The following is a 72,089-nucleotide window of genomic DNA, read 5'->3' as shown; positions in this document are numbered from 1 at the left end:
TGGACAGCTGACTCATTGGAAAAGTCCCTGATGCTGGGAAAGATTGAGGGCAGAACAGAAAAGGACATCAGAGGGTGAGACGGCTGGATGGCATCACTGATGCAATGGACTTGAACTTGGGCAAACTTCAGGAGATGGCGAGGGACAGAGAGGCCTAGCATGCCACAGTCCAAGGGGTTGCAAAGAGTCAGACATGACTGGGCGAGTGAACACCACCACCACCAGCACTAACAGCCCCGTGGAAACACCTGAGTTCCTTTCATTCCCACCAGCATGAATGGATACTTGGCAGAGAAGGAAGAGGCTCTCATTTTATGTGGGTCTGGTTAATCGCTATATCCACTGCAAATATAACCAGGGGTAACATTAGTTAAACATGGATCCCAGTTTAACCAATTCAAGTATAATGGGGGCTCCACCCTTCAATGAATAATCCCCATAATGCGTAATCTCCCATTATATCAGTGTTGAAAACCAGTTAGGCAATTGTTGTTAACCCTACTCATAAAAAATAAAGTTAATAATAAAAAACTTCAGAGTGTTTGAAAACACAAATGTGTGTGTGTGTAACATTTTCTGTAATTAACCCTATAAATTCACTTGTTCCAGTTCTCTTGTTATTGTGGTTTAGTCACTACATCATGTTTGACTCTTTGTGACCCCATGGACTGTAGCCCACCAAGCTCCTCTGTCCATGGAATTTTCCAGGCAAGAGTAGTGGAGTGGGTTGCTGTTTCCTCTTCCAAGGAATCTTCCCTACCATGCCTTTTTAAAGTGAGTACAATTCTGTACAGGATTACTTTCCCAGGATTTGGGGGATTTCTTGGAGGATGCCTATACAGTATACAAATTTATACTTGGGTTAATGCCTCACAGTACTTATGAACCAAGTCTCTTCCATTTGTAATTTCTAGATGAGAAGTTCCCTCAGGCTAATATGTTTTCTACATACAGGGACATGGATGTGTACATGCGTACTAAGTCACTTCAGTTATGTCCAACTCTTTGCAGCCCTGTGAACAGGCTCCTCTGTCCGTGGGATTCTCCAGGAAAGAATACTGGAGTGGGTTGCCATGCCCTCCTCCAGAGGATCTTAATGATCCAGGGATGGAACCGGTGTCTCTTTTGTCTCCTGCATTGGCAGACGGGTTACTTACCATGATCACTACCTGGAAAGCCCAGAGACATAGATATTTTCTATTAATTTTTTTTCACTTATAGCTGCAACTAAATTAAACAAAAAGTTAAAGAAATATTAGGGAAAACTTAATAAGACTATTATTTACAGTTTATATATCATATGTATATGCACGTGTATGTTATTGTTAGTTTATGTATATGTATGTACTTAATAACTCCTCCACTACTTTAATTCTAGGTCCTTTGGGACATTATTTCACTCAGGGATTGACTCTGAGGGCATTTCTATTAGTAATGAGGCTAACATTTTGAAGGGGAGGAGGAGCTTCCGATTATAGAGTAAGAGAGCTACACTATTTAGGAGCAGCCCTGCCACAAAATCAGCATCTCCTTAAGGCACATAGTTACTTTACTGTTTGAAAAAGAGCAGTTTCCTCAGATGAATATACTATTTGGATAGAGATGCATGACTCTAACATGATTTGGAATATGTTGGTAAGATGCCACTTGGAATAATGGAATACTATTTCTGGAAACCACAGAAAGCTTGTAGTGCAAACCTCCTCTATACAGGTGAGAGGACAAAGGCCAGCTCCCTTCTCCTGGAGCATTGAGCAAGGTTGTAACCCAGAGAGGACTAGAAACCAGAGATCCCCTTAGCCAGTATGTCTTGCCTACTGTCTCTAAAATGTGTGGGCACATTAGGGAACTGTTGATGTAAAATGGCACCCCAAAATAAATCTGTTGGTAAATTGAATATATAACCTAAGGACATCTATAAAGAAAACAGGGCATCTATAGATCCAGGGTCTAGAAGTGATCATGGGCTTCTCATCAGTAATATTCTTCCATTTTCCTTTCATTCTTCTTTCCCTACTTCACCGGTTCATCCCAAGCCCCAGATGAGGAGCTCATGCTCACTTCTAGACTTTGGATCTATAGATACTCTATTGTCTTAGACTGACTCAGGCTTAATTACCATTTTGGCTGTGTCCCAAGATTCATCTTTTCTGTTACTCTTGAGTCACAAATACTGTCTTTGCTTTTTATAAGTTACTCTGGAGCCCTCTTCTCTTCTCAGGATAGTTTGAAAATATTCTAGGTAGTAAAGACAAAGAACCCATTCACAAATCCCAGAGAAATACATGTAAACTATGTAATACATCTCTGTATAAACATTTATAGATATCTCAAAGTGTAATGTGCATATAGGTCACCTTATTAAAATGCAGATCTCAGGGTGGGGCATGAGATTCTATATTTCTAAGTTTTCCCTCAGGTGGTGCTGATGCAATTAGTCTGTTGGTCACACTGAGCAACAAGCCAATTGCTACAATAGTTAAAATGTTTGCATTTTAACAAAAAGCATCAATATTTTAACCTAAAATGTGACTCAACATGGGAATTTCAAGCAGGTCTATTTTTGACAATTTTTACATTACAACATATAGTCAGGGAGTATTAGCCTCTGTCTTTATCAGGTCTATTCTGGTAAGCCCCTTTGACATCATTATATGAAAGAGAGCACAGAAGAGCAGACAAATGTTTCTCACTGGTTGCAAATTTCAACCATGAACAGATGACTTTCTATTCCTCTTGGATTCCTTCCTTGTCTTCCCACACCCCATCTCCCACCCCCAGTTCAGAAATGCATGTTAAAAACTTCTCCTGTACAAGATGCTGGTTTTGTTGGATCTGCCTTTGAAATAAAATAAAAACCCAACAGGTATGTTTATTGAATGTTCTTTATTTCTTAATTGATAGGAGCAGTGGGTTTTAATTTTAATTTGGGAGCAGCTTAGTTTTCTTTATCTTTCTCTCCCAAATCCCCATTGTAATCTATTTCTATAGCACATATCTTTTGCTGTTTTTGTTTCCCCTGTAATTGTCTTTTTAAAACCAGAGTTAGAATTTTTCTTCTTCACTCAGTATTATGGAATGCATCTAAGAGTATGACTTAATTTTTCCTCAGCCTCTATTAGGGTGCTTTGTGTATTAATGTGCACAATAAAGTCTCAATGAATAAATGCACACTTAATAAATATTCATAGTATTTAATTATCCTGATCCTTCAAGGTAGCTCTTTTCCATGCTGGTTTACAGAGACATAAGGACAGTTCTTGGGGATTTTTTATTTTCTCCTTCTAGACTCTAGTAAAGCAGTAATTCTCTGTCCTGTATATATCTATATACTTTTCAACTAGAACAGCAATACTATTTTTTCAAATAATACCTCTAATCCTACCGGTTCTACCTGTGAAGTTGCACATGTGTCCTCTTTGGCATGCCTGATGTAGAATAATCTTATATACATACTCCTATATATCACTGTATTCTGATGCAAGTAGGAAAGAAAAGTAGGTGTTTCTGCTGATCATTCTTTCTGAATTGGAGGCTCTCTTGTTTGAAAGACCTAGTGGAGAGAATGTAGATAATAAAGGTACTAGGCCAGAAGGCAGATCTTTTGTGTGTTTGTAATCTAGGTGATAATATTAATTATGAATCATTCATTCATTCACTCAGCTCTCATTGAGCATGTCCATGTACTTGGCATAAATAACAATAAACTCCCTGCCTTCTTACAGTCAAATTCTGTTTGTGTGTGTGTGTGTGTTTCATAAAGTTAAAAAATAAATTTAGAACATAATTTCTATTAGTGATAAGAACGGTAAAACCATATAAAGCAGGTTAAGAGGATAAAGAAGAATGAGAATAGCACAGGCGCTAGGAAAGGTTTGTATGAGAAGACATTTGAGCAGAGAACTGAGGTGAAGTGGAGTGAGACATGTGGATGTTGGGGAAAATGGTCTACAGGCTGTGTGAACAGCAGATGCAGAATTGAGAACAAGTCTGGCATGCTGGTTGAAGAGTAAGACTTCCGGGGTTAATGGAGTGGTTGCAGTGACTGAGGAGGTGAGTTCGACAGATGGGCTGGCCCATTATTGTGGGTGTGGTAGCTGCTTAGTAAATGGACACTGTGCTACTCTTATGCTTAAACCTTCCAGTGGCTTTTACTGCTCTTAGGAAGAAGATGCAAGAGCTTGAATGAAAGCTTAGTCTTCCAACCTCATCAGGCATGCCATCTTCTAAATTCCCTCTGCTCCAGGCACAACCCACCACCACCTCCACACCCCACCTTCTTTTAGTCCTTCTCTCTTCCTGTTCTTCTCACCACAGGGCCTTAGTATGTGCCAGTCCCCCTACCTAGGGGACTCTCCGCCTACACCCTCAAGCCTTTGCCCCTTCACATTTCAACTTCATTATCAATTCTTTAGAGAAGATTTTCCTGGCCCTCCAATAATCCCTGTTATTATGCTGTCAGAGTGTCCTGTACCCCTTCTTCATTACGCTTACCGGCATTTCAACTTTACATTTGTGTGGTTCTTTGTCTTTTTCTACTACCAAATTATAAGCTCCATGAGGTCGGGAACCAGACTGTTTTTTTCCCGCTGCTTTGCCTCTGACACCTGGAGCAGGGTCTGTCACACAATAATGGCTCAATAAGTACTTGAATCGGCTTCCCAGATGACTCAGTGGTAAAGATTCTGCAGGCCAGTTCAGGAGATGCAAGAGATGTGGGTTTGATTCCTGGATCAGGAAGATCCTCTGGAGGGAGAAATGTCAACCCACTCCAGTGTTCTTGCCTGGGGAAATCCCGTGGACAGAGGAGCCTGGCGGGCTACAGTCCATGGGGTCAAAGAAGAGTTGGACACGACTTAGTGAATAAACAATAGCAACAACATGTACTTGAATAGTTGATTTAAAAAAATTCTCTTAGCTTTTTTCCACATTTTATTTCTCTTCTGAAAATTCATATTTCTCCTTTATCCTTTGTTCTCTATCTCTCATTTCTTCCTTCTCTCATCTTGCCTGGTGAAGACTCACTGCTGAGTTTAAGATTCTGTATGTAAGTGAACATTTTCTAAAGACTAAAGGAAAAAGGTAGAAAAGAGTTGGTGGCATTTAATAGCATGTTGCCAGTGTATGTGAAATCAAAGATAGCCCTTCATAAGAGAACATGGCTATTATATCTTCCTTAAAATGAAGACCTACATCAAACACTGCGGCAGGGGTGTTTTTCCATTTCATTTCTTTTGTTCTGCTTGTGGCTTTGCTGAATCCATCTATCATTAACATTTATAATTTAGCACTGTCTTCTGGCACAGCGTGATGCTATCTGTATAGCTGACAGATTTGTCTCAGTCTTGGTCTTAGGTCTTTCAGCTGTCTGGTTTCCCAAATTTTGCTTATCCAAGCATTTCATTTGTCACACTACCTGCCATTGTCACCACGTTTTTCTTTATCCTCAGTCATTAGTTTTCTATGCTCTGTCTTAATCCCATTACAGGGCTTGTTCTTGCTATTTTTATTTGTCACGGTATCTATTTTAGTAACAGATGTAGTTGTCAGAACATCTCCTTTGCTCTCATTACTGGTGTCACTTCTGTATTGGTGTTAGAGTTTGTCTCGTATGCTATTCTGGGTCTTTCTGTGTACACATGTTAGTCCACTTCAGTATTTTAATTGTATAAGATTTTTCTTTCTATGGTGATACATAACCGTAGTTTGTTTCTACTTGCCATTCTGAATATTGTTGACTTGGTGTCTCTAAGGAAGGCATTTTGGGGAGGCCAGATCGATGGAGTAACAGATGAGAATGCAAATTGATGAGTGTTTGCTCTTAACGTGTGCGCGTTCAGTCAGAGAGCTGAGCTACAGTGTGTGCTTTTGATCATGTTAGGATAGCATGTTCATTGGCTGAGTTTGATTTTCAGTATATGCTCTTCACATTTGGTTTAATATCATATTCGATGGGATGTTCTTTTATTTTTTTTTTTTACTGTTTGAAGTTACTGTATTTCTATGGTTAACAAAGTTTTGAAGGAAATACACTTTGTCTCTCCTACTGTTTCATGATGATTTAACAAAGCAAAGCATAACAGATTCATTCTAAAATGAATTGATTACTTGAAGAAAAGCTTACTAAGCACCGTTTAGTGAAAAATATAAGATGAAGAGAAACATGGAGGAGTGCAGATAATAAAAATAAGTAGAATTTGTCTTGAGGATGGGTAACAATAGTATTAGCTTCTCTGAATTAGCCCTCTAACATTTATAATTTATTCTCAAATAATTTCAAATAACTAAGGGTATGTGAGAGAACTTCAGCTTACTAAAAGATAGAAGAAGAACTCATTCCTCAGGGTTGTGGGTACTCTTTCAGTGAGATTAGCTATAGCTTCTTTAAGGTTAGGTCTAATCCAATTTGTGAAAGAAAGGGGAATGTATAAACAGGTTTAACCCTTGAAATCTTGCAAGTGTATAAAATATTTTATGCTCAATCAACTGACTTGGAACCAGACCATGATGAAATTCACATTCTTCCTCTGCCCCATGATTTTATGATTGCTTTTCAGTTGATATTTAAACTGCTTTGTTAGCTTGATTCCTCTAAACTGAGAAAATTAGAGTATCAGCCACTTGTGGGAAAAATTCAGTTTCATTGTGGAGTCTTAGTAGTCAAGGAATTCTAGGGATAGTGGATACTTGAAAGTTATGAAATACAACAGTGTAGTCCCCACTTGTCAGTATCTGCCTCCTATTTCTAATTTCTAAAGCTAGCAGGGAAGTGCTCTAACCATTAAATGGTAGGAAAATGGGGTTTTGTAGGGAAAAAAAAGAGATGTTCATGGCAGTCTGGGTTTTCTATGACTAAATGACTCTCAGCATTTATGAATTTGAAAGTCCTATATATTGCTCCTCAAGTGAACAGGAGAATGTGTACATGTGTATGAAGTCACTTCAGTCGTATCAGACTCTTTGCAACCCTATGGAACATAGCCTGCCAGGGTCTTCTGTCCATGGGATTCTCCAAGCAAGAATACTGGAGTGGATTGCCACGCCCTCCTTCAGGGGATCTTCCTAACCCAGGGATCGAACCAGCGTCTCTTTAAGTCTCTACATTGGCATTCGGGTTCTTTACCACTAGCACCACCTGAAAGCCCATACAGAATAGCCTCCATATTTTTCCTGTGGAGGAATAAAAATACACAATAGCAATTTGAGCAGAAGAATATTTTGTGTATATATTTAAATATAATTTCAGAAATCTCCTTACCTGTATTTTGTGGCATTTTCCTTTGCACCTTTGCACCTTTGCACCTCTGTGGTGTTTGGTGTTCAGCTCTTACATAAGACTTTTCAAAAAGAAAAAAAAGACTTTTCTTTGCATCCTGATTGCATATCTTCTACCACCCTGGCTATGAGCTCTTTGAGTGTGAAGCTTACTTATCCACTATTTATTAATGTCAATGCTTTGTGAATAATTGCTTTTCAATATATGATTGGAAATGAAGAGTTACTATTCTATGGTTTATGCCAGGTAATTGTTATGAATACATGCTTTAAAACATTTATCTGATTGAAGATTTTATAATCTTAAATAAGGTAGTGAAAAAAAATCTATTTTGAAATATTTGAGGCTTCTAATCTTTGTTTTTGCATGTAAAATACTTGAGAAAGTAATTTATTGCAAAAGAAGGTCTTTGAAGTGCCAAACATATAGTCCAGACAGGACAGAACACTATGCTGTAAATATGACTTCTAATTTACTCCTTGTAACAGTCCAGTGAGGTAGGGATTTGCAGTAGATAATTTTTAGTGAGCTGCTGACTCAAAGTAATCTCCCTTTTTCTAGAGAAATACATATGAGCTCTCTGTGATGACATTTCTACTCTTAACCCTAAACCTCTGGCAGTAGTTCGTTGATCCAGGATTTGGGTATGATCTAGGCAGGGATAGTCAGATTTTATCTTCCAGGAACTGGAATGTGAGACAGAAAGAGACTGAGAATTGTTGGAACTGAGTCATATAATCAACAGAGAAATATCCTTCCTTCATTCATTCAACAAATATATATTGAATGCTTTAAATGTTCCAGACACCAAGGAGAGGTTGGGGATTAAATGAAACAAAATCAGACATAATCTCTGCTCTTAAATATTTATAGATTACTGAGAAAGAAAGACTATAATTGAATACTCATAAAATTAATTAAAACTATAAAGTGATATAAATGAAGAAATGGAATATAGTTTTCTGACAGCAAATAACAGTAGAACCTGGAGTGGAGAAAGATTGAGAAGGCTTCTGCAAAGAAGTAAAAGCCATTGAATTTACAAAGAGTGTTAAGTAGGTGAAAATGGTGGATGTGGTTGAGAATGAGACATTTCAGGGAGAGTGGTAGAGGCTGTAAGGTACAAGTAGGGAGCATGGGAGAGGACACCAGTGTGCCTGGACACAGAGCTGGGAAAGAGTGGAAGGTAAGCCTGGAGGGCCTTTCCTGCCTTGTGAAATAATTTTGTCTTTATTATAGAGACAGTGACATTCAATTGAATGTTTTTCATCACATATCTAACATAATCATGTTTGTCATCAGATTTACTCCAGGGAAGAGTTGATGTTGGTTTTCTATGACAAGAGCAGTAGAGTAGGAAGAAAAATGGATGGGTTTGAGAAATATATAGGAAATAAAGTCAACAGAATTTGGTGATAGAATTTATGTGGTGGGTAAGAAAAAGGTGTCAAGTATGATTTCTAGATATTTAGCATGAAGAATTAGAGATAAAAAGATTCACCGAGTTAGAGGGCTTTAAATGACATTTAAAATACTAAATGGTATTTCAGCATTGAAGAATGTAGGAATTTTGTGTGCCCATTTGAAATGGTTATGTTGGTCACGGATTCTTGTTTCTAGTACTTATAAACGATAAGTTATGTCAATTTTAATGTTCAGTGTTTGACTGTAAAGAGCTTGACTAGCAAAAGATAGTAGTTAAGATTTCTTAATTTTCTAGATATTTCCAAGAGAAATTCATGAATAGTGTTCACCCAAAGTGAACCAGAATGCCATCTGGTGACTATTTATAAAAATAGCAGGCACATGTTCCCTGAGGACAAACTTATAATAGCTAACATTTCCTGAGAAATTATAAGTGCTTGGAATCTGTGCTAAGCAATTATATGGCATCACATTTATTAACACTCTAAAGCATACTGGATTTTAAATGGCAATATAACATAATAACATAAGATATAAAGAAATTATATAATTGAATGGCACATGAATGATTTAAATTAAAAAGTGTTAAAATGATTTTAGGTTGCTTCTATGTCCTAGCTATTGTAAATAGTGCTGCAGTGAACACTGGGGTACAAGTGTCTTTTTCAGTTATGATTTCCATGTTGTAAAGCAGTTATCCTCTAATTAAAAATAAACAAATTTAAAAAAGAAAAAATTCTAAGGACAAAAAAAGAAAAGAAAAGTCTTGTGATTTCAATAGGTTAATGAATTGCACCCTTCCTTTTGCCTAAGATACATATGCATTTATATCACCTGTTCATCAGGAGAAAACGTGGAATCAGTTCTGTTTTAGGATTTGTTGTCTTCTCTCCTAAAGAAAAAGGAATTATTTGCAGTTCTTGAGTTATGCTTTTCAGTGTAAACCAGACTTTGAAAAAAGTCAAACATTATTTTGCATAATTCATCCATTCATTTACTCAGCAATTACGGTTATATATTGAGCAACTATTATGATGGGGCACTTTTCTACTGAAGATGCAACAGTGGAAAAAATATGTAAGAACTCTTATCTTTATGGAATTTTCCATTAGGAGAGATAGAAAATGACTAGTAGAATATATAACATGCCAGATACAATTAAGTGCTGGGGAAAAAACAAGGCAGAGAAAGAGAATAAGTAGTGATGGTAGAGGTACAATGGTGTTGCTCTTTTAAATAGATGCCAGATCTCATGGAGTAAAAACTTCAAAGGGGTAAAGAAATGGACCATAGGAACTTTTGAAGTGGGAAGAGTGTCCTGATAGAAGACCCAGAGGTAGAAATATTCCTAGTTTAATTAAGTAAAACCAAGAAGACCAATGTGGCTGGAGTAACATAATTTAAAGAATAAATTAGAAAGTATTCCTTCTGCTTCTATTTTCTGGAGGAGATAGTGGGAAATTGGCATCATTTCCTTCTTAAACGTTTGGTAGAATTCACAAGGAAAACCATCTGGGCTTAGTTTTTTCTTTATGGGAGATTATTTATTACTGGTTCAGCTTTTAAAAAACAAGCTGATATAGGCTCATTGAGGCCATCTGTTTCTCTCCATGTAAGTTTTGGTAGATTGTGTTTTTCAAGGAATTGGTTTATTTTATCCATGCTATCAATGTTTTGGGCTATAATGTTGTTTTCAGTGTTAATTTATTTTACTTTTAGTGTCCACGTAATTGGTAGTGATGACCCCTATTTCATTTCTAATATTGATAATTTGCATCTTCTTTCTTTCCTTTTTTGGCTAGCCTGGCTAGGTGTTTAGCAACTTTACTGGTATTTTCAAATAACGGTATTTTGTTTTGCTGATTTTCTCTATCGTTTTCTTGCTTTTAGTTTCATTGATTTATGCTCTATTTTTTATATTTCTTTTCTTCTGCTAGCCTTAGGCTTAAATTACTTTTTTAAAATTTATTTTTTTATTGAAGGATAATTGCTTTATAGAATTTTGTTGTTTTCTGTCAAACCTCAACGTGAACCAGCCATTTGTATACATATATCTCGTTCCTTTTGAACCTCCTGCCCATCTCCCTCCCCGTCCCACCCCTTTAGGTTGATACAGAGTCCCTGTTTGAGTTTCCTGAGCCTTACAGCAAATTCCCATTGGCTATCTATTTTACATATGGTAATATAAGTTTCCATGTTACTCTTTCCATACATCTCACCCTCTCCTCCCCTCTCCACATGTCCATAAGTCTATTCTCTAAGTCTGTTTCTCCATTGCTGCCCTGTAAATAAATTCTTCCATACCATTTTTCTAGATTCCATATGTATGGGTTAGAAATGATATTTATCTTTCTCTTTCTGACTTACTTCACTCTGTATAATAGATTCTAGGTTCATCCACCTCATTAGAACTGACTCAAATGCTTTCTTTTTTATGGCTAATATTCCATTTTGTGTATGTACCCCAACTTTTTTATCCATTCATCTGTTGATGGACATCTACATTGCTTCCATGTTCTAGCTATCATAAATACTGCTGCAGTGAACAATGGGATACATATGTCTCTTTCAATTTTGGTTTCTTTAGGGTATATGCCTAGGAGTGAGATTGCTGGGTCATATGGCAGTTTTATTCCCAGTTTTTGAAGGAATCTCCATACTGTCTTCCATGGTGGCTGTATCAATTTACATTCCCGCCAACAGTGCAAGAGCATTCCCTTTTCTTCATATCCTCTCCAGAATCTATTGTTTGTAGACTTTTTGATGATGGTCATTCTGACCGGTGTGAGGTGATATCTCATTGTTGTTTTAATTTGCATTTCTCTAATAATGAGCGATGTTGAGCATCTTTTCATGTGCTTGTTAGCCATCTGTATGTCTTCTTTGGAGAAATGTCTGTTTATGTCTTTTTCCCACTTTTTGATTGGGTTGTTTGTTTTTCTGATATTGAGTTGTATGAGCTGCTTTTATATTTTGGAAATTAATCCTTTGTTAGTTGTGTCATTGCTATTATTTTCTCTCATTCTGGGGGTTGTCTTTTCATCTTACGTATAGTTTCCTTTGCCGTGCAAAGGCTTTCAAGTTTAATCAGGTCCCACTTGTTTACTTTTGTTTTTATTTCCGTTACTCTAGGAGGTGGGTCATAGAAAATCTTGCTTTGATTTATGTCATCGAGTGTTCTGCCTATCTTTTCCTCTAAGAGTTTTATAGTTTCTGGTCTTATATTTAGGCCTTTAATCCATTTTTGGTTTATCTTTGTGTATGGTGTTAGGAAGTGTTCTAATTTCATTCTTTTACATGTAGCTGTCCAGTTTTCCCAGCACCATTTATTGAGGAGACTGTCTTTGCCTCACTGTATATTCTTACCTCCCTTGTCAAAAATAAGGTACCCATAGGTGCATGAGTTTATCCCTGGGTTTTCTATCTTGTTCCATTGGTCTATATTTCTGTTTTTGTGGCAGTACCATACTGTCTTGGTGACTGTAGCTTTGTAGTATAATCTGAAGTCAGAAAGGTTTATTCCTCCAGCTCCATTCTTCATTCTCAAGATTGCTTTGGCTATTCAAGGTCTTTTGTGTTTCCATATGAATTGTGAAATTTTTTGTTCTAGTTCTGTGAAAAATGCCACTGGTAATTTGATAGGGATCACATTAAATCTGTAGATTGCATTTGGTAGTATAGTCATTTTCACAGTATTAATTCCACCTACCCAGGAACATGGAATATCTCTCCATCTGTTTATGTCATCTTTGATTTCTTTCACTAGTGTCTTATAATCTGTGTACAGTTCTTTTGTCTCTTCAGGTAAGTATATTCCTAGATATTTAATTTTTTTGTTGCAATGGTGAATGAAATTGATTCCTTAATTTCTCTTTCTGATTTTTCATTGTTAGTATATAGAAATGCAAGTTATTTCTGTGTATTGATTTTGTATCCTGCAACTTTGCTAAACTCGCTGATTAGCCCTAGTAATTTTCAGATACTATCTTAAGGTTTTCTGTGTACAATATCGTATCCTCTGCAAACAGTGAGAGCTTTACTTTTTTGCTTCTAGTTTTCTAAGATGAAAATTCAGATTACTGAGTTGTAGATCATTGTTTTCTCCTAATATATGCATTTAATGCTATAAATTTCTGTCTAAGCAATACTTTCAGTATTGCTTTCAGCATATTTCACAAATTTTCATATATTCTATTTTAATTTTCATTTAGTTCAATTTAAAAAACATTTTTCTGGAAACTTCTCCTTTGACCTTATATTTCTAGAACTACGCTATTTAATACCCAAGTGTTTGGATTTTCCAGCTGTCTTTTCTAATGCTAGTTAAATTCCATGATGGCCTATAAACATGCTTTGTATGATTTCTATTCTTTTACATTTGTTAAGGTGTTTTATCGCCCCAGAATGTGGCCTATATTAGTGGATGTTCAATGTGGGAAGAATGTGCATTCTTCTCTTGTTGAATGGACTATTCTATAAATGTAAATTAGATCAAATGAATTAATAGTGCTGTTTAAGACAACTATGTCCTTACTGGCTTTATGCCTATTTGATCTACAATTTTTTTTTGAAGGAGAGCTGTTGAAGTTGAAAAAAGGAGGAGTAATTTTGTCTTTTTATCATTGCAGTTCTATGAGAATTTGCCTTACATATTTTGCTGTTGTACTGTTACGTGTACATATGTTAAAGAGCGTTCTGTTTCCTTGGATAATTAGCCTCTTTATCATATAATATGCCACTCTTTATCCTTGGTAATTTTTCTTGTTTTGAAATATATTTTTTCTATAATTATAGTAAATCCAGCTGCCTTTTGTTTCATGTAGACCTGCTACAAGTTTCTCTATCCCATTACTTTAAGCCTCTCTGAGTCTTTAAAGTAGGTTTATTGTACATAACAAATAGGTCTTGTCTTTTATTTCTAGGTATTCTGATAATCTCTGCCTTTTAATTGGCATATTTAGATCTTTCATATTTAGAAGGATTATTAACACAGATAATATAACTTATATTTGAAACTATTTTTTATGTATGGCATTCAGATTTGTTTCTGTTATTTTTCCTCTTTTTATGCTTTTTCTCCTTAAAATTGGGTATTTTACCCTATTTCATTTTGTTTCTTCTCTTTGCATATCAATTATACTATTGTAAAAAAGATTTTTAGTAGCTGTTCTAGGATTGCAAAATGCATTTTAATCTAATCTAAGTGCATATTCAGTTCAGTTCAGTCACTCAGTTGTGTCCACCTCTTTGCGACCACATGGACTGCAGCATGCCAGGCTTCCCTGTCTATCACCAACTCCCAGAGTTTACTCAAACTCATGTCCACTGAGTCGGTGATGCCATCCAACCATCTCATCCTCTGTCATCCCCTTCTCCTCCTGCCTTCAATTTTTCCCAGCATCACGGTCTTTTCCATTGAGTCAGTTCTTGGCATCAGGTGGCCAAAGTATTGGAGTTTCAGCTTCAGTATCAGTCCACCAGTGAATATTCAGGACTGAATTCCTAAAGGATGGACTGGCTCGATCTCCTTGCAGTCCAAGAGACTCTCAAGAGTCTTCTCCAACACCACAGTTCAAAAGCATCAATTCTTCAGCACTCAGTTTTCTTTATAGTCCAACTCTCATCTCCATACATGACTACTGGAAAAACCATAGCCTTGACTAGACGGACCTTTGTTGACAAAGTAATGTCTCTGCTTTTTAATATGCTCTCTAGGTTGGTCATAGCTTTTCTTCCAAGGAGTAAGCCTCTTTTAATTTCATGGGTGCAGTCACCATCTTCAGTGATTTTGTAGCTCCAAAAAATAAAGTCTCTTCCTGTTTCCATTATTTCATCATCTATTTGCCATGAAGTGATGGGACCAGATGCCATGATCTTAGTTTTTGAGTGTTGAGTTTTACACCAACTTTGCACTCTCCTCTTTCATTTTCATCAAGAGACTCTTTAGTTCTTCTTCACTTTCTGCCATAAGAGTGGTGTTATCTGCATATCTGAGGTTATTGATATTTGTCCCAGCAATCTTGATTCCAGCTTGTGCTTCATCCAGCCTGGAATTTCTCATGATGTACTCTGCATATAAGTTAAATAAGCAGGGTGACAATATACAGCCTTGATGTACTACTTTCCCAATTTGGAACCAATCTGTTGTTCCATGTCCAGTTTTAACTCCTGCTTCTTGACCTGAATACAGATTTCTCAGGAGGCAGGTCAGGTGATCTGGTATTCCTATCTCTTTCAGAATTTTCCATAATTTGTTGTGATCCACACAGTCAAAGGCTTTGGCATAGTTAATAATGCAAAAATAGATATTCTTCTGGAACTCTTGGGCTTTTTCAATGATCCAACGGATGTTGGCAATTTGATCTCTGTTTCCTCTGCCTTTTCCAAATCCAGCTTGAACATCTGGAAGTTCTCAGTTCATGTACTGTTGAAGCCTGGCTTGGAGAATTTTGAGCATTACTCTGCTAGTATGTGAGATGAGTGCAATTGTGTAGTAGTTTGAACATTCTTTGGCATTGCCTTTCTTTGGGATTGGAATGAAAACTGACCTTTTCCAGTCCTGTGGCCTCTGCTGAGTTTTCCAAATGAGCTAGCACATTGAGTGCAGCACTTTCACAGCATCATCTTTTAGGATTTGAAATAGCTCAACTGGAATTCCATCACCTCCACTAGCTTTGTTCATAGTGATGCTTCCTAAGGCCCATTTGACTTCACATTCCAGGATGTCTGGCTCTAGGTGAGTGATCACACCATTATGGTTATCTGCATCATGAAGATTTTTTTGTATAGTTCTTCTGTGTATTTTTGCCACCTCTTCTTAATATCTTCTGCTTCTGTTAAGTCCATACCATTTCTGTCCTTAATTGTGTCCATCTTTGCATGAAATGTTCGCTTGGTATCTCTAATTCATATTCAAATAATATCACATTGCTTAATGTGTAGTGCAGTAATTTATAAGAAAGTATTGGGTTGGCCCAAAGCTTTAGGTATGGAAAAACTCGTATGAACTTTTTGGCCAATCCAAAATGTCCAATGCCTTACTCCTGTCCCTCATGGTATTGCTATCAGTCATTTATTCTCAGTTTGTTCAACTTTACTTATTATATAACTAAAAGTCATGACTTCTAAGCTCTTTACGTGTTAAGTGGGAAAATGGAAGTGGATCATCTCTTTTTAAAAAAAATAATCAGCTGCTAATAGTTATCTATGATTTTTTTGAGCTGTGGGTCAGAACTATTTCCTTGCTTTTTCAATGCCCTTTCACTAGTGCAAGTATCATAGTGGAAAACACGTGTCCTGGAAATGGAAAACATGTGTCCTGGAAATGCAAAACAGAAAATAGCAAGCTTTTAAATCTATCTATCAGTCTAATCTATCTCTGTATTACTTACCTATCTCATTTTAAACAGGACTTATGGACCACTATAAATGAAAAAGTTGGAGTGTGAACAAAGCAATACAGTTCAAAAGACACAATAATAAGATTTACATATTTATCAAACATGATTAATTTTTCTACTTTCCAGTAATTTTAGCTTTGAGTTATACTCTTCTATTTCTAAGCACTATAACTATATTAAAGGCAAATAATTCAAAATCCTAGTAAATATAAGTAATTTAAAACTTATAGGCAAAAATAACCAAAATAGAGTTGCACTTAGAGCTGGTGATCAACCACATAATGTGGGTAAATATCCACATTTCATGTTTTAAAAAATTTATAAGCCAATTCTCTATTTACATTATTTTAGAAACTTCATTGCCTTTCTTTTCTTCATTGCATTTATTTTTCATGTTTCCTATTGCTCAGAAACAAAGGTATTTACACAACTACTGATAGGCTAAAAGTTTTATTTGCTACCCACACAATGTGCATGAATAGTGAATAAATACTTTGAATGAAACTTGACTGATATCCTTCTGCAACACACACACAAACAAAATGGGGCACCTTGACTGGAATTGGCCCCAAAGATTTTTGAAATCTTAAAAAGTTAGGGCTCTAAAACCCGCCTTTTCAAATCTCTAAGCAGTTTTGATCTTTCAGAACTGAAGCCTTCAATTCATCCTGAGTGGAAAGTACCAGTGCTAAATGCCTCCACTTCACACTAAGAGGTTAACTGGGCTAGTGTGCTATATGTGTCAGCTCCCTCCATTCCTTTTTTTTTTTTTTTTGGTGGAGATATTAAAAAAAATTTTTTTTGGCTTTCTATGTATTTAGAATGCACTGTGCCATATGGAAACCGTGACTTATTCAAGCAGAGTTTTGGATATTTTTTCATTTGTCTCAGTTTGATGAAAGATGATGAGTACAGAGAGAGATCTGGAGGTGCCACTCACTCATGCTGAATTAAAAACTAAGAAAGGAACTGGGTTAAAATCCTACACACAGTGTTAGTAACGAATGGATAATCCAGAACAGAGGAATGGTAGTCTGTTGGTTTGGATATTATTGTCCATAGACTTAGGCCATAACTAAATGGGTAGGTCGAAGGTAATAAGTAGCTTATAATATAGTTAACTTTATTCATGTACTTCTGAAAAGTCATAGAACTCCTGTCATAGTCGCTAAACTCAGGACTCAGTTCACAACTAATGAAAGGGTTTAGAGAGTGTCAGCTGGGATGTGTGTCTTCAGCACCTCCTTGATGTCACTGATGTCAGTTAGCTGCCCTGAAGAGAAAGGCAGCCCTGAATGGTGTGGGGGTCGATGGGTGGATGAGAAATTCTTCCTCTCTTTGAGCATTTTGCAAGGCTGGTTTCTGAGGGTAAATGTGTTCAGAACACTGGCAGTGGTGGGAGAGTAAGTGGTTCCTTTGTGAGAAACACACAGGAGGAGCCTAGCAGGATGATTCCCAGTAAGGGAATCAGAGGACCATGAAATGCTACATATAGTCATCCTAAGTTATTCTTGAGCTGTTTTTATTTTAAACTTACAAACTTTCAATGATATTTCTTTAAGAATGATGTCTTAGTTTTTATGTGAAGAGTTAAGGACAAGGGTTGCCCTATATTGGGTAGAAGAATGGAAAGAACTAATTTTTAACAATTTAGACTAGTGATTCTCAACTGGGAGTAATTTTTGCCCTCCATGGATGTCTGGCTATGAATGGAGACATTTTTGGTTGTCACAACGTGGGTGGAGGAAGGATCTAATGGGTAGTGGTTAGGGGTGTTGCTCAACCTCTTACAATGCACTGGACAACTTTTTATAACAAAGGATGATCTGGTCTAAAATGTCCATAATGCTGAGATTGAGAAACCCTGAATTTTAGATATTTTGAGAGGATTCTGTGTCGGCATATGCATGTGTGCTCTGTCACGTCCAACTCTTTGCGATCCCGTGGACTGTAGCCCACCAGGCTCCTCTGTCTATGGGATTTTTCAGGCCAGAATACTGGAGTAGGTAGCCATTCCCTTCTCCAGGGGATCTTCCCGACCCCAGGATCAAACCTGGGTCTCCCACATTGCAGGCAGATTCTTTAACATCTGAGCCACCAGGGGAAAAGGATTATATTCCGCATTTAGTCTGCATGTTGCAGTTACACTGTAGAGTCTATGAATATGTATGCATCAGTTCAGTTCAGTCACTCAGTCGTGTCTAGCTCTTTGAAAACCCATGAACTGCAGCACGCCAGGCCTCCCTGTCCATCACCAACTCCTGGAGTCCACCCAAACCCATGTCCATTGTATTGGTGATGCCATCCAACCATCTCATCCTCTGTCGTCCCCTTCTCCTCCTGCCTTCAATCTTTCCCGGCATCAGGGTCTTTTCCAATGAGTCAGCTCGTCACATCAGGGAGCCAAAGTATTGGAGTTTCAGCTTCAACATCAATCCTTCCAATGAAAACACATATATCAGAAATAAGCTTTCCTGCTTTACCTTCTCTATCATAAACATGGCAAAGACCTTTGTAAATTATGTTGTATCTAATAGTCCGTCATCACCGCATGAAGAGAAATCAGCAGAGCTCAAGTTTGTGGTCACAAAGAAAAGGATCATTGCTTCTTATGATCTTGACTGAAGATAATGCTTTACTTTGCTTTGAAATTTTCTTTTAAAAAATTATTGATCAAGTTTTGTCTTTGTATTTCCTCTGTACCTGGATACTTTGTGGTATTATTATATATACTAACTTTTAGTGATTGACTGTAGAATACGATGAAGTGTTCTCTGGCCCTTCTATAAATTGGTAATAGATACTCATGGAACAATTCCAGAATTCAAGATAAAACATTCCTTAGAACAGGGCCTTTTGATGAAACCCATCCCATTCTTTTGCTCCGATCAGCAGCAAAGTAAAAGTTTTACTTGCCGCAGATGATGACGGGAATGCTAGATGTCAGTCTTGTGCTGGTAGTTCTTTGATCAATTTGACCTGTCAGTAAATCAGTTCACTTTATGGTCTGACTTTAAGAATATTATAATTGAAATGCAATCTTATGCCCTGCCTTAATTTCTGTGATTATATTAATATTATTAGAGAAAGCATTTTATACTAATTTAGGAAAATAGAAATACAAGAAATTCTAGTGATAATACAGTCTTTCTTTTTTAAACCTCTCTGGCCTAACCGCCTTTCCAGGAAGAGTAGCACCAAATGCTATGACTGCTAAGGTAGTTTCGTAGGCCATATTGTGACTCTCCTGGTGGTAAAGAAGCTGTTGTCATGTGACAGGTCTCCCATGGATAACCATTACCTCCTGTCAGTGAGAAATGTGAAGATTAAAAACAGTGTCACCAAACACCGACACCATCCTGTATTTTTTATTTAAGAACTGCTGAAAGATTTCCCGCTGGCTGATCAAAGATGTGAACAGCTGGCTCCTGACCATAACCTGTCACTTGCAGCACATTTCAAAATGCCCATTTAAGAGCAGCATAACATCCCTGGGACCTTCAAGCAAGTCAAAGGGGCAAGAGAACATATAAGGAGGCACAGAGCTAGCCAAAATCTTGGGTAGCCCAAAGACCATTGCATGGTCTGTGAGTGTCAAGTATGACAAGTGAAAGCAGAGGCTACCAGCGTAGATTCTGGCATGGATTGTAAATCCTGGGACTGGGTCTTTGAGAGTTTAAATTCTTTTGGATGATTAAAAGAGTGTTAAATGACAGCTTATTATCACCTGAATAGCACAAGCAGTGGTCTGGAATTTTAAAAAAGAATACCCTAGATATGCTTGCTTATTTATCTAACTGTCTAAGGACCTATCATCTCTTTATGAGATTTATAAATAAAAAAAGGGAATGGTTGTTTCATTCTTTTCTTATGACCCCAAATTAATCCTACTCTCAGCTATCAATCAGAGATTGGAGTGCCAGTTTGGCTGATATCCCTGTAATAGAAAGACTCATTTGAATTGATTGATCAGCTGGATAACTTAGATAAAATGCAGTCTGCTTTTATTCATCTTTCTCTTTAATAATGAGCTGTCTGGAATTTCTACTCCTTTGATATATGTTGTATTCTAATAAAAAGCAATCGGTTACAGAATTTGCTCAATTCTAACACTTAAACTTCCTTGCTTATTACTGTGATGTCAAAACATTCTCTTTTGAATCAAGTATAGATATAAGCCATTTTTAAAATAAATCTCCAAAATGTTGGGAATCCCTTCTAATCTGAAATAGAAGTGACCCTCTTTGGCTGCTTTCTCAAAGTCAACCTAGAAAATTGCCATCTGCCTCCACCCAATGAGACTGGAAAGGCAGATAAGAGCTCATTTATGAAAGGCCTTAATTTACCAAGATAGAATGCATGGATCTTGTCCTTTATGACAGTGAGCTAGGTGAAATGTTTAAGAAGGGACTGATATGATGCATTTCTGGTAGAGTAAAAAATTGCAATGATAAAACCAAAAAGCAGCTGTTTGAAGTAGCCAACTGAGGCTTCCTCAGTGATTGAAAATATACCATATCCGAATTCCCATCCTCAAATTTGTCAGTAAAATATATTAGCACTTTAAACATATGATACCCTTTCTTCCATCAATAAGAGATATTTGACTATAGAGTAGGAAAAATACTTGAGAACACAAATTTTATTGAAGACCTATATTAATTAAATGAATGGTACCTTTTCTATCTTTCACTTTATTCTGCACTCATTTAAGTCAATTTTGCTGAAAGGAGAAAAAAACCCAAAAAACTCCTGTTTTCCAGAAGGACATGGAGGAGTACAGAAAAGATGAATGAGAAATAAAAGTTTACTATGATAAACTCAAAGGAAGAAATAAAGACCCTTAAAGACCCATATTACATGTATGATTATGTTCAGGATTGAAACTTAGGTTTAAAAAATACTGGAACATTTAAAATGTCAATATTATTGTCTTTCCAACAAGTTTATGTGATTTTTAAGGCAAGGGTCTTGTATATATTTTTATTTCCATAGAGCAAAAACACCATGAATGATACACAGATTTTCAGTAATTACTTGGTGATTGACAAATTATTTGCAAAATTTTTTGAGTACTCACTCTGAGCAAGGTACTATGAGGGGTTGAAAAAGGCATAAGATAGAGGTAACTGTTTCATGCATGTTACACTGATTCAAACCAAATAGAAATGAGAGACACATATGCCCTTTAGGATCACATAAAAGTATAATAGTAACATCTGTTTCTCTCTTTCTGTCTCTCTAAAGAAAACACAAGGGATATTCACAATAGCACAGATTTTTAGGAGAGATTGTTGTGAGTCCATTGAAATTATATTTGCGTCTTATGTAGTGCATTCTTAAACTTTATTAAAAAATACATCAGTATGCCCAATTAATATCTGAGGGAAACCTTTGCAACAATATATGCACAAAATTGGAATTAGTATTAGAACTGGAATCCCTTACCAATGAACAGAACTTATTTTCATATTGGTAGGTCATCATCACACCTTCCTCCTATATCACATCAACTCAGGACATTGAAATATCCTCAAAGAACAGTCTAGAAGAAGTTTCTAGGGGATTGGATGTGGTTTTCCTATCGCAGAAGCTTCCCCATTTACCACCCATCAAGGAAAAGCAAGAACACTTTGGGCAGTTGTTCTCTTTGCTCTTGGTGCAGAGCTAGGATGCACTTTGCTAAGTAAATCTTGGGAGAATTTCAGATCCTTTTTCAAACCATGCTGGAATTTTGCTCCCCTTTCTGACCATTTTGGGTTGTGTAATGATAACTTTTACATGAATTGTTATAATACAAAGACATGTCCTACAAATTTAATAATGGCCACCATGAACACCAGTATGCAATAAGGTTTTCTCAGCAGGGACATATTCTTTCTGGAAGGGAAATTTAATTATTTAGCTTGACTACTGTGTAATTCAAACGCTAGCTCTCGTGGCTCTTTTATACTCCACAGTGGTGTTAGTGGCAGACAGGAGTGATGGCTCCCTCCCCATAGGCGAACTCAGAACCGAACTGCTCAGTGTTTTATTTTTACTCCAGTTTTGAATTAATATCCAGCTCTTTAGGCATTCCTCGCTCATAAACCATGTGTGATAGAAGAAAAAGGGGGGGTTTAATTTTGTGGTGATCATATGCCATCCTCTATTTTTCTTCCATTTCATCTTTTACCTTTTGGCAGAGGCAGGTGGTCAAAAAGGGAAATTACTGTGGAATCAAACAACTTAACATAAAGGGAAAGACAGGCTCACCACAAGACCTCCCTCCCTTTAAGCAATTAAAAAAGTACTTTGGGCTTCTGAAAACAGAATGAGAAAAAAACAAAGCTATATAAACCAAAGGTTGTTGTTATTTCTGTGCTCAAACTCTGAAATGTATAATTAGCCTGTTCATTTCAGTTCAGTTCAGTTCAGTCTCTCAGTCATGTCCGACTCTTTGCGACCCCATGAATCACAGCATGCCAGGCCTCCCTGTCCATCACAAACTCCCGGAGTTTACTCAAACTCATGCCCATCGAGTCGGTGATGCCATCCAGCCATCTCATCCTCTGTCACCCCCTTCTCCTCCTGCCCCCAATCCCTCCCAGCATCAGGGTCTTTTCCAATGAGTCAACTCTTTGCATGAGGTGGCCAAAGTATTGGAGTTTCAGCTTCAGCATCAGTCCTTCCAATGAACACCCATGACTTATCTCCTTTAGGATGGACTGGTTGGATCTCCTTGCAGTCCAAGGGACTCTCAAGAGTCTTCTCCAACATCACAGTTCAAAAGCATCAATTCCTCAGCGCTCAGCTTTCTTCGCAGTCCAACTCTCACATCCATACATGACCACTGGAAAAACCATAGCCTTGACTAGACGGACCTTTGTTGGCAAAGTAATGTCTCTGCTTTTTAATATGCTATCTAGGTTGGTCATAACTTTCCTTCCAAGGAGTAAGCGTCTTTTAATTTCATGGCTGCAGTCACCATCTGCAGAGATTTTGGATCCCAAAAAAATAAAGTCTGACACTGTTTCCACTGTCTCCCCATCTATTTTCCATGACGTGATGGGACCAGATGCCATGATCTTATTTTTCTGAATGTTAAGCTTTAAGCTAACTTTTTCACTCTCCTCTTTCACTTTCATCAAGAGGCTTTTTAGTTCCTCTCCACTTTCTGCCATAAGTAGCCTGTTAAGAGAATGGAATTCCACAGGAGATGATGGGAGGGAAAGGGGAAGGTTACGGGGAAAAGTGCTAGGAGATCATAGAGGGTGCCCATGGGATTTATCTTTGTCATGTCCTACTTTACCTGACTCTCCTCAACTGCTGAGTGCAAGAATAGATTGGAGAGTTTAGGATGACCTTGCCCAATCCATTAGAAACTAGTTACCTTGGCTTTCTGGAATTTTATTATAGCAAAAATGTACACATGTCTATTATCTCCTACATATGTAGTATTAAGTCTAATGGAAAAAAGAATAAGCCCAATGCTATAGCATTTGGATTCTGGAACTACTTTTGATATACATATATATATATATATGTATATATATATATATGGGAGATAAAAGGATAGGTCCTGCCTAGCTCTCCAGCTCCTTACAGAGATGTTGTGTTGATTATATGAAATATTAAATTTGAAAATAACTTATAATTTATAAATATCCAAGAGACATGTGATATTATTATTGTTGTTAATTAAGGAGAGAATGGTGCCTAGTGTAAAATTAAAATCTCTTGACTTTCTATCACTTTAAAGTGAATATATATTCTGTGATTTTCTGCTGAGAGGAGGAGATGGTGCTAATTTATTTACCCTGGCATTTTCTTGTGCACAAATGTCACCCCTCTCTGTCCAAAAAAATCTGCTTGCTGGCATTTCTTATAAATTGCTTCTTTCTCTAGCTGCTGAAGTGAGACCAAAGGACATGTGTATGTAAGTCTAGACTATTTTTGATATTGTAAGTGATATAATCATTGCACTTTTCTGTGTAAAGTAGATGGCAAGGCAAAGAGTTGTTTAACACAGTTGGCCCTCGATTCTGCAAAGCTGTTCCCTGAGCCTGATGATTGAGACTATCTTCACAGTCAGGCTACACACTAATCAGATCATGCCCTTCCCTGCCTATAACTTTTCACTGAAACGCATCACCTTTAGAGAATAAAATCCAGTGCTGTTTGCATTGCGTGAAGCTCACAATTGGGGTTCTTACATACCAGACTCATCATCTACTTCTTATACTTTTCTGAGCCACCAGGAAAGCCCTTCTTATACCTCAGACTTCATTAATTTTTTGGTAGTTATCCAGAAAATAACACCATTTTATTTATGACTTTACACATGCTATTTCCTTTGCCAAATGTGCTCTTGATGTCTTGCCCTTGTGGAAAACATCTACTTACTCTCGAGAGCAAGTCACTTACTTGCTCTTAAGTACTTAAGACTTACTTAAGTTCAGTCACTCACTCCATGAAGTGTTCTCTGCTTGTCCCGTGCAGAGAAGTTCCCTGCCTCCTCTCTGCCATCATGTACTTTGTGCATGCTTCTGCTGTGGCAGTACCATTTTTGGTCTGATTGAAAATTGAAGATGAAACTTCATTTCCTAAGTCTGAAGATAAAACTAAGAACAGGTCTTTTCCTCCAACTGAAGAGACAAAGAACAGAGGCTTACACCTTAAGAGCTAAACAGGGAGCAATCAACTCCCGCTTCTCATCTCAGAGGGGAAGAGGGCTCAGCTTCCCACCACTCAGGTGGGGACGTGCTGATATTAGAAAGTTTTCCAGGCAGGTCTGGGAGAGCCCTTTCTTTAAGCACATCCCTGCAGATTCAAATAGCGATAGCCAGGAAAGAAATATGTCCTGCTGTGTTCAGTAGCTCTAGGGAGAGGACCCGGGGCTGTTCACATTCTGAAGTTGAGTATAATTCTTGCTCTTACAGAGAGCAGAGAGAGGTTTCAGAGATGGACTACAGATGCATGCAGGTAATCCAGGGTCCTCTGATGTAATATCCATCAAAGATATCATTCTCTTATGATTCAGACACAGCATTTGGGCCTAAATTCAAATTATTTCTTTATAACTAAATAATATTTATCTTAGTAATGTAGAACCTCAAATATACTTCAATTCTTGTGGATTAGGAGACCATCTTGTAACCAAAGGGAAATGTCACTTGACGGAGACTTTTCTAGGAGGTCCTGGACCTTGCAGGGCAAGTCTCCCCCTGGCAGAGGAACTGTTGCTATAGTTCAGTCACAGTCATGTCCAGCTCTTTGCAACTCCATGAACTGCAGCATGCCAGGCTTCCCTGTCACTATCTCCCTGAGTTTGCTCAAACTTATGTCCATTGAGTCAGTGATGCCATCCAACTATCTCATCCTCTGTCATCCCCTTCTCCTCCTGCCTTCAATCTTTCCCAGCATCAGGGGCTTTTCCAATGAGTCGGCCCCTTGCATCAGGTGGCCAAAGTATTGGAGCTTCAGCTTCAGCATCAGTATACTTCCAATGAGTATTCAGGGTTGATTTCCTTTAGGGTTGACCAGTTTGATCTCCTTGCTGTCCAAGGGACTCTCAAGAGTATTCTCCAGCACCGCATTTTGAAAGCATCAGTTCTTTGGTGCTTAGCCTTCCTTATGGTCCAACTCTCATATCCATAGATGACTACTGGAAAAACCGTAACAGAGGAATTGTCAGTGTCTTTAACTCCAGTTAGACTGTATCTTTTGGTACCTGAACTACATTCTTACAATGCTACCCCTGATGATTATGCTAATTTTCTGGCAAAGGATGTTTCACTTCATTCAAGGGTTAGGTTTCTTTCAAATCCCAGAGGACTATGAAAAACCTCTGGGAAATCACTTCAATACATCTGAAGCCTCACACTGCCCTGTTGTGAAGGCCAGTTGTGATCAGGGTCACGTATTCTGCAGTTCAGTGAGTTCACCTCCAAACTGACATACACTGGGGGAACGCACACTCTTTTTCTGACCTCTCCACTTTTGTACTTTATCTTGGCAACAGAGAGTTTTACTGAGAATGAATATGTAGTTACACGCCTCCTGAGTTTCTGTGATAAAAGTGAAGAACTAAGTGTATCCAGTTGTGTAAAATAATGATGGATTTCTACATTAAGCAATGACAAGCCCCAAATGGTTTTATTTTCACGTGAATTATTCAGGTTAAATCTCCCAATTTCACCTTCTTGAGAAGGTGCAATGAAGAAAGCCCTCTCATCATTTAACCTTGAGAGCTGAGAGCAACTTGAAAAATCTCCCTCTACAACCGGTTAACCCTCTGGTAGCAAGCACTGCAGCTATCTGCCACTGCTTCTCAAGCTGTCTACGGATGTGTACAAAGAATTTCTCTAAGCCACCTAAAACCCTGGTTAAATGACCCTTGCCTCACACACTTAAGTACATACTTAAGGCCACCCATGGTGGCAAGACAGTGAGATAATTTCTATAATTCTATTTTTGGAAAAGCAGAAAAATGATTCTTCTCTCCCCATGCACAATTTAAGTTGGCTCAGTTCTGCTTTGTGGATGCTCCTATTTTTGTGTTTTCATTGCTGTTTCTCATGACTATCTTGGGCTCTTTTCTATCTTCAAACATACCTTTTGAGTAAACTCATCCATTTTCATGACTTTAATTACTATCAATGAAGATTTACCCCCAAGTAATGTCAGAAGCTGGATTTCTTGTTAGGGTCAGACTCTTAGTATCTATTTTGACATCTCCACTTGGATATCTCACTGAAACCCAAATCTAAGTGTGTCCAATAATGAACTTACCACCTTATTGATCCCCTTCATGTGAGCTCTTTCTCCTGGGTCTTCTCTGTCAGTGAATGAGGCCAGCAGTCAGCTATTGGCCTAGCAAGTCATGAAGGAGAGTCATCCTTCTTCTATATGTTCTATGTCATTATCAGATCTTGTCCAGCCTACTTCTCTTAAAGCAGTCATTATTTTTTTCATCCATTTGTCTTATTTTATTCAGGTCACTACCATATAGAAGGTGCTCAATGAATAAATGAGTTCAAATGTATTTTCATTGGTAGGGGATTCAAGCTAATTGATGATTTGTACATATTGGGTTTTCCCTTTTGTTTGTTTGTTGTGTCCTCAAGCCCTGATATTGTTTCCAGGACCTAGTTTATGTGCCTTTCTATTTTGGCATTTCTCAGTACACTCTTGGGGGGGTTACTGGGAGAATAAATTGCCCTTCTAAGTGAATTCTGCAGTTTTTTTCAAAGTCTTTAAGAAAGTGAGTCATGGGATTAATGCCATCTGGATTATTTTTTTGTGACATAGTTCTGTTCTTATCTTTGGCAAATGTAAACACTTAACATTTATCTTCCCTTTTTAAAAATTAATACTCATTTCTATAACAAAAGTGTGGCAAATAGTAGTTTTGTTTTGTTTTGTTTTTTCAAATAGTAGTAACATAGTAGTTTAATATAGTAGTAAACCATTCCCTGGGCTTCCCAGGTGGTGCCACTAGTAAAGAACTTAACTAACATGCAGGAGATGTAAGAGATGCTGGTTCAGTTTCTGGTTTGGGGAAGATTCCATGGAGGAGAGCATGGCAACCCACTCCAGTATTCTTGACTGGAGAATCCCCATGGACAGAGGAGGCTGGAGGGCTACAGTACATAGGGATGCAAAGAATTGGACACAACTGAAGCTGCTTAGCATGCACACAAACCATACTCTATACAGTCTAATATATATAGTAAACCATATAGTAGTAAATAATACTCAGCCATGATCTTAGTTTTCTGAATGTTGAGCTTTAAGCCAACTTTTCCACTATCCTCTTTCACTTTCATCAAGAGGCTCTTTAGTTCTTCACTTTCTGCCATAAGGGTGGTGTCATCTGCATATCTGAGGTTATTGATATTTCTCCTGGCAATCTTGATTCCAGCTTGTGCTTCTTCCAGCCCAGAGTTTCTCATGATGTACTCTGCATATGACTTAAATAAGCAGAGTGACAATATACAGCCTTGACGTACTCCTTTTCCTATTTGGAACCAGTCTATTGTTCCATGTCCAGTTCTAACTATTGCTTCCTGACCTGCATACAGGTTTCTCAAGAGGCAGGTCAGGTAGTCTGGTATTCCCATCTCTTTCAGAATTTTCCACAGTTTATTGTGATCCACACAGTCAAAGGCTTTGGCATAGTCAATAAAGCAGAAATAGATGTTTTACTGGAACTCTCTTGCTTCTTTGATGATCCAACGGATGTTGGCAATTTGATCTCTTGTTCCTTTGCCTTTTCTAAAACCAGCTTGAACATCTGGAAGTTCATGGTTCACGTATTGCTGAAGCCTGGTTTGGAGAATTTTGAGGATTACTTTACTAGCATGTGAGATGAGGGCAATTGTGCAATAGTTTGAGCATTCTTTGTCATTGCCTTTCTTTGGGATTGGAATGAAAACTGACCTTTTCCAGTCCTGTGGCCACTGCTGAGTTTTCCAAATTTGCTAGCATATTGAGTGCAGCACTTTCATAGCATCATCTTTTAGGATTTGAAATAGCTCACCTGGAATCCCATCACCTCCATTAGCTTTGTTCGTAGTGATGCTTCCTAAAGCCCACTTGACTTTACGTTCCAGGATGTCTGGCTCTAGGTGAGTGATCACACCTTTGTGATTATCTAGGTTGTGAAGATCTTTTCTGTACTGTTCTTCTGTGTATTCTTGCCACCTCCTCTTAATATCTTCTGCTTCTGTTAGGTCCATACTATTTCTGTCCTTTATTGAGCCCATCTTTGCATGAAATATTCCCGTGGTATCTCTAATTTTCTTTAAGAGCTCTCTAGTCTTTCCCATTCTGTTGTTTTCCTCTATTTCTTTGCATTGATCGCTGAGAAAGGCTTTCTTATTTCTCCTTGCTATTCTTTGGAACTCTGCATTCAAATGGGTATATCTTTCCTTTTCTCCTTTGCTTTTCACTTCTCTTCTTTTCACAGCTATTTGTAAGACCTCCTCAGACAGCCATTTTGCTTTTTTGCATTTCTTTTTCTTGGGGATGATCTTGATCCCTGTCTCCTGTACAATGTCATGAACCTCTGTCCATAGTTCATTAGGCACTCTGTCCATCAGATCTAGACATTTCTCACTTCCACTATATAGTCATGAGGATTTGGTTTAGGGTTAAAGCTCAACATTCAGAAAACTAAGATCATGGCATCCGGTCCCATCACTTCATGGTAAATAGATGCAGAAACAGTGGTAACAGTGGTTGATTTTATTTTGGGGGGCTGTAAAATCACTGCAGATGGTGATTGTAGCCATGAAATTAAAAGATGCTTACTCCTTGGAAGGACAGTTATGACCAACCTAGACAGCATATTAAAAAGCAGAGACATTACTTTCTCAACAAAGGTCCATCTAGTCAAGGCTATAGTTTTTCCAGTGGTCATGTATGGATGTGCGAGTTGGACTGTAAAGAAAGTTGAGTGCTGAAGAATTGATGCTTTTGAACTGCTGTGTGGAGAAGACCTTTGAGAGTCCCTTGGGCTGCAAGGAGGTCCAACCAGTCCATCCTAAAGATCAGTCCTGGGTATTCATTGGATGGACTGATGTTGAAGCTGAGACTCCAATACTTTGGTCACCTGATGAGAAGAACTGACTCATTTGGAAAGACCCTGATGCTGGGAAAGATTGAATGTGGGAGGAGAAGGGGATGACAGAGAATGAGATGGTTGGATGGCATCACCAACTCAATGGACATGAGTGGGTAAACTCTGGGAGTTGGTGATGGACAGGGAGGCCTCTCATGCTGCGGTTCCTGTGGTCACAAAGAGTCGAACATGACTGAGCAACTGAACTGAAATGAACTGAACTGATCCTATGATTTAGCTTAAGTTAAACTCTTTTTTATTATTAAAGTACTATTTGGTCTTTAAGTGGACAATTTTTCTAAATCCATTGTTAAAGCCCCAGGTGGTAGATAGAGTTCATTTTATAGCCTAGATAAACACTTGCTACCTATATAGGTGTAGAATAGAATCATTGCATACTGTGGCTATGTTTAGCATCAGGTCAAGATTTCTATCAAGAGCAAGGAAACTTTCCTGTCTTCCTTTGAACTCAATGAGGAACGGAGAGTGAAAAGTGTCTTGCCTTTTGGTTGCTAGTCTATGTGTGCTTAGTCACTCAGATACATCTGACTCCTTTGTGACCCCATGACCTGTAGCTCACCAGGCTCCTCTGTCCATGGGGATTTTCTGGGCAAGAATACTGGAGTGGGTTGCCATGCCCTCCTCCAAGGGATCTTCCTGACCGAGGGACTGAACCCAGGTCTCCCGCGTTGCAGGTGCATTCTTTACTGTCTTAGCCACCTGACAATACTCTGCAGCTTGAGTAAAAAGCCACAAGGCCTTTTTTACTCAAGGAGTTTTCTTGGTGGCTCAAATGGTAAAGAATCTGCATGCAATGCAGGAGAACTGGCACCTATCCCTGGGTTAGGAAGATCCCTTGGCGAAGGGAATGGCTACCCATTCCTATATTCTTGCCTGGAGAATTCCATGGATAGAGGAACCTGATGGGCTACAGTCCATGGGGTCACAAAGGAGTCAGATACAACTGAGCGACTAACATTTTTCATTCAAGGTAAATGAAAATTACTAATGTTAGCGGGAATGCATCTAAGACAGGTTAGGTTTAGGATAAGTTGTAAAGTAAGACCTTTATCACTTCATATGTCTAGTATCTTAAAGTGATAACATAGTTTGGAATGGACATAAAGCCCTAAATTTCTCTGGATAATGTGATAATCTACCTGTAAATTCTATGCCTATGTATGTTTAATTTTGAAACTAGCAAATTTTCTTTAACTGACAAGTAGAGTATACAATCTCTTTTCTCTAATTTTATATTCTAAATAGCAAATTTATTAAAAATGTCACTAAATAACAATTTTCATGAAAAGTAAAGAAAAATTTAGAGTACTTCCTAGAACTTGTAATTCTAAGTGTCTGTTATCTGTATTTTCCCTCTACTTTTTTTCTTAAAATGTTTTTTGTATTGTTTCAAACTTTTTTGACCATCATGTCTTTTGATTACTCAATTTTGTTAAATATTCCCTTTTCCATCTCTAATGTCTTTAGTAATTCCTCATTCTTTATCTCCTGTTCAATTAGTTGAGTACTTTATTTGCAATCTATCAGCACATTAACAATCTTTAGTTTTCTTTCCTACCTTTCATAATTAATTTCAGTTATTCCTTCAGGCAGTTATCTGTCTTTTCAACCATTAACACTGTTTTAGCACTTGCATAAAAATATGCAAATATATATATTTAAATATACAAGATATATTTGTTTATATATATTATATATGTTTGCTTATATTGTTGTGGAACAATATACTATTAACATTTATAAATGTTTGTTATATGTATATTTATTTATATTTATAGAGGAGCAGACATATAAAAGGGATTATAGTGTGCAGAATTTTCCAAATTTATCTCATCACAAGCCTATCCTACCCTGTTTCTTAGCAGAGCATCTCACAGAAACAGTGTTTCATCGAATATGATTTGTAAGATGTCACTTATTTATCCAGTCTATCAACAAATGTTTATCTGTCAGTTACTAATAATACAACAGAAGTTAAAACAATAGGAAAAAAGATCCTTACCCTCATGGAAGTTACATTTTGGTGGAGATAGTCCATAAACATAATAACAAAAAATTATAAAGTATATTAGAAGGTAGTAGGAGCTGTGGTGTGAAATAAACCAGAGAGGAGACGGAGAGCACCAGGAGTAGGACTAGAGTTTGAAATAGGTGGTCTTGGAAAAATTTGTGGAGAGAGGAATGTTTGAACAGAGATTTGAATAAGGTGATGGAGAAAACCATGTAGATACTTGGGTACTGGGAGGCACTCCCTGCAGAAGAAAGATCAAGTGTCCTAAGGCTGGAGAGATTTTAAGACTGGCAAAGAGAGCAGGATGGTTAGAGCATGTTAGGGGAAAGGTAGATTTTAGAGATAAAGATGAAGAGGTAATGAGGTCAAGTTATGTAGATAATTGTAAGCTTTTGAGTTTTGTCCTGTGCCATTAGAGGGTTTTCAGACATGGGAGTAGTGTACTATCTGACGTATTTAAGATGGATAACTCTGGATGCTGAACAAAGAATAGATAGTACAGGGTGTGGATAAAAGCAAGGAGACTGCCTAGAAGTTTTTTAAAGTAATGCAGGCAAGAGTTGGTGGTGACTGGAACCAGAGGAGAAACTAGTGATGAATTTGTGAGAAAAGGTTAGATTCTGTGTATATTTTGATAATAGAGAAAATAGCTTTTGCTAATGGATTGGATATAGGACAGGGAGAAGACAGGCGAGAAAAGGAAAGGAAAGTAGAGAAAGGGAGATGAAAAGAGAATAAAGCTATCGCTGGGGCACAGAAGAATAGAGCTGCCCTTGACAGACAGGAGGAGGACTCAGGGCAAAAGGCTCAGGTGGGCATGGGCAGAGGAGATGAGTTTTGAATATGTTGTGTCTGAGATGTGTATTTCACATCCACTTGGGGATATTGATGAGGTAGTTGGGTGTGCCAATCTTGAGTTGAGGGATAGGGTTTAGGCTACAGGTAAACTTTCTGTTTATGTGGAGAAGGAAATGGCAACCCATTCCAGTATTCTTGCCTGGAGAATCCCGTGGATACAGGAGCCTGGTGGGTTACTGTTCATGGGGTCACAAAGAGTCGGACACGACTGAGTGACTAAGCACAAACTTTCTGTATTCAACATTATATTATTCAACTCTGGGTAATTTTGTACCCTGGTAGTGCAGAATAAATCATGCTCTGGTAGTATAAAGGTAAAATACCTTTAGCAATTTTACTTGCTTATCTGCTGCCTTCCACACCATACCGCAGAGAACTGAGGGTTGCATGACACTGAACCATTGATGGGCTGATATATATATATTTGCAATAGGAATCATGGGACATAATCACATGAATATATTCTAAATGAAATGTGCACAACAGTGGTAATAAAGCTTAGTGGACAGAGAGACCTTGATTCAAATCCCAGATCCTCACTAGTGTCATGAACCTCAATTTTCTCATCCAAAATCATAGGTCATATTACCTTCCATATAGATTTATTGTTAGTATTAAATTTTACATATGCTTCTAAGCATAACCGTTCAGCACAAAATAGACACTCCATAAATATAAACAATTATACAACTTTTGACCTGTTTCAAAATAATAAAAATGTAGCAGTAGTAATGCTGTTTGCATTACTAAATAGCATATGTTGGCAGTAGTAACAAATAATGGTGTAAAAATATATCCAGATGCTTCCTTTTTATGACTGGTTACATGTGAGAATGTGTTGAGAATAAAGGACTACTGGTTAGTGGCAAACTTCCAAATAACTGTCAGTATAGTAATCTTTTTTTTTTTTGCTTTTTTAAAATAGATGTACTTATTTATGTAAACTAATTTATTTTAAATAAGTAATGAACACACATGAAATAAATAAAAGTATAGAAAGAAGTAGGGAAAATTAATTCATAATCACCTAACTCTCCTTCTACCCAGTTATCTTTCCTCAAAGCAGCCATTATTGCCAGTACAATCTGTAATCATTTATCATTGCACATGGTTGTGAGTATATCCGATAGTTTCCTGGAAATGTAATTATATCTAAGAGTATATGTGCATTAAAATTGTTGATAAATATTGACAGGTTACTCTCTGTCAATGTTGCACCAATTCACAATTCCACTAACAACATCAGATCTCTTTCTTGATGACTTCATCAACAAAAATACAATTTTTAACCTGATCTTTCTATACTAATTGCCAGTTAAGCTAATATTTCACTTATTTTTATTACCAATTTTTTTTGCTTTGTAATCAGTATATTAAAGAGACATTCATACATATCAAGAATTGCTTAAATTCTGATACCCAGATTTAAGCTTGTGAACATATGACTTTAAACATACAGTTAAAACTATTCATCATAATTTGCTATACTACTGACATTAAATTACCAGTTACTCTGGAGCATAAGTTAAATGGTTTAAAGTAAGTCTATAACATACCTACAAAAACACCTTCCTATCTCATGCATGCAAATTACTTCTCCATGTAAAGGTCTCATCACTCTAACCTCTAAGTTTCCCTGCTCCAGTAGTCACTACTCTAAGGCTTACTGTGGTCCAAAAAGGAGGGGGAAAACAAAAGTAATCAGGACCAATAGCTATATATATTAATAAAAGATGGCACAGGAGAAGGGAATGCAGTTCTACAAGTGCAAGCCCTCAAGAAGCAGCATGTTATGGTAAACCCCTTCTTTAGAAAGGTATCATTTCTATCACTGACACCACAGGCTAAATTAAATTATACAGCATGCCATCTTCAATAACAGTTGAGGCAACAGAATAAATGCAGAAGAATCACAATGAGTCCCACTTAATACAACTATACAGACCAACACTTCTCTACAAATTAAGCTCTTTGACTGCCAGAAATGCAGTTTTAATTTCATAGCTTAACAATTAAGGATCATACACTGAAGTCAATACATATATATGACATTTTGGTCTAAACTATTCCATGTACATAGCTGGAATCAATTACAAAGTATGGCCTAAAAAATGCTAGGGGAAATTTTTTAAAGTAGTTTTTACAAGTATTAAACTTACCTTGCACACTGAAATCATCATATATGCAGAGCAAAATCAGAGCTTTTATATTTGAGTTTATTCTTCATTAAAGCAAAACAACAGCAAGTAGTGAGCATATTATGATTATAGTCCTTCACTCAAACCGCAAATAAAACACCAGCAGTGAGTGTTATTCACGAGCCCTACTAAGAGGTCTGACACTGAACACCTCCCCAAGGATGAGGTTCATCATCCTCATAGGCTTCTCCATTGTAATGGCGCCATCTTTCCTGATCTGGATCGAAGTTCATTAATTCTTCTTGGTCCATTTCATCAGTCTCTTCTACTTCCTTCCTCTCAGGCAGAAGTTTTTCTAGCAAAGAGAATTTATCAGGAGAGAGAAAGCCATTCTCAGGAAAGTTTATCTTAAGTTCAATGACTAGGTGACCCTTTTAATATAACCTATGATAAATTGGCATGCCTTCATTTAGCAAACACTTGATATCTCCCTGCAGGACAATCTGACCTGGATGAGAAGTAATGACTCTGGTTCGGTTGTCAAGAGTAAATATTGCCTTTTGGAAGCCACACAGTGCCTCAACCAGCTGTATGTCCATACACATGAAAAGTTCTTCTCCTCTTGGAGTAAAAACAGCATGATCCTTCTGGTCTAAAGCAATGATAATATCTCCTGGCTCCAGTCCTGGTTCTTGGTCTCTTTCACCATGGAATGTTATCTGCTGGCCATCTTTCATGCATTTGTCAATGTGAACGTCTGTAACTTTCTTTTCTCAAACTATATTCCTTTCGTTGCAGCTTTTACATCTATCCTTAGGACTGATCTGCTCCCCATGGTCCTGGCAATCCATGCAGACGGACTGAATTTGCTAAACCATTCCAGGTCCTATTTGATGAATTTTTATTTGCATTCCAGTACCTTGATAATTGGGACAGCATTCTCCTGTTCCTCTCTTACCACCTCGGCCTTCACATTTGTCACAAATCACATTCTTTGGCAGAGCTAGTTTTCTTGCTGCACCATTATATAAATCTTCTAAGATTACTGTAAGTTGATGAGCAAGGTTTTTACCTCTCCTCGCTTTCTGCATCCTGCCTCCTCCTCCGAAAAACATATCAAAGATGTCCATGTGGGAGTCAAAACTCATGACTGCTCCACCTTCTTTAATTGCCTTTTCTCCTCTTTTACCATATAATTCCCTTTTCTTTGCATCAGAGAGCACTTCGTAAGCTTGAGAAATCTGTTTAAACTTCTCGCCTTCATTTGGATTCTTATCAGGGTGGTACTTCAAGGCCAGGTTCCTGTGAGCCTTTTTCAATTCTTCTTGGGTGGCATTGGGTTTGATCCCCAAAACATCATAGTAAGTGGTTTCTGGTGAGCAGGCCGATGCCGGTGTGGGGGACCGGGAAGGAGCGTGCTGCTGTGTGCAGCTCGGGCAGCCGCCGATCCTCTGCCTCTCACAGAGCGTTCTGGAAAGTTTCACTTTATTACTGTTTTTACAGAAGAATAACTTTAAGGGCAATTTCAAATAAATGGCAACTTATCAGGGAAATCTGAAGTACCAAAGCTACTCTCTTGAAATGAAGGTTGATTATTTGCAGTTATAGAAAGGTCACTGCAACAGTTGCTGGTAATCAACAAAGAGATAAATTTATACAGTTGTTGCTTTCAGACATAAGTTTTTTCTCTTATTGTCTGCTGGGCATATTTGCAAATGCCAAATTGTGCTCAGTCTTTATCGTATCACTAAGAACATTTTAAGATGTCTTATTTCCCATCTATATGTATGGTGAGAGGAAAGGTACATTTCTGGATAAAATAATGATGAATGTAAGTTGATGATTCACATTGATTTAGATAAGCATTTAGTAGATTTAGATGTGACAAATGTGTTTCCTTCTAAATCGAGTATATGAACACATTTTTAACTTAAAAACAAATTTAAGATCATATGAAAGGAGATGGGGTGAGATGTAAGAAATGACATGCAGCGTAAATGCTGCACAAAAGTAATTTTGTTGCTTTGTGGCCCTTGTGGCTTCTCAATGTCAGGTCAGAAGGATTTGTTTCTGTTAGGTCAAGGTTCCCACAGTTCCTCAAAATTTACTTCTTGATATAGTTAGCAGTTTGATTTGGGAGTGAAATTTCAGAGAGAATGTCATTTCTTTGAAAATTTATAAATATCCCTATGCTTCAGTTGCTAATGGGAGTGGAGGCAGGTGGTCTGCCGAGGAACAGATTATCTAGTTTGGGCAGATACTTCCTTAAATGCTGTTAAAAATACCCATGGCAATGCTAGGCCTTATACTTACTAGGTGGTCAATAAATATTTGTCGAATAAATGAAATAATTATATAAAGCGAAAAATGAAGATATATGGAATGCTTTGGGCAAGCTACTTAACTGCTCTGATCTTCAGTTTCATCATGTATAAGATGGAGACAGTATTACTTACCTTATTACAATTGTGAGGATTACATTGTAAAATGCAGGCAAGGTATGCTATACCTTGCCAAGCACATAGTAAAAGTTCTGTAAATATTAACTCTTATGATGATGGTTTTCTTTATAATGAAGGAGAGAATTTCATAAGTTTCATTAGTACTTTCATTCATAGCATAAAGGTGAAATAACATTTTATTGAATAAGTCAGGGCTTTTTAACAAAGATTTTCTTCAAAGAGGACCAAATATTTTCATTTGCTCTGCCATGTGTTGTAGTTAATATTGGTTGCCAAAATGGCACCTGAATATTAAGTCATTTAGTCATCGCTACCACTTTATCTGGGCTTCCCAGATGATGCTAGTGGTAAAGAACCCACCTGCCAATGTAGCAGACGTAAGAGACGCAGGTTCGATCCCTGGGTTGGGAAGAACCCCTGAAGAAGAGAATGGCTATCCACTCCAGTATTCTTGCCTGGAGAATCCCATGGATAGAGGAGTCTGGAGGGCTCTGGCCCATAGAGTAGCAAAGAGTCAGACATGACTGAAAGGACTTAACTCGCAGTACTTTATCTGAATCATTAGTGTTGAAAGAAACTGCACTGTTGAGTGGATCTCATTCAAAACTGACTTGAAGATTATAGGTATCTCACACATGTCAGTGCACTGTTAGATTTCCCCAGTACTTTTTCATGGACGTTGACCGTTTTAACCTAGTTTACCCTTTTAGAAAACTGGGCACATATAAAATAAAATTTGAGCATACTAAGCTAGGTAACTATCTGATTAAAAACTTACTGATAATTAAAAATGGTATATGACAAATATAAAATAAATCTTTTCATAGGGAAGTCTAAATTCTCTATACCTCTAAAATTCTAATCTATTGATACATTTCAGCCCAGCCATGTATTTGAAAGAGAAGGACTATTTCACAGATCAGTTCTTGAATCTCAGCTGGCATAATTAGCTCTTTTCTTTAAAAAATAATTTATTTATTTTTGGCAGCAATAAGTCTTCATTGATACCTGAAAGCTTTCTTTAGCTGTGGCTGTGGGTGGATGGGGGCCTGCTTTGTCATCGTGCTCAGGCTTCTCATCGTGGTGGCTTCTCTCTTTTCTTTTTTTTTTTTTTTTGAGATTTGACATTATTTGTTGGAAGAAAAGGAAAGAAAAACAGCAGGAAATAAGAATCATCTTACATTTGATTTTTATACTTTCCAAGATAAATTTAAACAGAAATTTATTTAATGCATTAAATGTTTTAATTATTTGGTTATTTATGTATTTAATATTTTAATTGAAGTGTAATTGGCTTACAATAGTATATTAGTTTGAGGTTGTGGCACAGTAGTTTGATATTGTATCATTACAAAATGACCACTACGGTAACTTTGGTGACCCTCTGTCACCATACATAGCTATTACAATGCATGGCAGCTTCTCTTGTTGTAGAGCATGGGCTCTAGAATACGGGCTCAGTAGTTGTGGCACATGGGCTTAGTCGCCCCGTGGCATGTGTGATCTTCCAGGACCATGGATTGAAATTGTGTCCCCTGCATTGGCAGGTGGATTCTTAACCACTGGATCACTAGGGAAGCCAATGATTAGCTCTTATATTCAAGACCTTATATCTCATATAGTTAATGATGGTTGTTTCCAAAATAAAATGATAACTCAAAGATGAGAGTCTGACAAACGTTTCTGGTCAGCCAAGATATTAGAAAAATAAAAGCAATGTGGTATGTTCTCCATAAATTTAAATTTAGTTTTTATAAAAATTTGAGATGTTCTATCTTGTTTTTGATGTTAGATATCCACTATAAAAGGTAATGGTGATAATAGATAACAGCAATTACTATATATCAGCCAAAATATGTTGATTATTCCATGTATGGCCTGTAGCATTTTCTTTTTCTTTCTTAGCTGGGTATAGAGTGAGTTCTAATCTCTCTTAGGGTTACACTTCCCATTCAGCTAATGACCATCCCTCCTCTATGGTATGATATTCTATTAGAACCATACTGCATTTATATTTCTATATTATTATTTGAATTCCACTAAATCCACTATTCCTTCCATGACTATTGAGTTCTCTCTTTATCCTTCTGTCTCTTTGTATATATGAGTATATATATACTCACACACACACACACATGCACACACAATGTGTATAGGTAGTGTATCACTAGTGTGATGTATAATCACTGGGTATTTGATAACTACTGCCTAGCACTATATCTAATTTGACATTTTTCTTCATTTAAACTCTTTTGACTATCACCTTTTTACTTTTCTATTTCCTGCAACCTTGTTCAAATAAAACAGAGAAATTGGTTTACAAATATAAAGTTGAAGGGAACTTAGAAAGCGAAGAACAAAAATGTGTCAAAGGATTAATCTCAAAAATATACAAGCAACTCCTGCAGCTCAATTCCAGAAAAATAAATGACCCAATCAAAAAATGGGCCAAAGAACTAAACAGACATTTCTCCAAAGAAGACATACAGATGGCTAACGAACACATGAAAAGATGCTCAACATCACTCATTATTAGAGAAATGCAAATCAAAACCACAATGAGGTACCATTACACGCCAGTCAGGATGGCTGCTATCCAAAAGTCTACAAGCAATAAATGCTGGAGAGGGTGTGGAGAAAAGGGAACCCTCTTACACTGTTGGTGGGAATGCAAACTAGTACAGCCACTATGGAAAACAGTGTGGAGATTTCTTAAAAAACTGGAAATAGAACTGCCATATGACCCAGCAATCCCACTTCTGGGCATACACACTGAGGAAACCAGATCTGAAAGAGACACGTGTACCCCAGTGTTCATCACAGCACTGTTTATAATAGCCAGGACATGGAAGCAACCTAGATGCCCATCAGCAGATGAATGGATAAGGAAGCTGTGGTACATATACACCATGGAATATTACTCAGCCATTAAAAAGAATTCATTTGAATCAGTCCTAATGAGATGGACGAAACTGGAGCCCATTATACAGAGTGAAGTAAGCCAGAAAGATAAAGAACATTACAGCATACTAACACATATATATGGAATTTAGAAAGATGGTAACGAAAAAAAAAAAAAAAAAAAAAAAAAAAAAAAAGAAAGATGGTAACGATAACCCTATATGCAAAACAGAAAAAGAGACACAGATGTACAGAACAGACTTTTGGACTCTGTGGGAGAAGGCGAGGGTGGGATGTTTCGAGAGAACAGCATCAAAACATGTATATTATCTAGGGTGAAACAGATCACCAGCCCAGGTGGGATGCATGAGACAAGTGCTCGGGCCTGGTGCACTGGGAAGACCCAGAGGAATCGGGTGGAGAGGGAGGTGGGAGGGGGGATCGGGATGGGGAATAAGTGTAAATCTATGGCTGATTCATATCAATGTATGACAAAACCCACTGAAATGTTGTGAAGTAATTAGCCTCCAACTAATAAAAAAAAAAAAAAATTTTACATAGTAAAAAAAAAAAAAAATGTCACCATCAGAATTTCAACAGTATGTTCTTTATTCACCTAGAAATAAAACAAAAGAATAAAAGGCACCTAAATTAAAAATATAACTTAACTGAACCCTGCAAAAGTACTATAGAGTCTGAATTATTTTTCTTAAGAAAAATGAGCCCTTCACATCATTGAGCTCCAGATTTGGGGAAAGGTTCTAGCCCACTACTTTTCGGCACTTGAATCCGCTTAAAGGGAATTGTCTGCTGTGCTTGATGGTTTGGCAGATTTCGGAAGCTGCTGGATGTTCTGGGCTCAATGGAGTAGAACACCAGAGGCTAAAACTGATTCATGATCCAGTTAGGGGAGAAGAAAAAAATTTTTACCTGGGAGAGTTATCTTTTCCGGTAACATTTTGTCCTGGGTTGTGGTTTGGAATAATTTCACTACATTCCAAAGTAGAAATATTTTCCCCATGCTTTCAGTATAGTGGTTGATGCCTTTGGGTGAAAAGCTAGTGCTGTCCATAAACTTAATTTTTTACTTAGCTTCACAATTAATTTTTTTGTTGTTGTTTAGTATTCTTATTTAAAATAGTTTGAAATAAGACTTACAAGTTTAGAAAAATCTGTTTTCTTTCCAAATTATAAACTAAAAGTGAATTCAGGAAATCTACAAAAATGCCTTTGGCTTTCATAGACTACAAGAGTTCAGAAAATGCTTTTATACAGATAATCTTATTTGATGGATGGTGGTTCCATAAAAGAGATGTAAGAGGTAACTTGTCTACACTGACTCAACTCTTAAGTGTTCCAAGATGTACTCTCTGATTCCAAGTTTGGAATCTTTCTATGAGAACTGACTGCCTCTAATATTCTTTATTTTTTCTCTCATCTAAAATATTTTTCTATTTTATCTACTCATTCTAACTTGATGATCCAGTTGAAAAAATTATAAGGACGTGATATCTCCTTGATTATTTGCTGTATACGTTGAAGCTTTTTCATATATTCATCATCTTAGATATTCATTATCTTTCACCATTTTAATTCCTTTTCTGTGTTTGCAGAAAAATCATGGTTTATGAAAGTCACTGAGAGATAATTATCTGCCTATAATTGATAGTAACTGCTCAGAATTTTCCAGGGACTATGTGGATTATGGCTGGTCATCACATTAGAATCTGTCTCATGGGGTTCCATCGTACTATTTAAAAAACTGTGAGGAATAGTAGGAAATAACTAAGAATTTCAACCTAAAGTGACCTGAGAGGCTTACTCTGGATCCTGTGTGATATTTTTCACTTTTAATATGAAGACTGGGATTTGTGATTTAAATTTTATTTTGTGAAGAACTTTCAGCTGAAAACTTGAGCTTTATTTTGTCTAATTTTTATTTCTGTGTTTTCTCCCATTTTATTATTAGAGAATTAAAATAGCTAAGATGCAAAGAATCACTTCCCCCAGAAAACCTTTTTGATGAATTTAATTCATCTGTCCTTGTTCACCAGTTTACATGATCATGCATTATCTTTTGTTTTCTAATTAACGTTTATATTTGGTGCATCTTCACTCTACATCCAGTTCTCCATCCTCCGAAATAAGATACGATCTCTACTTTGTTTCCCTGATACTTACTGTGACAACATTACGGAATTCTTGTCCTGCAAAGAATGGGGGTAGAAAAAATTTTAAATGTATCAGATGTACCACAGGACCATGCAATATAGGAGAACACTGTATCAGAGGTATATGAAATTCTCAGATATCCCCCAAATTTCCTTAGCTTAGAGATTCTATTTGTGCCCAATCAGAATTTATAAAAGTTTATTTTATTGTAAATGTAATGGACATATGGAAGAATGCATAAAATAAATAATATGGGTGCAAAAATTATATCCATATCACTACCACCTAGGTTAAGAAACAGAACATTGCAAGAATCCCAGAAAAATCTTTGTATTATCTATCCCAACTTTGCTGACATTTATGCTATCTACTTCCTAACTTTCCTTTAAATTTCATACCAATCATACAGTCTGTAGTGGTTGCTGTTTGTTCTCTACCCTACCTCTCACATTTCCTTTAGCAGATCCTGTGAGTTTTGCATGGCAAGAATTCACAGCTGCCCACTTATTTGGAGAACTGCCCTGGGCCAAATGGGAACTGCTACCTGGGAAACTGTTTCTTCTCTGTGCAGCCCCGGTACCGACTGACTGGCGGTATTTCCCCAAGGGCAATCCTGGAACTCAGGGTTCTAATTGTGTGATGCTCTGGGATGTCACTTTGGGACTGACTGATGCTACTTTCTAGCTGAGACCTTGTTCTTGTAGGCTTCTTTCCCCTGCCTTATCCTGCTTCCTTTGTTCCCCTTCTCCTGACAGCACTTGTCCAATAAATGAATCCTTGAATAAGAATCTCCGTCTCAAGCTCTGAGGCTAGCTAGCTGGAGGTAGGACACCTCCAGTATTAGTTTCCTGTTGTCGTATACTATATTACAACAGACTCTGTGTCTTAAAACAACATTCATATTTGATCTCATGGTTTCTGGAAGTCAAGAACTTCCAGGTGTGGCTTAACCAGGTCCTTTGCAAGGCTCCCGTCAAGATGTTGGCTGAAGTGGGGGCCTCATCTGAAAGTTTGACTCCACAAAGATCTGCTTCCAAGCTTACTTGGGTTGTGACGAAATTCACGTCCTTCCAGTAGGAATGAGAGCTTCATCTTATTGCTGTCAGCTAGGAACACTTGCAAGAATTCAACTGTAAATCCTTGCTGCATGGGGCCCCCAGCATGGCAACCTGCTTCATCAAAACCTGAGAGGAAAAGAGAGACTGTAGAAGGACAGACATTAGTCTTATGTAACATAATCATATATACATAATTGAGTACATCTCATCGCTTTTGCTGTATCCTTTTGGTTAATAGAGAGTCACAAGTTCAGCCTAAATTCCAGAGGTGGGGAATCACACAAGAGTGGGAATCTCTGGAGCTGTGACTTATGGGGGCTACCTTAGGAGTCTGCCTGCCACACATTCCCCCCTAGGCAATTTAGACTATTTTTGCCTGTTCTTGAATTTATGTATTCAGGGTTGCACAGTGTATATTTGTTGTGTCTATTTTTTTTCCCCCTTTTCTGTTTATATGCATACCCACTTTTCTCAAATCACTAACTGTATTTTTAAGATTTATCTGCATTTTGCATGTGGTTGTGGTTTACTCATTTTTATTTCTATGTAATATTGCATTTAACTAAAACCAATAAGTTATTTTTTCATTCTAGTATTGTTAGACATGTTGTTGAATTGAATTGTTTCCATTTTGTTTTTTGCTATAGCAAATTATGCAATTATGAAAATAATAGTGCATGTTTCCTGATGCATGTAATCTCACTTCTCTGTGAAACTGTGCTTCCCAAACTTTAGCACACTTCAGAACTATTCAGTGACCTTGTTAAAACCCAGATTCTGGGACCCAACCATAGAGTTTCTGTTTCAGAGGGTCTTGATGGAGATTTGAATCCTATCATTTCCCCCAGATGATGCTGATACTGCCAATCTGGGGTCCATGCTTGAGGAAGTACAGCTGTAGAATACATTCTTAGGTGTAGAATTGCTAGGTCAAGAGTATTGGTGTTTGTTAATACATATTTTTGGTGAATTTAACATTTTTTATTGGTTCAGACCATCTCCCTAATCATTTTTCTTGCCTTAAGGTTTGTTTTCTTTCCTTCATACATTGAACTCGCACTGGTCATCTATTTTACATATGGTACTATGTATGTCTCAGTGCTATTCTCTCAAATCATCCCATCCTTGCCTTCTCCCACTGAGTCCAAAAGTCTGTTCTTTATGTCTGTGTCTCCTTTGCTTCTCTTCATGTAGGACTGTCGGTACCATCTTTCTAAATTCCATATATATGCATTAATATACAGTATTTGTCTTTCTCTGATTTATTTCAGTCTGTATGATAGGTTCCAGGTTCATCCTTTAATATTACTATAGTTGCATTTGAGCTTTGGAAGGAATTTGTTTGATTGATTGAGTTTTCAAAAATCATTTTACATTCAAGAATTTGTAAATGTCAACTTCAAATGTATATATTATAAAGGGCTAGGATTAGTTATTATTTTTTAAAAATTGGTATAGCAGTCAGTGCTTTCAAACCTAAGTGTGCAGTTAGTTTACATTTAATGAAATTACCAAAATATTTGGTTTTAAATTGATATTATTCTTATGTGATTAGTAATTGTTTTGCCTGTTCTGTATTCTCATTTTTTCTTTGTTGTTACACACACACACACAAATATTTAAGAGCTTAGAAGTTATAAATTTTTAACTGCCAAAGTTTGAAGTGCTTCCATTTATGCACCAATAATTTATCAAGGATTAATAATTATCTTTACCTGAAAAAAAGATAATTATCTTTATCTTTCAGAAAATGAAGATTGTAGCACACTTTAATATTCAATTATTTCTTCCCAATTTATATGTTATTATTTTATATATTTTAATTATTTTTCTATATATTAAGTCCCACAAGACACTTTTAATTGTATTTTCTATAATCAATGTTCATTTAAATTTACCACATATATACCATTTTCCTTGCTCATCACACCTTCCTGCATTTCTGAGGTTAGATCTCCATGAATGTAGTGAGAATGGTTACTTTATTGTCTGTACCTGCCGATGCCAGCATCTGGATTCCCAGTTGTATCTTTTGGTTTTCTGTTGTTCCTCCTGATCTGACTCATTTTGTCTTATGTGTCTCATCCTCTTTCTTTGCTGCTGCTGCTGCTAAGTCAGTTCAGTAGTGTCCAACTCTGTGCGACCCTGTAGACGGCAGCCCACCAGCCTCCCCTATCCCTTTGTCGGGCATTATATTCAAAAGTTACTTTTAGACATAATTTGAGGCCTAAAATAGCATTTGTTTTCCAGAGAGGATAGAATGGTCAGGGCCACGGCAAAAACAATGTTCCCTTGAAAGGATTGAGGGACTATTTACAAACTGTTGTGGCCTAGAAAACTAACAAAGGATGTTGAGTCGCCTAGTCTGAGTTTGCAGGGACACAGGCTGGTCCAGTGGAGGGAGGCCAACTGAGGGCCTTCGCTTGTAGGTGGAGGCAGCCATTGCCAGAACTGCAGCCCCAAAGCAGGAATGGGGTGTGGAAGGCAGTGTCCTCATGTCTCTGTCCTCCCACCCTCTGATCTTCTGCCCCTATTTCCCTTTGTCCAAAACCAATTAGAAGCCAAAGGACAAGGAAGTCTGGACAGTGCAGTTTGTTAATGGTCAGTGATACTGCAAAGAGCAGGGAAGATAAAGGTAGAAAGTAGCTCTGGAGAACAAATGTGGATGGCAATTAGAGAGGATGTATTTTCCTCTTCTCTTAGGCTCCTTGCTGGGGCCAAGGCTTCAGTTTTTTTCTGGAATATGAGAAATATAGTCGTCACTTACTGTCAGGGTGGAGAACCTCCAGACCTCAACCCAGAGGAATGAGGACTCACCCAGATCTCCTGTCTTGGTGGGTACTATATGCTGCTCAGTTAGTCCACTCAAAGCCAAGTTCTGCCTTTCAGCTTCTGTCAGTCAATATGTAAAATCTCCAGCACAGAATCAAGGCTCATCTCTAATGTTCTTTGACTTCCTCCTGACAATGACCCACTCCCTTTAATGTTTTTTTCTAGAAATTTTGGAGGGAGATAGGGGCAACCTAACTACCTTGTTTGTCTTCAGTAAGAGGGTTGGACAGGGTTTCGCAAACTATGGCCCATGGGACGAATCCTGCCCAGTGCTTGTTTTGTAAATGAAGTTTTACTGGGAAAAAACCCCCTAGCTATTATTAACATATTGCTGATGGCTGCTTTCACTCTGCAAGTCAGAGTTGAATAATTGTGATAGAGACAGTCCATGCCGTGATGAGTCGTGTCCGACTCTTTGTGACCCCAGGCCAGGGTCCTCTGTCCATAGGATTTTCCTGGTAAGAATAATGCCAGGAAAATCCTATGGACGGAATACTGAAGTGGGTGCCATTTCCTCTTCCAGGGGATCTTCCCAACCCAAGGACCGAACCCAGGTCTGCTACATTGCCAGTGGATGCTTTACCGCTGAGTCACTGGGGAAGCCCATTTGGGGCCTTCAGAACCTTAACACTTATATTTAGCTTTTTACAGAAAACCTTGGTTGAATTCTGCTAGACATGCCCACCATTTTCAGAAACCAACCATCCTTCCCACAAAAATATGTAAAAAATATATAACTCACAGTGTGAAGCATCTTCATACATACCATCTAATTAAATTTTAGTGGCAAAATGGAGTTGAGAGCTTCTTTTCCTTATTTTCACAGATCTATCTAATGATGGTGATATTAATGAGATGTTCAGTACTTGCAGTTAATTGGAAGGGAAATAAGTGGAAAGAAGTGGTCCAGATTATTGGAAAAAGCTAATCAAACTGCCACTGATAGAGATAAATAGAAAACTGTAACTTTAAAGTAATTAAAATCTGATTAAGAGATTTAATTAAATGTGCACATACATAAATATAGACTTATAATCATTTAAATCACACTTTGATAATTTCTAGCACCTACTGTGTGGCTGATAATGTGCTAAATTTTAAGTGTGTACTATCCTGATTAAGTTCCAATTGCTAAATCTCTGTAGAGTTAATTATAATTCTTCTCATTTTACAGATGGGAAGACTGAGTTCCAGAAAACTTAAGCTAAGTTGATTATGATTTCAAGCTTGCAGGTAAAGGGATTTGGATCCACTTTAAGAGTAACCTGGAGAAGGAAATGGCAACCCACTCCAGTACTCTTGCCTGGAAAATTTCATGGATGGAGGAGCCTGGTAGGCTACAGTCCATGGGGTCGCAAAGAGACATGACTGAGCGACTTCACTTTCTTTCTAAGAGTAACTGCATCAGAAGAACCAGCCAGGGCCATTTCATGTACTTCCTTTAGACAACAATGTAGCCCCAATAGGTTTTGTTTATATTAATCCTAGTAACAATCACATCTCTGACTTTTTAAATATATCTCTTTCAGTTGTATACCAGAAAAAAAATCAAATGGCCCAAGCAGAAATGTTTCCTTCTAAGAAACAGTAGGACACATCTGATTGATTTGGGCTGAGAGGTACTGACAATTCAACAGTAGCCAGCTGAAATTGCCTTTCCAACTGAAGTGGTTAAGCCTGGCCTAGAGCACTGCAGTCAGCTTGCACCTGCTGCCCAAATCCTCCTAGTGCTTCAGAGACAATGTTGGTCTTTGAGGCATCTTATGGCCCTGTTATGTACTTATTAATATTATGTTCATGAATATCAAAGAAGTGGAGAGCAAATTTGGAAGCTTTAAATAAACTACAGATAGGCTCTGGAAACTTCTAATTGCATTTTTAAGTTGTACTTTATGGTACTCTTTAGAAAACATATTTTTTTTCTGCCCGGAAATTCCCAAGAGACTATTCCTTACCCTGAATTGAACAACTGGAAAGTTTTTATCTCTTAAAATCCAATTGATTTTTAGGTTTTCTGTAACTTCATAATGTCCTCAACTGCTTTCTAAGCAATATATTTGTACTTAGAGGACTTTGTCTAGCTTTAATTTTGCCAAATATTTGCCCTGAGCCTGAGGCCAACATGGAGTTGATTGAGTCCCCAGAAGGACAATTTTATCTTGACTGATAAATAGTAGAAAATGGGGGTTTTATTGCAGAAGACTTAAAGGTTTCACTTTAGCAGTTGCAAATACTGCAATTGATTTAAAATGTTTATGTTTTTAAGATAATTAAGTAAAAAATGCATAATTCTAAACAATGTTATACCAGTAGGCATGTTTACAGATTATAATTAGTTTGAGGTGAAAAATGAGCTATGTAGGTGACTGAACCACTAGCATATTTCCAGTGTTAGAGTGTTTCATCATTTCCTTCTCTATTTTCTGTTTCACCTTCCCAGTTTTTAAATTTGCGATGGTAAAGAGAGGTAGAAAGGTTAGTACTTAAAATTTTTTTTTTATGGAACTACAGTTGATTTACAATATTGCATTAGTTTCCAGTGTGCAGAAAATTTGTTCAGTTACAAATATTTTATACAAGATTTTTTTTTAACCACTGTAAGTTATTACAAGATATTGAATATAGTTCCCTGTGTATGTGTGTGTGCTCAGTCATGTCCAGTTCTTTGTGACCCCATGGACAGTAGCCCACCAAGCTCCTGGGATTCTCCAGGCAAGAATACTGGAGTGGATTGCCATTTCCTTCTCCATAATCCCCTGTGCTATATAGTAAATCCTTGTAGATGTGGTAATGTATATCTGTTAATCCCTAATCCTAATTTATCCCTCTCCCTACCACTTTCCGCTTTGGTAATTGTAAGTTTCTTTTCTATGTCTGTGAGTCTCTGTTTTGTAAGTTCACTTGTATTGTTTGTTATATTCCACATATAAGTGATATATAACGTTTGTCATTGTTTGACTTACTTCACTTAGTGTGATAATCTCTAGGTCTACCCATGTTATTGCAAATGGAAATAGTTCATTCTCTTTATGGCTGAGTAATAGTCCATAGGGTCTATGTACAACATCTTCTTTACTCATTCATCTGTTGAAAGACACTTAGGTTGCTTACATGTCTTGGCTATTATTAAAAAGTGCTGCTATGAACATTGGTGTGCATGCCTCATTTTGAATTAGAGTTTTTGTCTTCTCTGGATATATGCCTGGGAGTGGGATTGCTGAATCGTAGGGTAGCTCTACTTTTAGTTTGTTAAGGAACTTCCATAGTGTTTTTCATAATGACTGCACCAATCTGTATTCCCACTAACAGTCTAGGAGAGTTCCAAAAGGTTAGCACTTTCTCATAAAGGAGATTGTTAGATCATAGACCATCACTGGAGAATCAAGCCACTTGGAGATTCAAATATGTGATCTCAATGTAATGTAGCATGAGAGACTGCAGAAAGTTGATCTCTGTGTTTTTCATAATGTATCTTTCAACAAGCATACAGTAACTATACTATCTCTGGAAGAGCTGATCAGTGCATGAAGTCTTCTCTCACACAACTTGAAAACACTGAAAAATATTTTTGTGAGTTATTTTTACATGTCTTCTGTAGGACACAAACAAAATAAGGAGATGGCTTAGAATATTTTTTATAAGACAGTGAAATGGCCTTTTAAGGATAGAGAAAAGAATATCAGTCTATTCAACCAACTTTGTTTGCTTGTGATAATTTTTTAAGTTTCAAACCCTCTTCTAGTTAATAACTACTCTGTCACACACACACGTGTGTGCACGCACATGCATCTATACCCATGGGTATGGATTACTATTATCTTGATAGTTGCACCATCATAGGTTAGGTTTGGAAACTTATGCATGTGGAATCATACAGTAATATTCTTTTATGTCTTTCCTTTTTCATCCATGAGATTCACCCATGTCATTACATTTGATTTTAGTATATTCATTCTCACTGATACTAGTCTTTGTAGTATTCATTGTGTGACTATACTAAACAATATTTATTAGTTTTACTTTTGAAGGTTTTTGGTTTGCTGGGCCACCCCTAAGGTATGAAGACTCCTGGAAAATGTTTGTTTTTTGCCTATATAAGTGATTCAATTAAAAACTAATTACAAATTTATGGGCCCATATGCATATGATGGTTTACCAATAAATGTTTAAAATCATAAATAGAGAAGAGGTACTTACCTGTTTATTGTTCAAGCAGTAGATATAAAGATTCCTCATAATGTTCAGGCCTAGGAACTGTATCTTCATGTTCTTTATCATCAAATGTCCTATTCCTGGCTAGTATCACTTTTCATGACATAAGGAAAAGATAACAGCACTGTTACCATCCATAATGTCTTGGCTCTTCAGAACCTGTTGGTATTGAAGCAATATAGATCTTCTTGCTTTTGCATTACCCTAGTAGCTTTTATTAAATGCTGGTTACCTCATTACTCATGATTTGCATCATCCACTGTGCCACCTGTGAATACTGGATTCCAATGACTCTCTCAAAGAATGTAACTTCACTTCATTGATTATGATCACAAATGTAAGTCTTATCCATAATATGTAGAAAACAGCTGACAATAATTTGTTTTCTAGTCATGTTAAATTTACCATTTATTGTTTTATAAGATAAACATAAAGCAACACATCTTATAACTGTGTCTTACCTTGAACTCTTTTGACCATGATCACTAAAGTCTTAGAACGTGGTATCTTTCAATGCCTTCTGCATCCTCTCACCATTGGGAAAGACAGGCTAGGAATCTGTCAGCAAACAGTGTGGTCTCACGTACCTGAGGAATTTCTTTACCTTGTTCAGTACATTTTAAGACTAATCCAGGGAAGCATTATGTTGCCCCACCTGTTGAAGCAAGAAGAGATACAGATTGAGGGGACCAATGAGCATTACATAGTATCAGCCTGGATAGCCTATGGAGGACATAGGCATGACTAGTCCTAGAGGACTGGCTGATATATCATTTACATTCTGTGGAGAGGTTCTACTATGTGTCCAGGGTGGAATGTGTGCTGCAAAACCCATCATTGCAAAGTGTAATAGCTTAGAGGTGTCACTGAGGTAAGAGCTGGTGTGTGAACATACAAAGGTGACTCAAGTTCAAGCATTGAGAGTAGTCTATTGGTAGCCTGGAGCTGGTATCTATCACGTGTCACCCAAAATTAGTGTATTAGTACTATTCTGGTGATTCAGTCTCATTTGACACAAGAAAACAACAACAAATCAAGCATTTGCCTGCCAAGAAGTTCTTGATCTCCTAGGAGCGACCAGTCAACCTTATGAGTGGCATAGAGTGTTGGAAGGACCTAGAGGGAGAAAATAGAGACCAGAGCCCATGGAAGTCCTAGTCTGGGCTCAGACACACCACATGGGTGGCATTGCCAACTCCAGCTGATCCTACTCACTAGAAAGAGATGAAAGTTTTAAGGATGACACTCCAAAGCATGGGGCTTCTTGCGGCTTTGCTAGATAGGGCACTACTTGTTTAGGGACAAAACTGTTGGGTCATTTCTAATTTCAGCCAGGACAGACGAAGCTTCTGTGAACATTCTTGGTGCACATATGAACTGCTTTCTGCTTGTCTTATACCTAGGGTGGGATTACTTGATTACAATTAATTATAATTGAAATAATGTGCATGTTAACTTTAGTAGATCCTGACAGCTTTCTAGAGTGTTTAGACTAAGTCACTCTCCCAGTAGGATGATAGTACCAAAACTCCACATTCTTTTCACTATTTGGTGAGGAATTGTCATTACTTAAAAAAAAGAAATGTAGCTCTTCTAGTGGATTCAATGGTACTTCATAATGATTTTCATTCACATTTTCCTGAATAATAATGATTTAAAGTACCTTTTCATATGCTTATTGGTTATGTTGATATCCTTGTTGAATTACCTGTTCATCTTTTTTCCTTATTGCTTGGTAGAAGTCTTTTCTTATTAAAGTATAGTAGTTCTCAATATACATCTTTAATACTCACCTTTTATTTATATCTGAATAGCACATATCTTTATCCTGTTAAGGCTTGCAGTTTCATTCTCTTAATGGTGTCTTTGAGTGGCAAAACATTTTAATTTTAATGCAATTTAATTTATCAGCATTTTGTTTATTGTTAGAGTGCATTTTCCTCTTTGAGAAATCTTTGTTTAACTCAAGGGTATAGATATACTCTCTTTTGTTTTCTTCTACATGCTTAATTTTTTTCTCATTATGCCAGTTGTTCTAGCAACAGATTTAAAATGAACATTGTTTCACCCACAGCATGTTTGTGGAAAAGCAAGTGACTGTACTAGCATGATTCTGGGCTCTCTTTCCTGTTAACTTTGTACCATTACTGCAGTGTGTTAGTTTTACTATGGTTACAGAAGAAATCTTAATATCTGGGAGTGTATTCTCTTTAAAATTATATTGTTAAAAGATATTTCTTCAGTAATCTTGATCTTTCTGACATCATTCATACCTATGTGTACTATCAAAATTTATCTAGGATAATTTTTCTTATACCTGAAAAATTTCCTTTCCTCTATAATTTCAGTGTATGCATCTTAAAAATATGCACCTCAGATTTATTTTAGACATTTTATTGTCTAAAGTATATTTATTTTGCCTTCATTTGTGAGGCACATATTTGCTGATGTACTGAATTCTAGATTGGCAGGTTTCCTTTTTTTTAAGTTTCAAATTGTTTTCAAGAAGTGGGTTTTTTTTGTTGTTGTTTGCACTCATTGTTTCTGATGAAAAGTTAGCAGTAGTTAGGCCGTTTGAAGAGAATTTTATTTTTTGTTTCATTTTTCCCCCCCTTCTGGCTGCCATTTTCTTAAAAATTCCTTTTAGAATGGCTTTAGATTAACAGAGGAATTAGGAAGACAATTCTGAGAATTTTCATATTCCCTGTACCCAGTTTCCAGTTAATGTTACATTAGTGTGGTACACTGGTTAAAATTCCTGAACCAATATTGATACATTATTAACAGAAATCCATACTTTATTTAGATTTCCTTATTAAACCCATCTATTAAATTTTTAATCTCAATTGCTTTTGTTGCTGTTTCAATTCTAGAACTAATGTAAGATGTGTCTCCCGTGTAAATCCACAGCATTAGCCTAAGAAGTAAAATGGAAGAGGATCCTAGGCTTAAATGGGCAATATTCATATTATAGTATCAATCCTTTATTTAGAAGTCAACCGTAACAGTTAAATATACTTATTTCACATTTGTTTATTTTAAAATGTTTAAAAATACATATATACATATAAACATTCTTGGTAAAACTCCAGAATTTCACATGAGACCCTGAAGGGCTATTCAATAGGTAAAAGGTAAGAATTGCCCTCAGAATGGGTGAAACCAAGACTTTACTTTAGCAATGATTGGTCCTTCCTTTTTTGTCTGTGACAAGAAAACTGAATCCTTTCTGAAGAAAGATATCACCTAAATGCTTGTATACAGTGTCCAGCACCCAGTCAAAAGGTATACAGAAATTAAAGAGCATGTAATCAAAAGCCAAATGAAAAACATAAAACAGAGCCTTTGGTAAGACAGATACTAGACAGACTTTAAACAAATACAATTAAAATTTCAAGAAAATTAAAGTAAAAATGAAAAATTTCACCCATTTAAGCCTAAGATCCTCTTCTAGTTTACTTCTTGGGCTAATGCTGTAGGTTTACCTAGATACTGCCATTTAAATAGATTCTTGGGCTTCCCTGATGGCTTAGCAGGTAAAGAATCTGAATGAAATGCAGGAGACCTGTGCTCGACCTCTGGATTGGGAAGATCCTCTGGAGGGGGAAATGGCAACCCACTTCAGTATTCTTGCCTGAATATTCCCATGGACAGAGAAGCCTGGTGGACTACAGTCCAAAGAGTTGCAAAAAGACGGACAGGACTGAGTGACTAAACACATAAACAGATTCTCAATGTATATGAGCTGTTCATTCATTCAACAAGTATCTATTGAATGCTAACTCCATGCCAGATTCTATGCTATTTTAGGCATACTGTGGTGAGCAAAATGCATGTGGTCACTGTCTCCATGAAGCCTACGGTTCTAGGGTAGGAACAGATATTAATAAAATGGCATAAAAATAGAAACTACAAATTGTGAAAATTGTTGAAAAGTAAATGTGCACCTCTGTGAGCGCATAGAGGGATCACATATTGTCTGGGAGTTGCCAAACAAAGCCTCATTATGTTGAGATTTTACCTAAAGTAACATGTAATTTCTGTCATTACCCTGAATAATCAGCAAGGTGAATGATTTTCAGTTACAACTGAAGTCAAGCTTTTTTTTTTCTGAATGTAGCACAAAATTTCTAATAATCACAAGATCATCACAATAATAAAATTCCAGTGTGTAGGAGGTATCCCACAAGACTATGTAGTATGTGGGTAGGATGTCCTTTATTTTAAGAATTGTTCTATTTAATGGCATAGGTGGGTGGCATAGGGATAGAGAAAAAAAGAGAGTTCTTTGTTACATGAAGTGAAGTCGCTCAGTCGTGTCTGACTCTGTGACCCCATGGACTGTAGCCTACCATGCTCCTCCGTCCATGGGATTTTCCAGACAAGAGTACTGGAGTGGGCTGCCATTTCCTTCAATATTCAGTGTATTATTTTAAAATTTGATTTATATTCCAGATTGGTGCTGATAGATGGAAAGAAGGATGTACTAATATTTTTTCAGGGCAAGTCACATTTACTCCTGGTCATTGGGCATAAATTTCCATGCATCTGCAAAAATGATGAAAGCTCATCATGAAATCTCAGAAGAGAATTCCTGCAAACAGTATTGCCATTTGAAATGCTACTAATTTTGCTCTTGCAGCTTTGCCAAGGAAGCGCTATGAAAAAAAGGAATGGAGGCATAAATATGTGTAGTATTCTCAGGGAATGGCAGGCATGACCAGGATGTGGAACAGAGGCAGAATGGAGTAGAAAAAATAGATTGTACCAGATTATGGGTTGAGGGGTACCTTGCAAAAAATTGGTAGGTAGTGGGGGAGCCACTGAAATGGTTGTGTGTATGTGTCAGGGAAAATATCTGTTATTTGTAAAATTGCTCTGAGAAACCTCAGAAAGGAGATTGAAAAGAGGAAAGCTCTAGACTGTGAGACAGGTTGGAGTACATTCTCAGTCTGCTAAGAGGTGACGCTCAAGTGTTTCAGAAATATCACCTCTGATTAAAAGTCATCTCTTTGTTTTTGTTTGTTTGCCTTTGGAAAAAGTCCAACACATCAGAATTTTAATGAATCTGAATGAATTGAGAAATAGTAATGGTTTGAAAACCCTCACTTTTAGGAGAATTGATCTGTTTGAATAATTTGAGTTCTTTAGGTGATTTTCACATTACTTAAAGCAATCTATGTTCTGACCTTTTGCTTTTTGACTCCCTCAAACCTTGCTGCCCCACAATTTAAGAATACATCAAAATAAATATACAAGGAAATCCTCAACTTTATCATTTGCTACTGCGCACTGGACAGTTCTGATGGAAATCATTTCAGAAGCCTCCCTAGTTAAAATGGAAACCCATTGTGTCAGTTCGTGTGACAAAGCTGGAGCACATTTGAATGTTTGTTTGAATACAGCTTTTAGGCTATTGACAGAAATTTGAGACCAAGGCCAAGCTTAGTAGCATGGGCCCTGAGAAAGACCAAAGCCAGACATGAATGTTTACTGACAGGCGGTTAAGCAAAACAGCTACTCTGCTGTTTGTCTTTGTCCTGGATATTTGCTTCTTATTAATCTTTTAGGATGTATTCTTCCTTTGCTGAATCCATTATTAATCAGAGAACAGACATTGTGTTCCCATTGTTTGTTCTTGCTCAGGTTGATGGAGAAAAAAATGTGTTAGATATAGTTAGAAGAAGTTGTATTTTCTAATTACAATTAGAACAAATAGAACAAGATTTCTAATAAGATACTTTGTACTTTTGGTTGGTTTTAGGTAAGAAAATGTATATCTTAACACTAGATTGCAAAGAATGATCTCACAAATTCTCTAAAATCTTTCCCCTGTTCCCTGGGAATTTTAGTGACTTATAAAAGCAATTATGCTGATGAATTTTTGTGATATAAAGAATACACTGGATTTTATGTCTCATAAGCCAACTAAGCATTGTTATTTGGGATGATGTTGCTATATTTTTCTGCAGTTTAATTATTGCTTTATAATAATGGAGTAATATTATATTGTTTTTTTAATATTATGGATGTATGTATTTACAATTCTCTTTCCTTTAACAACCATACAGTTTAGAGATAAAGTGACTGAGGCCCAGAGAGTTTAAATAACTTGCCCACTATCAACCACCTATAAATAAAGATATTGATATTCAAATTTAAGTCAGTCTCCAAAGAGCCTATTTTTTCCTAACACACCCTGCTGCTTTTTTATAGAGATAAATGTCACACCAAATTATTTTCCTTTTTCTACTAAGGGTAGGAGGATGAGCAAGGAGGAGCAGTGCCTTGACAACATGAAGCAGTAAGACCTCATTGTAATAAAAAATGGCAGCCAATCTTCTGGTGGCCTGCTCATTAGCGTCTGAAAATAAAGAATTCTGTTCTGGTGGTGGCAAATTCTTGGCAAGAAAGAAGCAAAATATGTACACTTTGAAGTACGCTTCTACTGTTACTTCTATGTGAGGGAATTACACTTTCTGTCTTTTTATTTTCTCAAAGTGTTAATTTCAGGAAAATCAAATCTCCACTTCAGTTTGACCTGAGTGGAATCTGTGAAGCCTTGTAACTTACTGCCTGATGGATGATGTCATGGTGAGTGGCATGTACAAGGATGGAGTCAGTGATCCCAAACTTTCCAAAGCTCGATTTGTATTTTAAGAATGCGTATGTCTAGCCAAAAGGAAAGATACATTCAGTGGTGAGGAAGCAGATTTTGGCATTTTAAAAGTCCATATTATTAAATTGTACAATTGGAATTATATCAGGAATTAACAAACCACAGCCCCTTGGACCAAATCTCCATCATCTGAGATCTGTTTTTGTATAGTCCCTCCAAGTTAAGAATTATCTTTACATTTTAGAGGGTTGTAAACAAAACAAACAAAAATCTCCAAAAGCAAGAATATGTGAGAGACCTTATGTGATACTCAAAGCTTCCAAATGTTTGCTATCTGCCTATTTACATAAAAAGTTTGCCTATTTCTGAACTAAACAATTGAGGTTAAGCTATCTGAACATATATCAATTCTATTCCTTGTAGCTTGCCTTAGAGACAATAGATTTGGGCTTGAATCCTATTTACTGCTTGTGTGAACTTGGGCAGAATACACAATGTTTTTGAGGCACGCTTACTCATTCTTGAAATAAATATAATATTACCTATGTCATAATATAGTCAGGAGGATTCTATATGTAAAGAGAGTTTTAAGTGCCAAAAGCAGATTGCAAAGTAGAATATTGGGTATAATCTCATCTTCATAAAAATGTTTGTTTTTATGATTATAATCACATGAAAAATGCCTGGGCACATAGCCTCTGAATTGTTAACAGTGGCAGGCAAATCCTAGAGAGTGAGAATAAAATAAAGATGTTTACTCTTTATATAGTTCCATATGAAAACTTTTATAAGGCACTACTTTGTTAATTGTCACCTAATGGTAATTTAAAAGTTTTTGGCGTACAGCAGGGATAGGCCAAGTGTCAATCCTTTCTTGCTCCTTAAAGAAGGGAGAAAGATTCTCCGGATAGCTGATTCTAATTTGTGGATTGGAACAGCATTAAGCTCAGATTTTTTTAGGAGAATAAACATGCAGTGTTTTAAAATGTATTTTATAGTTTAACAGCTTTGACATCTTGACTTCTAAAAGGGAAACAAGATTCACTAATTCATTTCCGGGTTTAGCCTCTAACTATCTGGCAAAATAGGGTGTCCTGACATTAAGATATCATTTTCTCATGTCTCATGTGGGGAAGATTCCACCACTTGCCTATCCTTCTAGAGTCTCTTTTGTCCCTGAATTCAAATTCATGGATAGCTGAGTCTAACCTCAGGAACCCAACACTTCTGCTATTGTATGCTGTTATTGAAATTCTGTCTGTAACTACTAAGAAATTAAAGGCATAGTTAGTCACCTTCTCTGGAGAAGGAAGTGGCAGCCCACTCCAGTATTCTTGCCTGGAGAATCCTGTGGATGCAAGAGCCTGGTGGGCTGCTGTCCATAGGGTCGCACAGTGTCAGACATGATTGAGGCGACTTAGCATGCATGCATGCATTGGAGACGGAAATGGTAACCTACTCCAGTATTCCTGCCTGGAGAATCCCAGGGACGGAGGAGCCTGGTGGGCTGCCGTCTATGGGGTCGCATGGAGTCGGACACAACTGAAGCAACTTAGCAGCAGCAGCAGTCACCTTCTCCTTACATTCTAGATTAACTGGGGCTCCACAAGATCTATAAAAATTTAGGATTCCCTTAGGCCAATAGGCAGCATTGTTTGTCATGGTTTGACTGTGTATAACTTCATTCAGATTTATAAAGAAACTTGAAAGAGCCCAGTTTCACTTGAAGTTGAGTAAATGTGTCCATTGGCATTATTCCTAAATTTCATGACTTCTTACTAATGCTGCTGTAACTGCTGGAGTTCCAAGACTTCCAAAATCCCCTCATTATTTAATTATCTCAAAATAACCCAAACTTCCTGTAGGTCCCTGAAACCACAGGATCCCAGGTAAGGTCATTGAGGAGCTTCTCACCAAGACTGATTGCTGCTGTTGTCCTTTTTCGTTGCAATGCTCTTTTGTTCTTTGCACAGACCCTGGCTATCATGTCCTGTAATGCCCATTCTTCCAGGACCAGTTTGCCTGTCTCAGGTTCCTCTCCAACTAGGATTCTGACTCGCCCTCACCCTCTATCTTCCTGAGATGTGTCATCCATCTTCACCATCTCTTTTCACCTGGCACTCTCTCCCCTGTCCCTAGGATTGCCATTATTCATCTATCCTTTGGACGTTAATGGAAAAGCCTTTCTCTTTCTGGACATATTTTTTTTACAGGATGTAATACAGATGATTTCATTTTATTATTCAGTTCTCTTGAATAGAATTATCTTAATGGAGTGACTCCTGTCAAAGGTATGTAAGCAGTCTGGAGACAGGAAGGGGAGAGACTGGTTAAGTTCAAGTTCAGTTTCGCTTTGCTTCCATCCAAAACCCTGGTAAGGTCAGGTGAATCTCCCTTCTCTCCTCTCAGTGATCATCCCTTAGAGTGCTGTCTCGTCTCCCTGAATCTGACTGAGGAGCATTGTTGTCCTTTCTCAGCCAGGTCTCCATTTGGTCTGCAGTTGTGAGCAAGGATTTGGTGAAAGTTGTAAAATATGTACAGAGTTCTCATTATACACCTCACCGAGTTTTCTCTATTGTTAACATTTTACATTACTATAGTACTGTTAGGTAGTTAGAATAGGAAAAAGGAGTCCAAAATGGTGGTGACTAAAAGACAAAGAAGGGAAAAACCTGCAAAAATAGAACAAAGAAAGGTCCGAGGTACATACTCCCCCACAGTACATTTGTCTTCTCTTTTGCAGACAGCTTATGACAATTAATTGCTTGGCTGACAATTAATTACATTATTTTCTAGGTGTGACCTGATCAAATGATTTGAGAGGGTGTGATTAGGGACAAACATATTTTTTTTGCATTGTATCAGCTTTTTGCCTTCGGCATTTTGGGAACTCCATAGTAAGAGGACAAATCAGGGTAGCCTGAGCCTTCTTTTACTAAAGTCTTTGCTGAGAAAGAGTAGGCTAGGGTAGTTGCCCCTGTGGGGCTCTATGGTACAGAGGCTGAATTCAGGCAAAACTGAAAATCTGGGCAGTAGGCATTTAGGTGAGGCTTTCAAATAGGGAAAAAGTAAAAATCATTTTGGATAGAGCAGAATGAAATAAAACAACTATCAACTTAAAAACATGTAAAACCATTAAAGTGTCCAAAGAAATTAGGGTTGATGATCATAAAGTCATATATATATATATTGTACCTTCTTAAAATATAAAATTCATCTCTATAAATGTTCTGAAGGGGTGTGTGTGTGTGTCTGAGTTATAGTGAGCAACTACCTATGGACCAGGCACTGTGTTAATTACTAGAGATACTGACTAAAGACAGCCATGTTCTTATCCCCAAGAAGCTTATGGTCTGGGTGGCAATGATCTTATATATGTATAACCTAGCTGGTTTTCCTTAATTGTTTCTTTTCCTCCAGTTTATACTATAGTTTATCTGGCAGGGCAGGAGATATCCAGCTATGGGTGATATGACCATCGTCATAAATGTCACTATCTGCTAACAAAGGGACACAAACACAAAGTATCACCCTCATTAACAAATATTCATTAAGTTCTTGCTCTCTGTAGCACATTTTCCAGCCATTAATTAGGCAAATAAAGACAATATAAGACAACGTTACCCCCTTTCTTACCTTGTTACTCAGAGTATTTCCTAAAACTAAAAATGATGATACAAGGTAGTCTCATTTAGTTCTAAAGAATATTTCAGATCTAAATTCCCTAGGAGATTAGAAAATGAGGCAATCACCCCCACCTGGAACTGGCACATGAGGAGGTTTTGTGAAGGAAAGCTTCTGGTTATGTCCAGAAATAAAGCCCTATATGTGCACAGGGTTTTCAAGGGTGGAATTAGACTAGCCAAGTTTAAATTGCCTTCCCTTCCTTTTCTGGCCTTTTTCTTTTACTTCTTGCCTTCTGTGTGCCAAGGTGACTGCATTTGGTGCAGTCATATGGTGACCCATTGTTCATTTCTTGTTAGCTGAATTAGGAAAAATGGTTGAGATGGATTAAGATGGGCAGCAGCAGCCTTCATGCCATCCCGAGAGTAATTAAATGTAACAGAGCAAGTATGGAAATAATCCTGGGTGCTTCACTTCCCTGAGTTCCAATTCAGGCCTTGAAATCCCCCTATGCCAATGATTAGCTAACTGGTTATCTAGATGTTGTGCCACAATGTAGACTTTTGGCTTAGAGTCCTCGTTCATGGTAGAGAAGAATATCTATTCTGTACTTTGCCTTGATGTCTTCAAATGTTGTTTCACCCATAGGATATAATTGGAGAATTTCTGTCGTAATTCTGTCATACTATTTCAAGTTCAGCTTTCAGTTTCCTAATAGTCTAAATGTCACATGCATTTTTATTTTAAAAATATAAATGGTACACAGTTTATTGTGCTACATTCATGTGTATTGTGTAACGTATGTGTGTGTGTATGTATGTGTGTGTGTGTGTTTATGTGTGTATGTGTATTTCCTCCCCCTAAAGCGGTGAATTCTTTAAAGGAAATGAAAATAAAATTTTCATAGGGTGTAGGGCAGAGCAAATGCTCATCACAGACTTATCTGACAAGTCTCTTTCAAGAACCTGTCCACAGACTGAAGATTCACTCTTTGCTCAATTTGCATCCTTGGCCCAATAAATGTTTTATGACCTCCCTCTATGAGCACTCACAGCCAGAAGGAGGTAATGCAAAATTGATCTGTATATTAAAACTGCTGAGCCAAGCGGGCTTGCTCCTGGAATTACACTGATTATGTATATGTGTGATTCAACAGGCCCTATTGAAACACCAGAGTATTTGAAAAGACACCCACCAGCTGCATTTTTTATATATATAGCTTCTTCCTTCCCTCTTCCTCTTAACCCTGTGGACCAACTCCCCTTTGGGATCATGAATAGCAATAATGTTTGCAGAAAAGAAAATACTTCCCCATAAAGCTTCACAGTCTATTATTCCTAGAATACAAAGAAAGACATGGACCTTGGACTCAAACACACAGGGGTTGGAATCCCACCTTCATCATTTATTTGCTGTGTGGATTTGGGCCAATTATTATATCTCTCTGGGCCTCATATTGCTATTTTAAAGTGGAGATAATAATATCCACCTGCTCAAATTATTGCAAATACAACCAGTATAGTTAGGCTTTGGCTGTCTGTAATATAAAATGATGTCTATTTCCTTTACTATCCTTGTTACAGTGGTGTGAGTTAATAGTAGCATGATGGATCTCCTTAAATCATGCCCTAATTATTTCTGGAAATGACACTAGGTTCTCTCTTATATGGGCTGAGAAAAGGTTCTTCATTCTGGTTTTTTTTTGTTTTTTTTTTTTTCACATGCTGCCAAGAGATTCATTTATATAACAGCTGTTTCTTATTGAGTACCTATTTTATACCACAAACTTCTCTCACCCTTGGGTTGTGTCATGAGTGGGACAGACAAGATCCCTGATTTCCTGAAACTTAGAGATGATTGCAAGTAGCAGGCGAGGAAATCACACAAGAAAGATAAATAGTTATAGATAAAGACAAATACTCCAAAGGAAATAAAGCAGTGACTCCATGGATATTGACTAGAAAGGTGGTATAAGGGAGCAACATTAGAGATGGTGGTCAGGAAAGTCTTCTCTGATGAGCTGACATTTGACCTAAAATCTACATGGTGAGATGGATCTTACATGTGAAGATCAGAGGTGAAGGAAGAACATTCCAGATTGAAGGAACAAAGGGAAAGAACCACCGAATTAGACTGATTGAGGGAAGGGGGCTAAGATTCTGGTCACCCATTCCAACATGTGTGTTTTCCCCCATGCCATGAAACAATTCTCCAACACTAGCTGCGTGTCCCAGAATTTGACACTCTCTACCCAAAGAAAGCATCAGATTCCAGAGGTTAAAGACTTGGTCTAACAAGACTGTTCCCCACTTCAGATTGTTACCTGCACTTCTCGTTCACTGGCTATTAATCAGTGGTTCCTTTTACCCCATCTGCATTTGATTAGTTTGCTAGAAGGTCTCACAGAACTCAGGAAACCAGTTTATTTACTAGACAGTAAATTACAAGCCAGTTTATTACAAAGAATATGGGAGGATACATAGGGCAAGTTATGGAGAACAGACACAGAGCTTCTGTATCTTCTCTAAGCAGGTCACTCCCCCAAATCTCCAAGTGTTCACCAATCCAGAAGCTCTCCAATCCTGTCCTTCTGGGTTTTTATGGAGACTTCACTGCATAAGAACAATTGATTAAATCATTGGCCACTGGCAATTAATTCAACCTCCAGCCCCTCTTCCCTCCCCAGAGGTCAGGGGAGTAGAACTGAAAGTTAAAACTCTCTAATCCTCTGGTTTCTCTGGTAACCAGCCTGTGTCCTTAGGTGACCTAGGGTCTTTCCAAAAGTCACCTCATTAACATAACATAAGCTACTTTTATTGTTCTTATCACTTGGGAAATTCCAAAGGTTTAAGGAACTCTTGTGACAGAGAAAGAGAGGAGCACCAAGTATATATGTATTTCATATTATAAAGCACAATATCACAGGGAGAAAAAGAGAGAAAAAGATATAGTGGTACAAGATGACCCTGAGCGTTGTGCAGGGACCTGATCATGTATGACAGTAGGCAATTAGAATGGTTGGAAGAGGGACTTCCCTGGTGGTCCAGTGGCTAAGACTGCCCTCACAAAGCAGGGGGCCCCGGTTTGATCCTAGGTCATGGAGCCAGGAGGGTTTATCTGGTGGCTCAGATGGTAAAGAATCTGCCTGCAATGCAGGAAACCTGGGTTCAACCCCTGGTTTGGGAAGATCCCCTGGAGAAGAAAATGGCAACCCATTCCAGTATTCTTGCCTGGAGAATTCCATGGACAGTCTGGCAGGCTACAGTCCATAGGGTCAGAAAGATTCAGACAAGAATGAGTGACTGTCACATGGCATTAGAAAGTGTTAGTATCACTACAAACAAAGATAGTGGAGATGACGAAATTCCAGCTGAGCTATTTCAAATCCTAAAAGATGTTGCTGTTAAAGGGCTGCACTCAATTTATGTCAGCAAATTTGTAAAGCTCAGCAGTGGTCACAGGACTGGAAAAGGTCTGTTTTCATTCTAACCCCAAAGAAGGGCTATGCTAAAGAATGTTCATACTACCATTCAATTGCTCTCATTTCACATGCTAGCAAAGTAATGCTCAAAATCCTTCAAACTAGGATTCAGCAGTATATAAACCGAGAAATTCCAGATGAACAAGCTGGATTTAGAAAAGGCAGAGGAACCAGAGATCAAATTGCCAAATCTTCTGAATCGTAGAAAAAGCAAAGGAATTCCAGAAAAACACCGGCTTCACTGACTATGCTAAAACTTTCAATGGTGTGGATCACAACAAACTGGAAAATTCTTCAAGAGTTGGGAATACCAGACCAATTTACTGTCTCCTGAGAAACATGTATGCAGGACAAGAAGCAACAGTTAGAACCAGACATGGAATAGCAGACAGGTTCCAAATTGGGAAAGGAATATGTCAAGGGTGTATATTGTCACACTGCTTACTTAACATCTATGCAGAGTACATCATGAAAAGTGCCAGGCTGGATGAATTAAAAGTTGGAATCAAGATTGCCAGGAGAAATATCAACAACCTCAGATATGCCGATGATGCCACCCTTATGGCAGAAAGCGAAGAGGAACTAGAAAGCTTCTTGATGAGGGTGAAAAAGGAGAGTGAAAAAGTTGGCTTAAAACTCAACATTCAAAAAACTAAGATCATGGCATCCAGTCCAATCACTTCATGGCAAATAGATGGGGAAAAAATGGAAATAGTGACAGATTTTTTTTTAATTGGACTTCAAAATCACTGCAGACGGTAACTGCAGCTTGAAATTAAAAGACACTTGCTCCTTGGAAGAAAAGCTATGACAAACCTAGACAGTGTATTAAAATGCAGAGGAATCATTTTGCTGACAAAGATCCATGTAGTCAAAGCTATAGTTTTTCCAATAGTCATGTTTAGATATGAGAGTTAGACCATAAAGAAAGAGGAGCACTGAAGAACTGATGCTTTTAAATTGTGGTGGTGGAGAAGACTCTTGAGAGTCCCTTGAACAGCAGGGAGATCAGACCAGTCAATCTGAAAGGAAATCAATCCTGAATATTCATTGGAAGGATTGATGCTAAAGCTGAAGCTCCAATACTTTGGCCACCTGATGGGAAGAACTGACTTATTGGAAGAGACTCTGATGCTGGGAAAGATTGAGGGCAGGAGAAGAAGGGGTGACAGAGGATGAGATGGTGGGATAGCATCACCGACTCAATGGATATATATTTTAAAATACATTATTAAACTCAATTTCACTGGTTTCTTTTGCTTTCTTTTGATGTATCTACCAGAAATTTAAAATTACAAATGCAACTTAAATTATATCTCTGTTGGACAGTACTGTTCAAGACTATTCAGCCCTCAAATAAGGATGATTATTTGAAATAATATAGGAAATGTTAATTTTAGTAATATAGAAAAAACACACACATGTAGATATTTAAGAGAAATTATATGATCTAAAATGCAATCCATACTTCTTAGATTAGATACATTGATAGGTTTATTCTGTTTCTGACTTAGAATCTAATTTTTACAATTTTTTTCAGCTTCTTTTTTCCTAGTAAACAATTGGATTTATAGAATTTTTCTTTGATTTTAGGTACACCTCTCCACCCTTTCATTTTATTATCTCTGACCAGTTTCAAGGCTTTGAAAATGACCCGTCTGTGACACTCCACAATAAGTTCTGAGGATCCACTGAGAAACTATCGTTCTAAAGTTGGGTCTCTGCTTCTCACTGCCGAGTTATTTATAGCTTTCCATTCATAGCCATCCCCTGAGCATTGCAAGTATGTCTCTCTCACCACCCACATCTTCTCCCTCCCTGCCTTCACCCTCTTGTGTTGTATGTGCATAGGCACTTAGGATTTTGTAGAGTTTCAGTGATGTATGGTGTTTAAGAATGTAAACTAATCTAATATAAAAGCTTTAATAAGGAACACATTATCAGACAAATACTACAGTAGAGGATTTTGTTGAATATCAGTCAGGAACCCTGTTACATTTGAAATTAAGTAGCATCTAGTCCTATTGACATGAATGAAGTTGATACTTGGATATGCAGCAAATTCACTGCATATAAATTTAAATATTAAAGAATAATGAGGTTATACATGTCTGAAAAATTGCTTTGGCCCATGCCCAGTAGAAATTTGCATAAGCTTGGAATTATGCAGTTATCTCTATATCTCTGAAACCATTACAAAAGTTAAGTAAAATTTGTATAATTGAATGGACATTTTTTGATTTATATATTTGATTTATATATTTGGTTTATATATTTGGTCTATATGGTTTATATATTTTTTTCTATAGATTGAAGTCTTATTACAAAATATTTTTATATACTTATACAAAAATACAAAATGATAGTAACCCAATAAATGTAATATGTAAGTTAGTCTATGAATGCAGAAGTGTCTGCTAAATATCCGGGAATGATAAGGTTCTTACTTTCTACTTATGTACTTTAGATGAAAATATAGTCACAATTTATAATCACTTATATTTAGCCTATGTGCTTCTATATGTGTATAACAGTCCATAGAATAAATAGCAATATATTATATATCATTAGTGTCAGACCTTTACTTCTACTTCTTTATAGTATGAAAATAGAGCTTAATTTTGAGGTATAATGGATGAAATATTTACATGCATGCTTACTACATAGGTTTCCTGAATGTCTACTCTGTGCAGTTGCTTCTTTACATTAGCCTAATGTAGCCACTGATATTAGAAGCTGCTTTAAAGGTTAAGATTGCAAGTCACTTATAGACTTATGGTTTTCTTCTTTATTCAGTGGTCTATAATTTGTTTCTCTCTTTATTTACTTGGATGTTCAAATTGTCCTATATTTGCTAGTGGGAGAATGAAAGCCCCTTCTAGATGAGAGCCCATTTTCTTAAAATCCTTGAAATGATACAATACCATTTTATGATTTAAAAGAAAGCTTTATGTTGTATCAGTGTATCACCTCAAAAAAGTATACATTAAGTAAGGGCATTTTCAGACACCTCAAAATAGAGATCCAGACTGTGGTTTGCAATAACACAAAGCTATTATAAAATACCTGAAGAACCACCTCATTACGGAGGATGCAACACCTGTAGGAGGTGTCTGTGATAGCAAGCACTGGAGCAATAACCTAAAGTGTTGTTTGCTCTATTCATAGGTGGGAGGCTGGGGTAACCCTCTGATTTTTTTTTTAATGAAGTTTATTACTTGCTTCAAAAAATATTAACCCCCATAAAGAAGTAAGAGCATAGTTACCAAGATAGAATTCTAATATTTAAAAAAATTGAAGTATGGGTTTCCTTGGTGGCTCACAGAGCTAAAGCGTCTGCCTGCAATGTAGGAGACCCAGGTTCAATCCCTGGGTTGGGAAGATCCTCTGGAGAAGGAAATGGCAATCCACTCCAGTATTCTTGCCTGGAAAATCCCATGGACGGAGAAGCCTGGCGGGCTACAGTCCACAGGGTTGCAAAGAGTCGGACACGTCTGAGGGACTTCACTCACTTCACTTATAGTTTCACAATCTTGTGTTAGTTTCTCAAGTGCAGAAAAGTGATTCAGTTGTATGTATATATATTATTTTTCCATTATCATTTATTACAGGATATGAATATATTTTCCTGTGCCATAGTAGGACCATGTTATTTGTCTGTTTAGAGGTTGTGTATCTGGTAATCCTAAACTCCTGATTTATCCTTCCCCCCGCTTTCCGCTTTGGTAACTGTAAGTTTGTTTTCTCTATCTGGGAGTCTGTTTCTGTTTCATAAATAAGTTCATTTGTGTCATATTTTAGATTCTACAAATCAATGATACATGATATTTGACTTTCTTTTTCTGACTTACTGCACCTGGTACGAATATCTCTAGGTTCATCCATGTTGCTGCAAATGTCATTATTTCCTTTTTTATAGCTAAGTAGTATTCCATTGTATATTTATATACCACATCCTCTTTATACATTCCTCTGTTGGTGGACATTTAGATTGTGTCCATGTGTTGCTATAAACATTGGCATGAGTGCATCTTTTTAAAATAAAGTTTTTTCCATATATATGCCCAAGAGTAGGCATATGCTGGATCATATGACAACTTTAGTTTAAGTCTTTTGAGGTACCTCCATACTGTTTTCCGTAGTGACTGTACCAATTTACATTTCCACTAACAGTGAAGGAGGGTTCCCTTTCCACCACACAATCTCCAGCATTTGGTAGACTTTATAAAGATGGCCATTCTGATTGGTGTGAAGTGGAACATCATTGTAGTTTTGAATGGCATTTCTCTAATAATTACCAATGTTGAGCATCTTTTTATATGCTTATTGGTCATCTATATGTCTCTGTTAGAGAAATGTCTATTTAGGTACTCAGTCTTTTTTTTTTTTTTAATTGAGTTGTTTGATTATTTTGTTACTGAGCTGTATCAGCTATTTGTCTATTTTGGAAATTAAGGCCTTATAGTTCACATCATCTGCAAATAGTTTCTCCTAACCTATAGGTTGTTGTTTCATTTTGTTTATGGTTTCCTTTGCTGTGCAAAAGCTTATAGGCTTGATTCAGCCCAAACCAATTTTTGCTTTTATCTCTACTATCTTGGGGCTCAGATAGTAAAGCATCTGCCTGCAATGCGGGAGACCCAGGTTTGATTCCTGGGTCAGGAAGATCCCCTGGAGAAGGAAATGGCAACCCACTCCAATACTCTTGCCTGGAAAATTCCATGGACAGAGGAGCCTGGTAGGCTACAGTCCATGGGGTCACAGAGTCGGACACGACTGAGCGACTTCACTTTCACTTTCACTATTATCTTGGGGGACTGACCAAAGATAACATTGGCAAAGTTTATGTCAGAGACTATTTTCTAGGAGTTTTATGTGTCATATCTTACATTTAAATCTTTAAACCATTTTTAGTTTATTTTTGTGTGTGGTATGAAGGTGTGTTCTAACTTCATTGATTCACATGTGGCTGTTGAGTTTTCCTGACAGCACTTCTTGAAGAGACTGTTTTTCTCCATTATGCAGAATTCTAAAGTTCTGCTCTAATTTTCAGGAAGTTGAAGAAATGAAATTACCAGAAGGAAATATGGGGTGAGTGGATTGTAATTTACTTCTTCCTACCTTTAGGCAAAATTAGATTCAAGGTATTCTAGACACATGATATTATTTCTTAGTTTAAAGACCTCCTGAAATAGGAGATCCCATAGTCAGCTGTGGGATAGAATAGTCCATTTCGACATCTACTGACACTTACTGCCTGAAATTCTGTGTTTCTATGAGTACTGTGGCCTACTTGGAGATTGAACCCTCTCTTCTTGTTCTGTACTCAAAGAAAATTAAAATTCTAGTCATGTTCTCTCCAAAGTGTCTGTAAAAGAGTAGTTTTCAAATTTATGGTCACTTAATATATGTAGTCTGTACTTCCAAAGGGAAGTGGCCTACCATTTCCTAAATTTCTAGTCTCAGCCAGAGAGGAAATTTTACTAACATTTTTTTAGTATTTACTAAATGGCAAGAACTGTTACATGTACTTAACATGTTTGAACTTATTGTTTCCAAAGCTACCCTCTGTTTTCAATCTCCTAATAAAAATCACAGTGGCTGGTTTATTTCTTGAAGTTGGCACAATTAGCATAATAGTCAACTTTATGTGTTAACTTGACAAGCATGGGATGCCCAGATATTTGTTTAAATAATATTATTTGTTTAAATATTATTTCTAGATGTATTTGTGAGGGTGTTGTTAGGTGAGATTAACATACATTTGAATTAATAGACTGAGCACTATAGACAATATTTGTGACTCTGCCAAAATTCATATGTTAAATCCTAATGTCTAATGTGATGGTACCTGGAGATAGGATTTTTGGGAAGTGAGTCAAGAGTGTGGAGCCCTTATGAATGAAATTATTGCCCTTATAAAAGAGCCTCCATAGAGCACCCTTGCCCCCTCTACCATTTGTTAATAGACAGCCATCTATTAACTAGGAACTGGGGTTTCCCTAGACACCAGAAACTTCTCGAGCATGATCTTGGTCTCTCTAGCCTCCAGAAATAAATTTTTATAGTTAATAAACTACCCAGTCTGTAGTATTTTTGCTAAAGGAACATGAATGGGCTAATACACTGAGTAAAGCAGATTGTCCTCTCCGTTGTGAGTGGGGCTTATCCAATCATTTGAAGGCTTGAATAGAATAAAGAGATGAATAACAAAGAATTCTTTCTCTACCTGGCTGTCTTTCAGCTGGGACATCATTCCTCTCCTGTTTTCAGACTTAAACTCAGACTGGAAGTAACACCATCTGCTCTCTTGGGTTTGGACTTGTCAAACTTCCATGTGAGCCAATTCTTTATAACAAATCTCTATCATCTATCTGTCCCTCTGTCTATCTATCTATCTACCTACTTACCTACCTATCTATCTGTCTCCCTACCTATCATCCATCTTATCTATCTCTCTGTCATCTATCTCCAGTTGGTTTTATTTCTCTGGAGAATCCTGACTAACACAAGAGGCAGAGCTTGGAGTCAGGGCATTTTTACTTTAGTAACTAATACAATAAGCTGTCTCTGATTCAGTAAATACTGTATAACCTTCACAGTACAGCAAAGTCAATGGGTTTTTTTCTCTCCATTGTATAGATTTAGAGGACCCTGGCCGCCCCCCTGCCCCCCGCCAAAACTAGGAGAGGTTAAGCAACTTACTTGTGATCAAATAGTTAACCTAGTAAATGGTGGTGGTGGTTTAGTTGCTAAGTCATGTCCGACTCTTGCGACCCCATGGACTGTAGCCCACCAGGCTCCTCTCTCCATGGGGTTCTCCAGGCAAGAATACTGGAGTGGGTTGCTGTTTATTTCTCCAGGGGATCTTCCCGACCCAGGAATTGAACCTGGGTCTCCTGCATTGCAAGAAGATTCTTTACGGACTGAGCTACAAGGGAAACTAGTAAATGTCACCCACAGATTCAAAATTCAGATAAACATGGCTCCAAAATCAGTGGTATTTTGTTTTCCAGATTTACTGAATTTCTTCCATGTAGTTTATTTTGGAGGGGAGAATGTTACCTACAGAAAGGGACCGCTAGGAAATAACCAGAACTATTACTTTTTCTGGAGAATAGCTGCATTTGTTAGGTATATACCATCATAATAGCCCCCAGTTAGATCTATAAAAGGCTACAGAGGTGAGAAGACTTTCAGGTCCCTTCCTGAAATAACAAAGGTAGTTACCATTAGGGAGGACTTGCATTCCTATTCCTTGCATACCATTTAGGGAGGATATTGCATTCCTGAGTGCAATAATATATCATTTAATCTTCAATGCAAACATTTGAGGCAGTTTATTTTCTTAGACTGGGTTTCTCAGAAGCAGAGATGTAAGAATCTGTAATGTAAGAATTCAAATGCAAATGATTTTTTAAGGTAATACTCCCAGGAGAAACAATAAGCGTGTGAGAAAAGCAAGACTGGTCAGGGAAAGAAAGAAAGCAAGACTGCAGATTTAGGTAAGGGCTCACAGAAAGTGACTTCAGCTTGGTCCTACAGGGGATCTCTGGAGTATAGGGCATACCTCAGAGTTTATCCCAGTCTGAGGCATAGAAGCTACACTTTCCCTCACCATTCACTCTCCACCCTTGGAGAAGGGGGAATATAAACTTCCAGGCATTTTATGAAGCCTTGTGTTTGGGGACAAGAGCCTCAAGGCAACTGAGGGCAGCCTGAGGAAGAAGAGTTGCATGTGTGGGCAGAATGGAGACAAAACCAACATCACAGCTGGAGTGGGGTTCAGAGGATGGTAAAAGAATCTAGGGGGACCTGGGTGGAGCCATGATGCTATGAAGGGTAGAGTTTGGAGAGAGATTTCTCTGATGCCTGGGCGCTTTTCCTACTACCCCATTTTGCCTCTTTTTGCTTCCCTTACACTAGTCTGCCTCTGATGCCTCTTGACTCATCTAGCAGCCTCAGATCTCAGGGCTGAGTTGCCCTGCAGCTT

The 72,089-nt window shown here is 37.4% G+C and overlaps 1 pseudogene; it reads right to left on the bottom strand.

The window, feature by feature from the left end:
* Nucleotides 1–34,923: 34,923 nt before the first annotated feature.
* On the bottom strand, nt 34,924–45,771 carry LOC122685778 (annotated as a pseudogene).
* Between the last annotated feature and the right edge of the window lie 26,318 nt (nt 45,772–72,089).

This window comes from Cervus elaphus, chromosome 29 (genome assembly GCF_910594005.1).
Source record: "Cervus elaphus chromosome 29, mCerEla1.1, whole genome shotgun sequence".
NCBI lineage: Eukaryota > Metazoa > Chordata > Mammalia > Artiodactyla > Cervidae > Cervus > Cervus elaphus.
The sequence above is the reverse complement of the archived record's forward strand: the minus strand, read 5'-3'. Positions and strand labels throughout refer to the sequence as shown.